The following is a 72,089-nucleotide window of genomic DNA, read 5'->3' on the forward strand; positions in this document are numbered from 1 at the left end:
TCATGGAGTGGCAGTCTTCCTTTCTCATGGCCACATATCGAGATAGACGGGCCAAGGTTATTTATGACAATGGACACGCGGCTTTTATTGATTGGCTATTCACCCTAAGCGCGGCGTCCCTTCGTATTCCGTGCCCTCTGCTCTATAAAAGCCTGCCTTCTCCTTCATCATTCTCACCTTCTTATAAAAATTTTGCAATCGGAGCGCCACCGTCGTTTACTTTGCGCACTTGTACCATCCTACTAATCTCTCCGTCATCCTACATTGCTTGATTTCAATCCGGTATGTTCTTCTTTGAAGTTTTCTTTTTTTTTTTTTTGTTTTTTTTTTTGTTTTTTGTTTTTCTTTTTATGTACTTTCTGTAGATCCGTCAGTGTTTTAGGTTTTACCGTCATATATAGGTAATGTCTAGTGCGTCGAGTAATCAGTCATTTGTCCGCGACGGGGCAGGCTACGATGAAGGATTCCCGTCGGGTCAAAAAGATCCTGACACTTCAAGTGAAGAAAGGAATTCGTCTGCTTCTTCTCCTTCCTTGGATAACGAAGGTTTGGAGTCGGATAGTTCAGAGTCTTCAAGTGATGGCCTAGACGGCGTTGATCCCCCTGTTCAATTTGTAATCGATCCTGACGACCTTAGAGAATTCGTCATGCTACCCTTGTGGACAGTCAATGATTTTAGGTCCACAGTCACCGAATCCCATTTCAAAACAATTAGGGCGAAGTACCAAATTCCTGACAACGTCCGTCTCCGTCTTCCCCACAAATTCGAGAAATGTTATTACAGGGGTGTCAACAGTGTTGGGATTTATGAGCAAGCACTAAAGGCAGGGCATAGATTTCCTCCAAGTTCTCTCCACCGTCGACTACTTCAATATCTTGGTCTATCCGTCACACAAATCTCCCCAAACGCCTGGAGGGTTTTCATAGGCGTGGAGGTCTTGTACGGGGCCATGTCAAACGGTGCACGAAGGCTAACGGTGGAAGAATTCTTTCAACGTTACTGTTCTATCGAGATAATAAAGTCAAAGGGTATGTATAGTTTTGTACCTAGGAGCTCGTCGTTGAGGCTTATCCGTGAAACACCCGGTTCTAATAGGGACTGGAAGAGTAGGTATTTTTTCTTAGAAGGGGACGAGTGGATGTGTCGTCTAGGGGATAACACATATATGCCCGTCGACACAACGTGGGGCATAATGCCTCCGTCGAGTATGCAATTGCTTTTAGTTTTCATGTGTTCAAACCTTTTATTTTTTGTAAGTTACTTTAACCATCTCCTTTTACAGCTCAAGACTGTCTGCAAGTCACTTTGAAGGAGTGGAGCTTCCTAGAGAGGATTTTTAACGAGATAAAGCTTAAGGTGAAGACGTAGGCACAATTAGTCACCCTCGACACACCCCATTGGTATTGTGAAGGTCCCAAATCAACTTTGACCGCCCGTTGGTATGACAGTCGAGTTTGTAAATGTAAGCCCGTCATGAATACTTTCAGTTTCACTTACACATTCTTTTCTAATACTACATATCCGTCTTTTCTTTGCAGAAATGGATGCTGCTAAGAGAAGAACCTTCATTAAGTAGCAAGCAGCAAAGAAGAAACAAGAGGCCGGTCAACAAGTTAAGGGGATGGGTCCATCCGTTCAGTCCAAACGAAACCAACCGGAGAAGATGGATTGTTAGCCAATGAAGCAGAAGGCCATTCTTGAGCTCGTTGTAGCGTTGGAGGCCAAGACCAAAAGAACGGTCACTCCCATGGGGCATCGGAAAGGTAAAGGTCTCAAGAAAGGTCCACCTCCCACTGGTGAGAAACCACCCATCCTCCTGCGAGAAGATTCTGAGTATGCCTTGGAAAAACTCTCGTCTATCCTTATCGTCGACGATTATGAGGACCTTAGTAACCACATTACGAAGGTGATGGGAGAGACGAGCCTTTTTACTATTGCTCAGGTACTTTAAACCAGTCTTAACCCTTGAAACTGTCCTTATTTATCCGTCATTTACATCATGTCTATTTTGACTTTGTTCTCAGGCCATGTTGATGATGAAGGGGCTCATGGGTCATTGTCTGAATCATGAGACAACTTTGGACCGTCTTAGGAAAAAGAATAAGATGATGGATGACGAGCTTTATGATCTAAAGACTTGGAAAATCAATATGGAGAGAAAACCCACCTGTTCGGAGTAAGTTGGAGGAGAGCTCGAGAGGCAGATGGAGCAGCTGACGCAAATTTTGAAGGATAAGAAAAAGGAGGTGACGGACGCCAGGACTCAGCTTCGTGACGCTAAAGAAGTGGCGATCCGGGAGTATTGTGACTTTGACCTTCTTTTAGCAGAGCTTGGGAGCTTCTTCGCTGAAGGATTCGATGATTCCCTCCATCAAGCCAAGGCATCCTATCGTGATCTAGACATGTCCCATATCTCCATCGACGCTCAAAGGTAAACACTATCTCAGTCCGTCCATTTAGAGAGTACAGAAGATATGTTTGCTGTCACTGCTTCTCTTGTGGACAAAGGCCAGACTCTTCCTCAAGATCAACCAGATGACAACCAGAAAGTTGAAAGCACTCCCCCCAAGCATCAGCAGCAGTAGTTTTTTTTTTTTTTTTTTATGTCAAAGACAAAATATTAACCTTCGTAATTTTTGTTGAACCGTCGTAATTTGTTTCTGGACATAGTTCCTCTTATAAGATTTAGCTAGCTTATTCGCTTGATTTTATCCGTCGTGAATTTTAATTTATTGCTCATATAATAGATAATTTAATCATGTCGCAGGGGTCCGTCCAATTGTGAATTGTATACGATTAAGACATCTATTATCTATGATGTCCGTTCATCTCACAATTTGATCTGTACATTTCATCCTCGAGAGGATGATCCATTCATTTTTTTTTTTGGACATCTATCCTTTTGGATGACCCGTCCATTATGTGGACTACACTTTTATCAGTTGATTTGTCCACTATGTGGGCTTTATATTTTTATCTTTACTGGATTATCCGTCCACTATGTGGACTAATATTTTCATCCTTGTAGGATGATCAATCCACTGTGTGGACTTCATAGTTTTTTATCCTTGTAGGATGATCCGTCCACTATGTGGTCTTGGTAGATTTTCATCCATTTTGGATGATCCGTCCACTATGTGAACTTGATAGATTTTCATCCATTTTGGGTGATCCGTCCACTTTGTGGACTTCATAGTTTTTTATCCTTGTAGGATGATCCGTCCACTATGTGGACTTGGTAGATTTTCATCCATTTTGGATGATCCGTCCACTATGTGGACTTCGTAGTTTTCATCCATTTTGGATGATCCGTCCACTATGTGGACTTGGTAGATTTTCAGCAAAACACATTCCATACATTTTAAATAAAAACTCCTCTTATTATGACAGACTGGTAGACTATATTGTTCATGGAAAATAAAAAACTTCGGCTTTAATAAGTAAAAATTATGATTGTCTAAGAAATAAACTGGAAATGAGGAAGTAAATGTTGCTGTTTTCTTTGCCCTTTGTCTATTGGTAGTATTTTTTCAGGTGTTTCGTGTTCCATTGATGGCTCAGCTTCTTTCGTCTAGCGTCTCTAAGTAGTATGTTCCCTTCCTATGCCATGAAATGATTCTGTATGGTCCTTCCCAGTTAGGACTCAGTTTTCCTTGGGAGGCATCCTTCGTAGCGCCGAGTACTTTTCGTAAGACCAGATCTCCCACTTGGAAATCCCTATGCCTAACCTTCGAGTTGTAATGTTTTGCCATCATGTCTTGGTATCGAGCTAGTCTCTGTGCAGCTGCTGCCCTGACTTCGTCTACAAGGTCGAGTTGTACACGTAAAGCTTCGTTATTCTTACTCTCATCATAGTTTTTCACACGATAGCTTGTTAATCCAACCTCTGCCAGTATGAGGGCCTCACTACCATACGCCAATCGAAACGGTGTTTCCCCTGTCGGTGTTCTCGTCGTTATCCTGTATGCCCATAAAACACTTGGTAATTTGTCCGGCCATATGCCTTTTGCCCCCTTGAGGCGGGTCTTGATAATCTTAAACACGAACCAGTTTGTGACTTCGACCTGTCCGTTGCCCTGCGGGTGGACGGACGATGAGTAGTGATTCTCAATCCTAAATTGAGAGCAGAAGTCTTTAAACGTGTCATTGTCGAACTGTTTTCCGTTGTCGGAAACCAGCACCCTCGGAATTCTATATCTACAAATAATACTCCTCTATACAAAATTACGGATATTCTTTACCGTGATAGTGGCCAGAGCCTCTACTTCCACCCATTTAGTGAAGTAGTCAATACCAATCACTAAGAACTTTAGCTGCCTTACCGCTGTCGGGAAAGGACCCATGATGTCCAACCCCCATTGTGCAAAGGGCCATAAGGTCGTCATAGGGGTAAGTTCTTCCGTTGGTTGCCTTATAAAATTGCCAAACCGTTGGCACTTGTCGCAAGCTCTAACGTATGTGTGGGTATCCTTTTGCATTGTTGGCCAGTAGTATCTCGCTCGGAGTAGCTTGTGCACTAAAGACCTTGATCCAGAATGGTTTCCACAAACTCCTTCATGGACCTCCCTCATCACGTAGTCTTCTTCTCCGCGGCTGAGGCATCTTAGATATGGTCAGGAGAATCCTCATTTGTATAGGACGTCTTTGATCAAGACGAACTGGGCAGTTTTAACCTTCAATTTCCTTGTATCTTCTTTGTTATCGGGCAGCTTGCCTTCCTTGATATACGACATTATTGGAGCCGTCCAACAACACTCATTGCTTACCTTCTGCATGCTAATGTCATCTAATAATGATGAAAGCTGGACGAAGGACAATACCTACTCAGGGATGATCATGGGTTCGACCGAAGCCGCCTTTGCGAGTCGGTCCACTTCTTGGTTCTCCTCCCTTGGGATTTGAATCATCTTGAATTGGAGGTTATTCGTTCGACCCTTCACTTCCTCAAGATACCTTTTCATCCTTTCATTCTTGCAATCATAGCTCCCATTAATCTAACTGGCCACGATTTGAGAATTGGAGTAGACGACCACACTCTTAGCTCCTGCCACTATCGCAAGGTCTAGTCTCGCTACCAAGGCCTCGTATTCCACTTCATTGTTGGTAGTGGTGAAGCCCAGACGGATCATGCATTCGATCTTGTCTCCTTCTGGGGTGTGGAGTACAACTCTAATACCTCTAGCATGCTTATTGGAAGATCCGTATGTATGGACTCTCCATATGAGCGTCTCTTCTGCCCCCTGCTCCTTTGCGGTAGTGAATTCAACAACGAAGTCTGCCAATATCTATCCTTTCACTGCCGTTCACGGCTGATAGTGGATATCGAACTCGCTTAGCTCGATTGCCCATAGCGCCATCCGTCCAGCAGCTTCGGGACTGCTCATTGCTCTCCGTAAGGGTTTATCTATCAGGACATTTATGGTATGCGCTTGAAAGTACGGCTTGAGCTTTCGAGCCACGGTCACAAGAGAAAATGCAAGTTTTTCCATCTGAGGGTACCTCTCTTCTGCTTCTCTCAATGCCCGGCTTATAAAGTACACGGGCTTTTGTACCTTTCCTTCTTCTCTAATGAGAGCTGCACTGACCGCGGCTAAGGAGACGGCAAGGTACAGGAACAATTCTTCCCCCGGCATAGATGGGCTAAGCAATAGCGGGGCGGAGAGATACATCTTTAACTCTTCAAATGCCTTTTGGCACTCGCCTGTCCATTCGAATGACCTCTTTAGTGTGCGGAAGAATGGGAGGCATTTGTCCGTTGCTCTTGATACAAACCTGTTCAAGGCTGCTATCTTCCCGATCAAACTTTGTACTTCCTTTACCGTCCTTGGAGGAGATAGTTCCATAATCGCCTTTACTTTCTCTGGGTTAACTACAATGCCCCTCTAGGATACCATAAATCCCAAGAATTTTCCTGCAGTTACTCCAAACGTGCATTTGTTCGGATTGAGCTTCACTTTGTATGTCCGAAGAGTATTGAAAGTCTCCCGGAGGTCCCTCAAGTGATCAGACACCTTTACGCTTTTTACCAACATATCATCTATGTAAACCTGCACGTTTCTGTCAATTTGGTGCGTGAACATCTTGTTCATCAATCTCTGATATGTGGCTCCTGCGTTTTTAAGCCCAAAAGGCATTACCTTGTAGTAAAAAAGCCCCTAACTCGTCACAAACGAGGTTTTCTCCTGATCAGTCTTATCCAATTTAATTTGGTTGTAGCCGGAGAAGGCATCCATGAAGCTCAAAAGTTCATTTCTTGTGGTGGAGTCTACCAGGGTGCCAATACGTGGGAGTGGGTAACTATCTTTAGGGCAAGCCCTATTCAGATTTGTGAAGTCAACACACATTCTCCACTTCCCGTTGGCCTTCTTGACCATTACTACATTTGCCAACCAATCAGGATAGTACACCTTGTGTATGAAGTCTATTTCTTGTAGCTTCCGTACTTTTTCTGCTATGGCTCGGTCTCGTTCAGGGGTGAACACTAGTTTTTTCTGTCGAATAGGTGAGAAAGAGGGTGACACGTTCAATCTGTTGACTATGACTATTGGATCTATTCCAGGCATATCCTTGTGACTCCATGCAAAAAAATCTTGGTTTTCTTTGAGGAATATTGCGAGCGTTTGTCGGACCGTTTAGTTGGCCAAGGTGCCGATTCTGGTGGTTCGGCCGGGCCTAGAATCATTCAATTGTACTTCTTCTAATTCTTCCACTGGTTCCACCACCGTCCTCTGTTCCTCGATGCTCATTACTGGTAGGTGGTCATCCATTTCCATCATAGCGATGTAACATTCCCGTACAGCCACCTGATTTCCATGCAGCTCTCCAACTCCGTATTCGAAAGGGAATTTAACCATCAGATGGTAGGTAGAGGTGACAGACTTCCATGCATTGAGAGTGGGCCGTCCGAGGATGGCGTTATAAGCAGAAGAGCAATTGACCACAAGAAAAGCTACATCCTTGGTTATTTGCTGTGGGTGATCCCCCACCATCACAGACAACGTGACGACGCCCAAAGGGTAGACCATTTTCCCTCCGAAACCAACAAGGGGTGCATTTGTTGGAATCAGTCGTTCTCTACCAATCCCCATTTGCTGGAACGCGGGGTAGTAGAGGATATCCGCTGAGTTTCCGTTGTCCACCAAAACTTGATGCATGTTATAGTCTCCTGCTCGTATGCTGACGACGAGCGCGTCGTCATGGGGGTGGTGAAGGCGTTGCGCATCTTCTTCTGAAAACCCGATGTTGGGGTTATCTCGTCGTGTCACTTTTAGTGAGGAACCTGTCGACTGGACACTTTGAACCATCCGTAAGTAGGTCTTTCTGGCCTTTTTGGACGACCCTACAGAAGTAGTGCCCCCTACAATCATCCGTATATCCCCTACAGGTGGTTTGGGACGCTCGTTCTCCCGTCGGGGATTTTGTTCCTAGAGTTGATCCGTTTTCTCCTTCCTCACAAACCTCTGCAACCTTCCTTGCCTAATGAGGGCTTCAATTTGTTATTTTAAGTCATAACAGTCCGTCGTATCGTGGCCATGATTGCCATGAAAATGGCAATATCTGTCTCTTAGCCTCTTGTTCGGATCTCCCATCAGCTTGCCAGGAAACGTCAGGGTTCCTTCATCTTTGATCTGCATTAACACTTGGTCAATTGGGGCTGTAAGGGGGGTGAAGTTCGTGAATCTTCCCGTAGGCGGTTTGGGTCGTCGATCTTCCCGTCATTCTCTAGTTCTAGCCATTTTTCGTCCCTTGTCCGGTTGTGTATCTTCCTGCCTTTCCCTCTTTCTAGGTTTCTCCTCTCGAGCCAGCAAGGCGTCCTCTGCGTTCATATACTTCGTTGCCTTGTAAAACACTTCGGACATAGTCTTTGGGTCATTCTTGTACAGAGAAAACAGGAACTTACCCTTTCGCAGCCCGTTTGTGAACGCTGCTACAAGTATCTTGTCATCTGCCTCGTCTATCGAAAGGGCTTCCTTGTTAAAGCGGGCTATGTATGATCTTAAAGTCTCGTCTTCTCGTTGCCTAATGTTCATCAGACACGCAGTAGACTTCTTATGTCGGTGACTCCCGATAAAGTGTGATACGAACTGTGCTCCTAATTCCTTAAAAGTGCTGATGGAATTAGGTGTCAGCCTACTGTACCAGTCCCTTGCAGGCCCTTTCAACGTGGTGAGAAAAGCCCTACACATGATTTCATCCGGTACGCCCTGAAGATGCATTAGGTTCTTGAAAGATTCCAAGTGATCCAATGGGTCCTTGGATCCGTCGTAATTCTCCACCTGAGGCATGCGAAACTTTGGAGGAAGGGGGCATGAATTCACGAGCGCTGTGAAAGGTGAATCTGTTCTATGGACTAGGTCGTCCAGGTCGCTGGAGATTCATCCTCTGAGGGCGTTCATCATCACATCCATACGTTCCCTCATCTCTTGCATCCCGGCTGCTATATGAGTTGGCAAAGTGTCCGAGAGGGATGGCCGGTTGGTCTCCTGCCGCTCTGGTCTAGTCGGAGCGTTGCTACCCTCAGGCCCTTCTGCGTTCCTCCCCTCCGAACTAGCACCTTCCTGGTCTTCCTCCGGTGCGCTTGGGTGTGCATTCCTTTGCCGCAGTTGTTCTTCTAAATCATGATTCTGCTTGGTTAGACGCTCAACCGCTACCTCGAGTGTTTGGACTTGCCTCTCTAGAGTTGTGGCGTGCGGTTCATCACCTTGATGGTTGGTTGTTGCCATCGATCGAGTGAGTACCATGCAATTTTTTGTCTCAGAAAAATAGCAAATGCTAAATAGTCTTTCCCACAGACGGCACCAACTAATGATGCCGAAAAAATCACCAGTAAGCTGCAAGCACTCCCAAATCGAAACAACACCTGCAAAAAGAAAAGAGAGGACCTAACAAAGAGCACCGGTGTGGTGCTGGCCAAAAACTCTTCGAAGGTCAAGTTAGAGTCTTTTTCACAACCCTAGAGTGCCAGAGTCAAGTTAATTATGCGTACCTTGATTTACGAGGGTTTTGGGGTATTTATATTGGTGTAGGGTATCTTCCATGCCTTGGCCAAGAAACCCTTTCCTTTTAGGATAACACTTCCTCCGGTTCTGCATTCCTTATAGAGTTCTTTTCCATATAGGAGTCTTTTGATTATGGTTAAACGTGCAGCGCAAGAACTCCCTTCATTCACGCTTGTGTAGGGATCAAGCAAAGCCAAATCAAACTTATCGCGAGACACAAGTTGATTCCGATTAGGAGTCCATGAAGCCAAATCAATTTTGACGGAGACCAAATGCTACAACCGTCCACTACGCGTCCTTGTAGCTTTGACCCGTCGACCCTCCTTATGTTAACACCACTTCGTCGTGATTGATGAAGAAATATCCGTCTCATATTTGATCCTCTTCATAGCCACTCATAAAACCATCCACGTCACCACACGTATTACTTGAATAAAATACATGACTAATTATATAAGTCATGTAGCTAAAACAACACATGAATAGGTTTATCAATTGCTATGCACGTAATAGGTTTAAGCAATTTTCTCCAAACTAGTTTGGAGCTAAAATTTTATTTTTATTTGACAAAAATACAAAGCACACCCTTTAAATTTGACCAAAATTTATCTCAAGATTCTAACTTTACTTTTGTTCGATTGAGTCCCCTAAGTTTCAAAATTTATTCAATCAAAAGCTCCTTTAGTTTCCGTTACACTACACCATTAAACACACCCAAAATGACACCGAATTTTTTAAATATTTAATAACTAAAATTATTATTTTATCATTATGTCTAAATTAAAATTTATCTTAAAAAAGTTATTTTTCAAAAAATAAAATAAAATCTACAAACTTTCGTAGTATCTTTCATCATCTACCACAAAGCACAAAGCACAAAGCACAAACCACAGATTATACAAAGAAATGTTGATGTGGAAACTACTAGATACCAACAAAAAAAAAAGGTAGCGTCGGCAAATAAAAAATTTCCAGGATGCAAAAACAAAAATGCTAGCTAAAAATCACCACTCGACCCACCAATTTTGATTGTTCTTGAGACAAATCAGCCGCCAACCCCCACAATACTGCTCAGAACAAACTAAATACCAACATTAGTAGAAGTAAGCGACTTAGTTAGCTAGCCTGCCCTACTAATGTATTGTATAGTAAAGTATAGTCAAGTAGCACAAATGAGGGCTTTAGCAGTGTTTTTTAAATGCGGCTATAGCCTATAGCTACGTTTACACACGCGGCCTATTCTATGCAATTATAGGTCCAACAAGTCTATAGCCGCGTTTTTTTAAACGTGGCTATAGGCTGAAAGCTATAGCTGCGTTTTTTTAAACACGGCTATAGGCTGAGTCTTATAGTTGAGTTTTTTAAAAACGCGGCTATAGAGTAGGACCTATAGTTGCGTTTTTAAAAACGCGGCTATAGGCCCTCTTTGTGTTGCATTTAGAACCCGCGATTGTAGGTAATGTGAAAATGTAGCTATAGACCCTGTGTTGTGCTGCATTTAGAACCCGTAACTGTAGGTAGGGTTTTGGCTGCGTTTTCAAAACATGGCAAAAGCCTCCTACGCAGGTTTTTTTTCTTTTTTTTTTTTCCTTGCTAAATCACAAATTCTTGCCCAAATTTACATAATCAAATACAAAACAGATAATCACAAATTCTCGCCCAAATTTTCATAACCAAATACAAGACCAACTGTAGTTGGTCTTGTACATCACAAACAACTATATACATCACCAAATTTTCATTGCCAAAATAGCTATATACATCACAAACTTTGCAAGTTCCCAAAACAGCTATATATGCATCACAGCTGAACCAAATTGTCAAAATTTGGCAAGTTCCCAACAAGATTACAAGTTCCTAACAAGTTTTCAGCTACAATAATCAATTCCATCCTAATGTTTATTTAACCATCTACACCCATAAAATACCCTTTGGTTAACTTCACAAAAGGCATGCCCTATAACTTTCAACTATCTTGACATCTTCTACTTTCAAAATCACCAACAGAATCTGTCACTTTTTTCTCCTTACTGCTTCTCTCATGATGAGTGGGGTGCATTTGCATAGAATGAGTGGTTAGTAGAGTCCAAAGAGTTAGTAAGTAGAGAATTTTAAATTACATTTAAAAAGAGAACCACAGTACTTAGAGTACAGAATTTGCATAAAACACTATGCATACCTTTGTGGAACAGTTTTAATATCATCCATATATGTAGAAATATACCAATCCATTCCAAGAAAACAAGAGACCGACACATCAAACTCTATCAATACATTATAGGTTTATGTGTTCATCTCTAATACAAAGACTATTGTGTTCATGTCCAATACAAACACTATCATAACACGCCATACATTGAGAGACATAATCTTGACCACTTTGAATAACATGAACTAATATATATCTCATAAATAATAAATGGTGTGTGGGTTCAAAAAAAAAAGGTGATTTTACAGAATAATCATTGCAGATTCAAGAATCCCACAACACCAAGAAAATGATTTTCTTTGATTCTAAAACCCAATCACATGTTATACAAGCATGAGATGAAAACCTAGCTATGATACCAATTGTTGGAAAATCTGGTTTTGTATCTCATACAAAACATACAACGAAAGCAACAAATATGGATCTATTTCATTCATGATTGATAACATGCACTAAGTAAATTTCAGAATTTAAAAACAAGATAGCGTACCTTGGTGTGGTGAAATCCAAAACAAATTAAAAGATTAGAAGTACTTGGAAACACTGTAAATCTTTACTCCAATTCCACTTTACACCCAAGAAGTGTGGTCTCTCAATCAGTTTCTAAGGGAGAATAATCGAGTGACTTCACTCACACATACACACCATTTCACAATGATGTCTCTCTCATTATAAAAAAAAATTGTATGTTTCTCCCTTTATAACTAACAGATTATCTAATTAGGCTGGCCTATTGGGCCTTTCCAATTAGGCTTGAATGTGTGGTTTAGAGTGGGACCAAAATGGACCAATAAGACACTAGCTCCAATGGGTCTTTGTTTTTTCTGTCAACTCTTAACAAGTCCAAAGTTACCATTAATTATATTTAATATCACTATATAAATATAATTGTACTTTAGGCCTTATTAATAAATTATATCTCAAGACTTTATTATACATGCAACCCCTTCATAAAATATTCGTAGTAAAAAGTCATAAATGTAGACTGCCACTTTGAAGATTACTACATCTTAATCCTTGAGTACCCGGTCTAATCCTTTAAGTTATTCATCATATATTTATGAAATCCAATTTCATAAATATATACTCTAGTATCTCCTTACTAAAGTGGTTAGGCTTAACACTTTGAATAACCAAACCTATTAAATTTATCTCAAATGAATATTTTATATCTCTGTTAAAAGATTATGAATTCCATCTTAAGAATATATGTTCCATCTACACTAAATGTGGCTACCCAACATACTGAGATTTTGATCGTGACTTTATATCTTACTCCCGATATATCAAAGCAACCTACACCTCATGATCAGGTTCATTATTCTCTTAGGATGAAGAGTTCATGTAAATAGAAGTTGTGAGATTTATTATTCATTTGATAGTCATTAGGAGAATAATAAATCTCATAGTGGTCCAGTTCAATATGTCTTAACTCTTAAAACATATCAACATACCAACTAGAAGTCTTCAATTCCATGATCAAGACAAATCATTTTAGTTGATATGTTATAGTCTTCGCAGATGAAATGCCTAATTTCATCACCGACTATGAACTATAATTCTGAATTTACAAAGAACTTGTGATTTATATCTTTTGTGGATTTTTCACATAAATCATATACTATGCATCTCATGGACTATATGATAATGTCCAAATATTCATGTTACCATTATTTAGATAATAATAAAACAACTTTATTTATCATAACATTAAGTTATACATAATGTCATGCCTAGCATCATACAATAGGATTTAAGGGTACACATCCTAACAAAAGATTCCAAGATAAAATCATGCATCACCAGGAAATTCAAGAAATTTATGAAGAATGCCAAGGCAAAAAGATTCGACAAGGACTGAAAGCAATCCAGTACTTCACAATTCAAGAGCCAAGATAAAGGGAAGAAGGATGGCAGTCAGTACACTGTTTCCTCTGGACCAACATGCTTCGGATGTCAAGATTTTGGACATATGAATCAAGAATGTCCAACTTATCTAAAAACTATTGGGAAAAGCAAGGCCCTTGCTGCTACCTTGAGTGACACCAAGCTTGAAGATGATTCAAATGACAATGATGATGATGGAATCTTGAATGCCTTCACTGCCACAATAAATCCTACTAAAGGGATTGTTAAAGAGGTGTATGAAGAAGAGAACTTGGTGGAGTCTAAATTTGAGAAGATGGATGAGCAGGATGACATCCATACAGCCTATGTGAAGTTGTATAAGGTCTCTGAAAAGAATGAGAAATTGTATAGACTGGCCACCAAGAAGTTGAGTGAAGTGGAACTTGATCGAGAAGAGCTCTATAAACTTTGACAAAGCTAATCAGGCCATTGGAGTACTACGGTTTGAGAACAATTTCTTAGCTGAAAAGACCAAGAAGCTTGAAGCAGAACTGTTACAGGTTAGAGCTCAATTGGAGAGGACTTCCAGTGCAAAGCTTGATGAGATGCTTAGCTTTTAGAAATTTGCTTTTGATAGAATCGGTTTGGGTATGATTTTTCTTCTCCTAATATTGCTTCTTCTAATACTACTGTGTTTGTTTCACCTGCTAATAATGTTGATTCTAAGAACAATGAATATAAAATTGATGTAGCTAGTGAGAACATAGATAAGGGTAAATCTATTTTAGGTGCACCCCCTAAGCCTGAAAAGAAAAAGACTAGGAACCCTAGGACTAAATTGCTATAAATGGTAATAACAAGGGTAGTAACAAAAAGTCTCAATCGAAGAAGCCATATCTCTGTCATGACTGTGGAGCTTCAGGGCATACTCGTCCAAATTGCTATAAATGGTTAGTTACTCAACAAAGCATCAGTATGTTCTCATTCGAAAACCAAAATCAGTTCCCATCCTTTTTTGCTCATCTTGGAGATCTTTTTAAGACCTTCATGTTTCTTTCAAACTTGAACGATTTCAATTATTTTCCCTCACCACCGAATCAAGGGTTCGCCAAATGGAAAGGTTCTTCCAAGGTGTGAAAGGAAAAAGACTCAAAGTAATTTAATCACTTTTTCTCTCTCTCCCTCTTTTTTTGTTTATGCATTACTCGTGTGTTCTGCTTTCTTGTTTTTGAGCCAGTCTAGTTTTATGTTATGTTCTATTTAACATGTTTTTGTTTATTTGTTTTTAGTTTTGCTTTATTTTTTTTTCATAAAAATTTAAAAATCAGAAAAATACAAAAACAGTAAGTGCTTTATGTACATTGGTACCTGTGTACCTTAGATGGCCATTGAAACAAAGTTTTCTAAACTTTGTATCTTTTGTAACTTAGATGAACATCTCAATGCACAACTAAACAAGTGAGTTTTGTGGCTTGTATTTGTGATGAGTAAGATTATGGAATCTCTTGTACTTAACACTCATATCACTTTTTTTGACGGGGAGGACTAAAAAATCCTAAGAGAAAGGCATAAACAACCATCTCACCAGTAAAGTCCACCAATCATGAATAACATCTGTATGCTTTGGCATAGCAAATTTGTGATGTTTAAGCTTAACATAATTGAGCTTTTATTCTCTCTCTTATATGTCCATACATGATATGCTCAAAAGAAAAAATATGCAAAGAAAAATCAAAAGCAAAAAGAATCAAAATACTTTTAAATATGATTGCAAGCATGTTTCTAGGAGATGTGGGAGTTATAGGATGTACTTTGAAGGTGATAGTCCCCATCAAGTAGTTATGATTGTGTGTGAGTTAAATTAATTTTCTCATATCTCAAATCATCATAATATGAGACACTTATGCACTCTTATAATGTTTTTACACACAACACACAAATTTTTTGCTACTTTTGATATATGTATAGGTACAATGTGATTTGACCATCACAAGAAATACATGTGTTAATGTATGCTCACTAAACTATTTTGACTTATTTTTGAAATATAAAATTGGTTTCACTTGTTGTGTGTGTGTGTGTGTGTGTGTGTTTTGAATCTTGAATGCTTTGCATTTTTCTTGTTGAGAGATTTTTTAAAAGCTTAAAATGTTGATTGGATCTATGTTTGAGTAGCTTGCTTGATTGCATTCAGCTATATGGGTTTTTCCTCTCTTTGAAAAACTACTTTTCATTAAGCTCGACAGCTTCTCTACAGATCCTCAACAAATAGCTATCTATCGAGACCCTTGGATTTCTTTTCTCGACAGATCTTATCACATCTTCGATCCATAGAGCTATCTGGAATTTGTCTCGATAGCTTCTTGACAGATTCTCGATTCATCAATAAAGTTTCTATCTAGTCGATAGCTTCTCAACAGCTTTTCGATCTATCGAGGTCTTTTTGCCGTTGACAGATTCTCGACAGCACCTCGACAGATTCTATCTGTCGAGATTTAGTGGTCAGAAGATCCTAAATCCATCGAGCTGCGATTTCTTTAAAAAGTTTCAGCGCGAAATCAGAACGCTTAGGCTAATAGATAAGAGAGCGTTGGTGCGAAGCCTTCATTCTACCCAAAGGTTATGATGTCACTTAGCTTGACGTTAGGAGAGTCAATGGAGATTTCGATTTAAATGGCTCCAGGTTGAACAAATTTCTTGAGTCTGGCTCCTTGTTGGACAACCCCAGTTCAACTAAAAACATTTTCCGAATTTTTCTTTGTTAGGCAGCATTAGAAAATGTGGACGAATGGAAAATCCAACTAAAAATAAAGCTTGTTTCTTTGCTTCTGTTCCACTATAATTTCTCAGTAAACAGCTCTAAGTATTATTGAATTAGTATCTATACTTTATCCATTTGATATTATTCTTTTGTACATTATTTTTATTTTTGTCATCTTAAATTCAAGGTGTGATTAGAATGCAATTCTTAGAGGATTGGCAAATTGTCGTATTAGTGTATTGTTTGCATCGGATCATAAAACTGTATATATAAAATAATGCATAGACATGTATATGTTGCAAATTATCTATATACTGTCCGATACGTATCTATATCATATAATAATAACTATGATTGCAAAAAGCAATTATTGTATACGATAACTAAGATTCTTGGACCCAAAATATCCAAATAGCTTCAATGGCGGGAGAAGCAAGAGCAATTAATTTGATCGAATAATAACAACTTGTACAATTACTAAAAACATTAGTATAACATAGAAAAAAAAAACAACCAAACAAAACAAACAAACAAACAAGAAATATAATTTAAAAGATTTATTCTCCAAACATGTGATGCAGTAGCGATATAAACTACTCGGCTTTAGCAACAACCACAGGAATGGCAACAAGTGCAACAGCCTTCTGCAATGTAAGTCCAAATTTGTCTTTTATGTCAATGTCTTCTGGTGCCATTCGGTCAGGAAGCTTCCAATTAAAGTGGTGAATGAGAGAAGCTAGGAACAAGCTCAGCATTCTTACAGCAAGATCTAAACCTGGGCAAATCCGCCTCCCAGAACCAAATGGCATAAAAGAGAAGTTTGTGCCTCTGAAATCCACTTTAGAGTCGATGAACCTTTCTGGTTTAAATTGTGTTGGCTTGTCCCAGTACATGGGATCTCGTGCTATCGCCCATGCATTTACAATCACTTGGGTGTGTTTAGGAATGGTGCATCCACAAACTTCCACATCAATAAGGGAACGAGGAAGGAGAAAAGGTGCTATTGGATGAAGCCGCATTGTTTCTTTAAGCACAGCTTGAAGATACGGAAGTCGTGGGATGTCTTTTTCTTGTATGCTTTCTCCTATTCCAATTGTTTCAGCAAGTTCTTGTTTTGCCTTGGCCATTATGTCAGGATTGCGAAGAAGTTCAGTCATTGCCCATTCAATTGTAGCGCTAGTTGTATCAGTTCCTCCAATGAAAAAGTCCTGAAAAATTGTGAAGTTGTAATTAACCAAAGATGCAATAGAGGTCTTATAAGAAATTATGGAGTTCTTTATATATATATATATATATATGAAGGGGATAAAAATAGGAGACAGATATTTCCTCCGTCTTGGATGGACGGAGCGGAAGCAAACGGATTGATACCGTAGGAAATGCATATAGGACGGTGTAGGTCATTGAGTATCCGTCCTATATGGATTGGTTATAAATTCTTAGTTGTGTGTCACACGATATGTTTGACTCGGCTTTACTTTATCTCCACACAAACGTGTATACTTGAAATTCTTGCGTTACACACTTGGCCATAATAAGAAGACTCCTATATGGAAAAGAGTTCAAGAAGAAAGTTGTATCTTAAAAGGAAAGGTAATTCTACGCCAATATAAATACCCCAGAAACCCTAGCATCAAGGTACGCACAATTATCTCAACTCTAACACTCTAGGGTTGAAAAATAAGACTCTAACTTGACCCTCGGAGGGTTTTTGGCCAGCACCACACCGGTGCTCTCTTTTAGGTCCTCTTTTTTCCTTTTGCAAGTGTTGCTTTGGTTTGAGGAGTGCTTGCAACTTACTGGTGATTTTTCGGCATCATCAATATATATATATATATATATATATATATATATATATATATTTGATAATTAGGAAGGGTGAGGAGATTTAATCTATGGATAAATCTATTAAGGTATTAACCAGTTTAGCTACATGATTTTGACAAGTTTTGATATTACTTAAGTTAATTAGGTTTGCAAAACCGTAGTCTTATTTTTACATCTAATATATCAGTTCTTCTAAAACTGTACCATTTGACTCAAATTTTGCTATATCTTGATGATATGTGTGATACTGATTAGTAAATCATCATTTTTTCACATGAACCAACTATTTTTTCTCCTCAACTTACACCCACACACACATTATCTTTGTATATTTCTAATACTAATAGAATTTCAAGACAATAAAAAATCTATAACTAGATCGTTAATCAAATATTTAAATTTCAAGTTTTTTTAACTAAAAATTATAAATCAAATATAAGTTTATAGATCAAACTGTAAATAAAGTCAGATTGTAATGAAATTTGATATGTGTGTTAAAAATATAGATAAAATATAATCTAATGATGAGTTTGCAAATTATTTATTCCATAAAAAGTTATTAGGTGGTGTAATATTTCTTAAAATTATACTAAATGTAACTTAAACTCATTTTATTATATATGAGCTGAGTTCAAGTTACATTTGGTATAACTCAAAACAATGTTACACCATTTAATAACTTATTATTAATTTCATATTTTGAAAATCTAACCGTTGAATTACAGATTCTATATATTTTTAATATGCATGCCAATTGGATTTAATTGTCCAATCAATCTATAAACTCATCTTTTATGATTTATTTTAAAATACAAAATTTTAAATTTAAACAATTGATTGATGACATAATTATTGATCTTTGATTATCTTTAAATTTTATAAGCATAGAGAATATACGAAAATAATGTAATTTAGCGATAAATTCATCAAAATTCACATCTAATTAAAAAATATTAGATGGATATATATATATATATAGAGAGAGAGAGAGAGAGAACCGTCAGGAAAACTTTGATATTCAGACGGTTAAATTCCTCATGGCCCTGTTCTTTGCTGAGGTCGAGGACATCTAACAAGTCATCACACCTCGGTGATCCAGATGCTCTAAATTCCAAACGTTGATCAATCATGTTGTCAATCAACCCATGCAGTCGATCGTAAGGAACCTTCGTACTCCGCCTTATACCTTGTAGATCAAATGGCTTTAGCAAAGGAAAAAAGTCTGAAAGCTTAGGCTTCCCTCCAAGCTCCATTATACTCCAAATGAGCTCCTTTAGTTCTTGAATAGCATTCGATTTTGGATCAAATATGTCGACCGAAAATATTGTATTCGATAGTGAATTCAATGTGGTTCCAAACACCAACGTCCCAATACTTATGGCCTCCCCAGCTTCACTAGCTTCAACCACTCGCCTAACCATACCGTCCACTGCTTGATGTCGCGAGCCTTGCAGTGCATCGAGTCTGTGCGTTGCGAAAATCTGACTTTTGTATATTTTTCTTAGGTTTCTCCATTTTTCATTGCCTGGTAACCATACCACTGACAAGTCGTAGTTAGTCTGTGCAGTCGCAGCATCTGGGATTGGTCTCCCTAGAAAAGCTTGATCATTCTTTTGGAGGATTTCCCTTGCCATTTCTGCAGATGAAGCAACCACAGTTACGTTGAAACCGAGTCTCACAGTCATGAGGCGACCGTACGTCTCAGCCAACTTGGTTATGGACTCGTGGGGCCTGTCACCTAGTGTAAGGAGGCTTCCGATGATGGGTAGGCCAGTTGGTCCCGGAGGAAGCTGAACCCTCTTCTTGAAGAGCCAGTCTTTGATGTGAAGAAGGGCTTGCGTGAATATTAAGAGGAATAGAGAGTAAAGAAGAAAAATAAGTGGCTCCATTAGTGAACTTTGAGCTATGGTGGGTTTGTATTTTTTTTTTTTTTTAATAAGTATGGTGAGTTTGTACTTGATAGGTTCTCACAATTGTTTCCTATTATAGAGCATCCACAACAGTGGAGCTAAAAATTTAGCAATTTAACTCCACCAAAAGTTACTTTATCTATTTTACCTACACACATGCTGCAGCAGTGGATCCATTTTAGCTTTCAACACAATAAAATAATATAAACATCACAATAAAATAATATATCTACCATAATAAAATAATACATCTCACTACAATAAAAATACCACAATAAAAAGGTAATGTGAACACAAAATAAAAAATTAATTTTTTTTTAGCTCTCATGAACAGTGCACATCTATCTATAGATGTGCACTGTAGCAATGAGCTAAAAAAATATAGATTTAGCTCCACTGCTGCATGCTTATTTTTTGTGTTTTGGTAGAGCTAAAATAACTATATAGCTATTTAGCTCCACTGCTGCAAGTACTCTTATAACCATAAGATGAAGCCAGGCTGGGTAGCTTCTACCAGTAGGCCGACTAGGTAGGCCAAAAATGCTCTAGATAGGCTCGTCAGCTATATATATATATATATATATATATATATATATATATATATATATATATATATATATATATATATTTTTTTTTTTTATTTTTTTTTTTTTTTTGAGGGGTCTATATTTGTTTATTTGAAAAAATAAAAGTAATTTTGTCTTTTTATAGAAAATTTGGGGGAACCATAATCTTTTCCTTTTTAAAAAAAGACAAAATTTTGAAGTCAAAAGATGCTCATTAGGTATCATTTTTCATTTTTGAATATCGTTAGAATGGGATCGAAAAGGACACTGAAAAACAAAAGGCTGCCAAGACAAACTTCAGGTAGTCATAAGTTATAACACATGCTAGTTGAGAGCGATGCTGGTCATAAGTCATAACACATGCTAGTCATAAGTCATGACACATGCTAGTTGAGAGAGATGTTAGTGGTTGCGCCATCTTATGATCAAGGTATACATACTAGTCATAAGTCATAACACATGCTAGTTGAGAGAGATGTTTATGATCAGGGAACACATGCTAGTCATAAGTCATAACACATACTAGTTGAAAGAGATGTTAGTGGTCGTGCCACCTTATGGTCAGGGTGGTTCAGGGTACACATGCTAATCATAAGTCATAACACATGCTAGTTGATAGAGATGTTAGTGGCCGTGCCACCTTATGGTCAGGGTGGTCCTCGACTACCCTGACCTAAATATATATATATATATATATATATATATATATATAATAATTTAAAATTTTATATTTATTTATCTTTAAAAAAAATTTGAGACTACCTTGAATATTTTTATGCTAATAAAATTAAATTTTGATCTATAATTTGAGCAACTTAACAATATATTGAGGTCTTTCTAGCAAAAAGAAAAAAATTGAACTAAAATCTAAAAAAAAAAATTATAATAAAACTATTACAGGCTGGGTAGTGGCTTGATTCTTTCGACGAAGCACACTGCCCAATACAACACAATTTTCAACATTTTTTTATTTTTTTATTACAGTATTATTTTTTCTCAATAGACATATATTACTTCTCATTTTTAATTATTTTATCTTGTTTATTCTTAACCACACACGTCTTCTGTTTCCTCCATTTTTACATTTCATACTTTCAAAATTTATCACATCTTTATTTACACTTTTACATCTACGTTTTACCTTCCTCCTTGTTCGTAACTTCTATGTCTTCTACTAGTACCAGTGCAGTAGTGCCTCTTCTCAAGTTTTGAGTCTCAAATTTCTTAATACAATTTTTTTTTTTTTTTTGCTGTATAAGTACCTTTGTTAATTTCTTTTCTTTTCATTTTTTTTTCCTTTTGAGGTTTTTCGGTTTACAGAATGCCAATTTGTTTTGGTTTTAAGAACAATTTTTTTTTTTAAACACAAACTTCATGCCGGACGAATCTTGAATTTCAGCCAGTATTTACCAAAACACCCCGAAACACCCAAAATAGACCGTAATGACCGGAAATTTTTTTCAAAGTGGAATAGGGTGGGTTATTGTTCCGGTTTTTTTACTAGCAAGGTATTTTCTCGCCATTACGACCGGAACGAAATGGAATTAATAACATTGAATCAAACCTAATCACCTAAAAGCTAAAAAGAAATAAGATTGTGTAATTTATGCTTCCTAAGGAACACCCTAAACAAAATTTCTAGAGCCGCCATTGATTACACCCTGAACAAAATAGGGCTCATAACAAATGCTAGTCATAAGTCATAACACATGCTAGTTAATGAGGCTCTAAAGGGAAATAAACAATTTAACACATTTAAATATTCATCATCAGTTAGAGTAGCTGAAGTAATCAGTGAGCAATATGGGACTAAATGTCCGTTTGGGTAGCTTATTTTTTTTTCTAGCTTATTTTACTATTTAGCTTATTTTTGCTACTATTTAGCTTATTTTTGCTACTATCTATGAGCCCTATTACACTTTTTAGTACTATTTGTAGGTCTCACAGTACTATTTCAACTAACTTTTATCTTTATTTACGGTACTTTCAGCAAAATAAGCAAATCACAAACAGATGCTAAATGGACCCCAAAGAAGTCATAAAGATGATCTTTCATATTGAAAGATGACAGGCTCTAGAAACTTTAGACTGTGGTGCATTACTACGTTACAATTTGGATGTCTATTTGGACAATTTGGCATTTTAATATTTATCAAACTACATGTATTAAGATATTTCGCAAGTTCAACTATTTCGACTATGTAACTAGTGCCTATTTGTAATCATTCATTTGGCAAATGTGGTATCATGAACTATTTGAATAGAGATTATGGTTGTCTTTAATCGTGAGAAGTATTGTTGATTTTGATAATTTTTTATGCATGTTACTATCCAAATAATTTAGATGGTGCTCACCCATACGTGTCAGGAGCAGTGTGGCCGATACCGTACCGGTACCGGCCGTACCAGCCGGTACATACCGTACCGGCCAGTGCACCGGTACCGGTACACTTATATATTGTACCGGAAAAAATACCGGCCGTACTGGCCGCGTACCGGCCATACTGGCCAATTTCGGGCAATACCGGCCAGTACCGGGTGTACCGGCCGGTACAGAAAATTTTTTTTTTTTTTTTTTTTTTTAGTTTTGTAATTTTTGAATTTTTGTAAAGGCATAATGGTAACTTATTTACATTAACTTCTTAGTATTATTTGTTTTCTTAGTATGCAATAAACAACTAAGCTTTCTATTTTTTATATTGTTTTTTTTTTTCTTTTATTTGATACTAAAGTCTAAAACTATGAATAATTTGTTCTGAATTGAGGTAATATTTTATAATAAACTTTTATATTTACTATAATATAAGTGAAATATTATATGTTTATAAACATGGTTCTAAAGATTTTGGTGTGTGTGTGTGTGTGTGTGTGTGTGTGTGTGTGTCTATATATATATAATAGCGGTAAACCCGAAACGGTACACCGGTATTGACCGGTATCCGAAATATATCGTACCGGTGGCCAAACCGGTACAGCCTCCGGTACAGTATTAACTTCCTTGGTCAGGAGGTGCCTCATGCACGGCTAACATTACAACTTTTCACAGTACATGAGTTAGATGAGTCGAAGAGTTCATGAATAAAAGGAAGACACATATTTGAAGGTACACTATTTTGCTATAAGTGGGGCTGGAACTAGATGTAATTATGTAAAGTCTTGTCGAATGATGAAGAGAAGTACTAATGCCTGTTAATATATACAGAGGCACATATCTCTGTTATGTAAAATTTCTATTTCAGTTAACTTTTACTTTTATTTACAGTACTTTCAATAAAAAATTTTCAATTTTAGTAAAATAAGTGAATCACAAACAGACCATAAATATACCCCAAAGAAGTCATAAAGATGATCTTTCATATTGAAAGATGACAGGCTCTAGAAACTTTAGACTATGTGGTGCATTACTACGTTACAATTTGGATGTCTATTTGGACAATTTAGCATTTTAATATTTATCAAACTAAATGTATTAAGATATTTAGCAAGTTCAACTATTTTGACTACGTAACTAGTGCCTATTTGTAATCGTTTATTTGGCAAATGTGGTATCATGAACTATTTGAATCGAGATTATGGCTGTTTTTAATCGTGAGAAGTATTGTTGATTTTGATAGTTTTTTATGCATGTTACTATCCAAATAATTTAGATGGTCTTCACCCGTACGTGTCAGGAGGTGCCTCAAGCACGGCTAACATTACAACTTTTCACAGTGAATGAGTTAGAAGAGTCGCAGAGTTCATGAATAAGAGGAAGACACATATTTGAAGGTACACTATTTTGCTATAAGTGGGGCTGAAATTAGACTAGGGCTGTCTATGGGTCGGGCCGGGTCGGTTTTGGGCTCAAACCGAACTCGACCCGATTGGTTCGGGTTACTGAATTTCAGACCTATATTCGACCAAATATTCAGGTCGGATCCGACGTTTTGGGTAATCGGTTGTCCGGGTCGGAGTTGTCGTTTTGACGGGTTTGGACCTCAAATTGGGCCAAAATTTTTGCCATTGTTAAAATTTTGGTAATTTCATTTTTTGGCTTTTTAGCCCAAATTACTCGGTTTGGCAATTGGAATTCCCTATATATTTCAAATTAGGCCTCTTTTTACTAAATTTATTTTAAAATAAGGCTTCAAGCTTAACTACACTAGACCTATTGTGTCACGCCCCAAACCTAGAAAGGTCCAAAGCGTGAAAGAAGAACCATTAAGAGCGAGAACGTAGGAGTTTTTTTTTTTCTTCTCCTCAACACATGATAAGGATAAATAACCATACTAAAATCTCCATATTACAAGTCAGAGCTCTATAACACTTTTACAAACAATACAAATTACAAATCATGTCTCCAAATATACACAAAATTCCAAAACTCCATATGGATCAACATCAAATCACAATCCTTCCTAGGATAGGCAACCACGATGATAGAGTCTATGCCTACCATGCCCAAAGCTAACAAACTTCAAGAGCCCAACCTCCAATAGAATTAACTATGGCCTCAATAAATTCAGAAAGTCAAGTCACCAACCAATCATAGCATAAATCTCTCAATTAGCATAATGCTCCAATCACCACCAATGAAACAAGCTCCATGCCCTACGTATAGCAAATTTATCTGAAAAACTGTTGGAGAGTGGAATGAGCTAAAGCCCAATAAGTAGCATAATTAATGGGGGTGGGGGAAAAGCAAGTTTCATGATTATAAACAGTTTGCAAAACATGTTTTAGTTTGGGAAATTGCTAACTGAATATTGCAAAGTTTTTTTCAATAATAATGTAACAAGAATGATTAAATGATGAAACACAAAGTTTCTCAAAATAAGACCATGAAATATAACATACGATAATTTTATCACAAATATACCATACTACCATATAAACCGGTCAGGGGATCCACTCATCCACAACTGGCATGATATTGTCCTCTCTGGTATGCAGACTCTTGGCCCCATGGACAGCAGCCTCACCTATACCCTCAAGGTTTTTTTATCTCTCCATGGGTAGCAAAGAGAGCGTGTCAAATAGGACCTCTCTTGCATGTAGTCTCTTGGCCCTATGGGCAGCAGCCTGACCCACACACAATCAAGGAACCTCTTCACCCCATGGGCAATAGGGAAGAATGCGTCATCCAAAGTGAAAGGACACTGATCTGGATTTGATTCCGTTGTTACAAAGACTGCGGAAACTAAATCGGGTGATCACCGAGAAATCACATTTGGCATGGTGTTAAAACCACATAAAACTCACAAGTTACATATACTTTGAAACACATAGTTTATATCCATGTAGTTTCAGAAAAATCTTAAATAATCTAACTTCCACAAAGTCTGTAAGGTTTTCAACTTCATTCTTATCAAAAAGATTTTCTAACAATTTCCCACATAACAAGACAAGATAAGCATCTTTAATTTTCTAATATATCATAAAATCCATGATTTCCTTATCAAAGATTAAATAAAAAATGCTCATTTTTCCATATCAACAATTCATGCATTTTCCTAAATGCAATACCAAATATGATGCATTTTCATATATAATCATAAATATATTAAGGTTACGACACAATAGTTTTCTAGGAAAATATAGTTTCCATAGGTAGTTTCCAAAAGCGTGTCTAACCCAAAACAACATTTATACAACATGGTTATTTTTCAAAAATCCCATTAAAAAGCTACTTACCTCAACAGTCCATTCCAAATTTACCTCAACTGGGCACCGCATTCAACCAATCAAGTTACTAGTTCCATCACCAAGTACCTTAGAACCTAGAAACACAAGTATCAAGCCTATTAATAACAAGGCCGACTACAAAAATTACGCTATCAAATTTGTCTCCATAAATCGGAAAAGATTCCCTCAAAAATCAAACCTAAGGCCCTAAAGCCTAGCTTGACCAGCCCAAGACAAGTACCCCTACCCAAAAAGGAACCAAACAAACATACAAGAAACTCATAGAACTACAACACAACCAACACCTTAATTTCCCTTTCGCAAACAATGTGCATTTACCAACTTGATACCACGTATGTTACTACCAACCCATGATAAAATTAGCCAAAGTAAAACACTTGTCAAAGAAAGCACATATGGACTTACAGGCTAAACCACACCACAAAAGCTTGGAGTAAATTCCTTAAGGTCTCAGCATCCTAATCACACTTTCAAATAACTTCCAACAGGTTAGCCCATATTATAAAATTAGTTTGGTCCACTTAGTGTTATCCAAAAATTATGGAGAAGCCTTTATATGTCTAGTATGTACCACTAAAAATTCGGCTCAAAATGATTTTTCTATAATTTATTAAAAATCATGTAATGCAGCTTACTCAAATCATTAAGGACAGAATTACAATTCCAAAATAAAATTATTATAATCTTAATACTATTCCAAAAACTTTCAGACTTGATTAACCTCAAAGCTACATGTTTTAGCACATGATGACAACTATGAATGCAACCAATAACCTCATATAATAGTCATCACAACACGAGTCAAGAAATTCGATCGTCTAACTCATATAGGCAATTCACCAAACACTTGACATGCAACAAGCACATGCCCACATTCACATATGTCAAAGCCATTCAAATGCAAAGGAAACACTTTGAAATCAACCCATGCAACAACAAAACCCATATAGCTGCTCTAGGAAACCAAACCTCAAATACCCATTAGTAAAATAGACAACCAAAACATTTTAAATTCATTACCGCAATAATGTGCATCATAAGATAATATAGCATACTCATGAATCTCTTTGGGTACTAAATAATTTATTTAAGCTAAGATAAGATCAACCAAGGTTTGGGATTAATTCCACAATTTCTCAACATTTTAGTCTTGCTTTCAGATTTAGTACCTAGCAGGGCAGCCATTTTGTAAAAATCTTTTGGTTAATGAAGAGTTATCCTATTAATTCAAAACTTTAAGAGAACATTCCCCTATATGTATACAACGTACCACAGAAAATTCAGTCCAAAACGATTTTTATGTAATTTATTAAAAATCATGCAATGCGGCTGACTCAAATCTGTCATTACAGCTTTAGAAAATTGCTATAGTTGTAATACTAGCCCAAATCACATTAAAACCACCAGATTTAAAGCATATTAAAAACAAGGAATCAAACCCAAAATCTCATAGAGGCAATATACCAAACACTTGACATGCACAAGCACATTCTCAAATCACTATGGCAAGTAATAGTTAACATTTCATCAACTTCTTACATATGACAAAAATCATTACAATAACTAAACTCAAAACAGAAAAAAATCATCATAAAACACATAAAAGTCATCCCCTCCTTCCTCAAAAAAACCAAGTGCCCAAAACCTCCATGGTTGAATGCCCTAATACCAACTATCACATACCCACCCCAAAAATCGTAGTTAACCCTACCAAAGTGTCATCCCCATGCGTTGGATCAACGCCACATGCGCATTGAGCCATAAACGAAATAATCAAGGAAGTGGGTCAATGGAAAACTTACCTTAAAATCATTTTTTGGGGCAGCCAAAACTCATGGAAGATCATACTTGTTGGATTCAAGCTATTGAGGAGGTTATTTGAAGTGGTGTAAGGATATAGGACCTTCAATGGATCAGCCATGGAGGACGGTGAGAACAAGAAGAGAGAAACAAAAGAGAAGACAAGGTGGAGAGAGAGAGAACGTGTAGGCTTGGGGGGGGGTGGCTGACTTATGGGATGGGGCTTAATTACAAGTTTGCCCCAAAAATATCTTGTGTTTAATTACCACTCCACCCTTAAGGTTCTTCCCATATTTCATCTTGCCCCATAAATCACTTAAGTATTCATAAGTCCTCCACAAAATAATTAACCACACTGATTAAAAAAATAAAGTCCAATATAGATATTATTCTCTTTGGAAAATGGCTTTAAAAAAATATTTGGGGTGTTACATATTAGGCCTTCAAGGCCTAAAAAAGGCCTATTCTTTTTATTACCTGTAATCAATTCAACACACCAAAAAGCATTTTTTTTTTATCACCTGTGATTTGAAACAAGAAGCACCTATCAATCCACATGCATAATCTTTCCCACATTAACCACAAAAAATAAACACAACAAATAATATGTAATCTGTTAAACAACACTAAGCACCCTACTAGGCAGTAAGCTAGTAGCTCAACACTTATAAAACCTGCCAACCACAACAAATAAACCTCAATAGTACCATAGAGACAGTTACTACAAGTTTTTGGGCAGTAACCCATAAGGCAGAAAGCTTGGTAGTTATACAATGTTCCAAGCAATATAATTAGTTACAACAATCAAATACCATAGGTATTTCCAAAAAATAGTTTTTCCAAAGCATTGAATGACTACTCTATAGTTTATAAGTCTATAACTAATAGAAAAGAAAACCTATGAACTAAGATTTATTTTTTATAAGCATTGACAGTTGAGTATCATTACGAGTTAGAAAAGTGATATGTCCAAAAAAGCTTCCAAAATATTCCCAAAAAGCTGCCTTCTTTACAAAATAAATTACCATCCTCCTACTATAGACAGAAAAATATTCAACAAACAATACATTAGTACCAAATACAAGACCAACTAGTAAGGAAACCAAGTTTATAATAGTAGGGGGCTAAAGGCAGAATCATACCAAGTCAGTGATTAATCATCAATGCTAATTAAGGGTCGATTGCCTGAAGTGGAACTCGTGCTTGAGCTAGTATTTGCTGTTGCACTTGCTGTTGGTTGTTCCTTTAAAACTAGAAAAGAATAGGAAATAAACACAATAGATTAAATTTTTCTTGAATACATAAGACATTCAATAAAATTAATAGACTAAATTTTAGAATTTAAACATATTACCTAAGTCAAGTAACTCCTCCGCCAATGCCTCTACATCATCCCTTGACTGGAGATGAGAAATTGGAACTATGGCTTGAAGCCGATTTTGTGAACATACAAGGTTTTGAACCATGAGAGGAGATAGTGAATTTCGAAATGGATCAACAATTGGACCTCCAGTGCTAAATGTTGACTCAAATGCAATAGTGGAAACTGGTACAACTAGAACATCCTTAGCAACTTTAGACAACACTTGGTACCTACTACAATTGTCCTTCCACCACTCCAATATCTCAAAATTCACATCCTTTCTACCATCACAGTTTTCAGCCAAATACGTCTTAAGCTCATTACTACAACCTACAGGTTGCTCAACTTCGAAAAAACGTTCATATCGCGAGTAAACCATCACATATGGATCACTACCATCACTTTCCAATTCTGACTTCTCACTCCCACTTTGTTCTTGCACATTTGGTGAATGAATAGAAGAGAAAAAACTGTACAACTTATACAAAAGATCTTTCACCTTATCAACCATCACTTTTGCAACTAAATTCCCATAAATTTCAGAAAAAGAAAACTTCAAAAATCTCAATTTTTTTCGTGGATCAAGAACCACAACCACATACAAAAGAGGATTAATTTTCTCCCCTTCTCCCCAATACTTCTCAAATTTAGTTTGCATGTTTGTGGCTGTGTTTTTCAAGAGAGTGTTTTGGGATTTAACTAAATTGGAAATACTCTCCTAAATAACAAAAATCTCATCATAGAAGGCATTTGAAGTAATGTACAAAGAACCGGAGAATTTCTTCATTGCATTATAAAAAAGCCTTAAGAAAGTCACAATGCCCTACAATTTTGGAAATTAGTCATTAACGGAAATCCCAAACCACCACTATCTTCCTTGGTCCTAAAGTACGACGAATAACCATCATCTTCAAAATCCACTCGAAGGAACACTTTCTCAAATTTTTCAGCAGTTTCTAACATGATATAGGTCGAGTTCCACCTAGTAGGTACATCTAGACTAAGAAGACTCTTGGAGTCCATACCTAACCTCTCCATAAAACTCCTAAAAGTTTGACTTCTATTGGGTGAGGACTTTACATACCTCACAGCTTCACGCACCTTAGCAAAAGATGCATCAATCTCTTTCAAAACCTCCCCCAAAATGAGATTTAGGATATGGGCACAACACCTCATGTGCATGTACTCATTTCCTAAAACTGTCTCATTCCAATCTTTAGTCACCCTTTGCAAAAATTTAATTGTTGTTAAATTTGAGCTAGCATTATCCACTATCAGAGGTGAATATCCCATCAATACCCCACTCACGCTATGACATCTCAATCTTTCTACCTATAGTCTCCCCCTTGTGGTCTTCAACTTGACAAAAATTTAAAATTCTATAATGCAATTTTCAAGCATCATCAATAAAGCGACATGTGAGACACATATAATTTAAATTTTGAACAGAAGTCCATGTGTCCGTAGTGAGACACACCCTACAACCCTTCAAGGATTTCCTTAGCTTCTCTCTCGCACTATTATAAATGCCAATCATATCTCTAGCCACAGTTTGACGAGATGGAATATCCTTTAATCGAAGCTTAGGTTGTAAGGTAGTTACATATTTCTTAAAGTCATACCCCTCGACATACCTAAAAGGCAACTCATCAATTATAATCATTTCGGCCAATGCCTTTCTAGAAACCTCAATAGAAAAGGTTGTTGACACAAGGTAGAATTCATCTTCTCCATCCTTTTTGGGTTCAAAAGCTAATGTTTTCTGCCCTTTAACTAGATCATCTCTATTAGGGTTCTTGGGACATATTGGCACATGAGCTAACAAATTACTAGTACCACAATTATTACAATTAGCATTGTACGATTTTTGGCAATAATTACAAATAGTCTTAGTTTTACTAGTATCACCCTCACCTATCTTTACTTTTTCAAAATAAGCCCAAGCAAGTGACTTTTTCCTACCACTACAAGTACCACTAACAGGAGCTGTCATACTCACTTGGCATGGTGAAACTGGGGGCAACTTAGCAACAGCAGTAGCTGCTTCAGCTTGGGTAGCAACAAAATCTTCAACTTGGCTGGGAATAGCACCAACATCTTTTGTAGTAGCTAGTATTTGGACAGAGGGTTCATTAGTGAAGGTTTCCATGACCTAAAAAAACAAAGATACGTATTAGCAAACTAGAGTAACAAGTATAATTCATAGCTTTAATAATAATAATAATAATAATAATAATAATAATAATAATAATAATAATAATAAAATAACCACGCAAACCAAAATTAGGAACAGTCACATTATAACAATCTTCTCATATAATCAACTTCCAGGTGTTGAATGTGTTAAAAACAAAGCAAGGTAAACTAAAACTTCCATAAGATGCTATAACCAAAAATGTTAAATAAACCTTGTCTAATTTGGGCAATAGAGAACATACAAAGCTACAAACTAATAGAAAAGCAAAATCAAAAGCATCTGCAAGCCACATTAATGCAACTCTCATGAATTACATTCAATAGTTTCCCTTTCAATAATCTTCTACTTATCATTTAAATTACTCTGCCCCTTTTAATAAACATTGTATACTTTTGTGTACTTTGTTCCGACCAAGGGCATTGTCACCAAATTATCTATCTAAAGCATGTCATCAAAGATATTATGCACATCAGAAACAAGCCAGCTATATTATCATCGTAACCGTATTTATACAATCCATTGTCTAAATGGATCAGAGAGATGGTTAAACTCATTATGGATTCACAAAGTCAATCACCTAATTTTCTCGCCTTTTATTCAAAAAGATCTGAAGAACCATTGTGGAAATTTATTTGACATAAAAATTAATATGTGACTAATCCTGATCATTCAGTCATATGCTATTTGCAGAGTATGGTATACCATTCACTTCTAATGATCTCTGATTCCACCCTTGTGATCAAGTAGTCTAAACAAATGCAAGAAGTTATCAGGAGAAAACTTAGAATGCATCCTATAATAAAAGATATTAACAAATGAAATTTCACTCTATGAACCCAACTGCAGCATCACTTCCTCACACAAAAGCTATACGTGAATAGCAGAGAAATTATTTTTTCTGGAACAAATAACAAGCAAATATCCCACTGATATTTCAGAAAGAAAACCTTATCAAAAAAGGTTCTCACAAAGGAAAGCAAAAACCATACCTTAAAACTGTGGGTGTATGGGTTCAAACTTAAGGGCAAAAAATGATACTCGGAGTCAGCTTTCAATCCTGAATAAATTAAAACAAGATCAAAATTGACTAAAGAAAAGAAAAAAGAACAAAAGCTAAATAGTTAGGGTTTCTAAGTTTTTTTTAGTTAAGGTTTCACAGTATGAATCTATGGGTTTATTTGATTTTAACATTTGATTTCCATAACAAATAAAACCAACAAGACTAACAAAAAAGAAACAAAGAACAATTACCTTACTGACTTAGTGAAAAGAGTGTGAGACGGTTTAGACTTTGGATTTGGAGAAATTGTTTAAACTATAGAAAGTGTGAGACTGTGAGAGTTTGAGAGAGCTTGAGAGAGCCATGTAAAGAACTAAGAGTCTGAGACTAAAGAAGTGAAGATAGAAGAGGTGAGGAAGAGTGAAAAGGGGAGGAGGCATGAATGGGAAGCCAAAGCCATGATTGAACTCTATCTCTGAAGTGAAAACTGAAGAGTGAAGAGACTTGTGAGAGGAATAGAGAGATATCAGATCTTTCCCATTTAACTCTCACCGTTAGATTGGCTCTTCATCTTCAATTATATCCGTTGATTTAGAATGGGTTATTGTGCCACTGTGTAACGCCTAAGCAGTCATGTCATGCTCAGTTGGTCTCTCATCAACACCACTGATTTTAAATTTCAATTTTAGATGGATGGTTGATATGGATGTTGGGATGGTGTGTGAGAAAAACTTACTTTGAGACTCGAGCTGGTATTACTGGGCTGCCTGGGCATGGGTTGTTCCTGGCATGTGCTATCAAAATTTATATAGTTTTTTTCTTTTATAAATAATTCGGTCAGTTTGGGTTTGATGTTAGGAAAATTTTCTCAAAAATACCATACTACCACATAGACCGGTCAGGGGATCCACCCATTCACAACTGGCATGATATTGTCCTCTCTGGTATGTAGACTCTTGGCCCCATGGACAACAACCTCACTCATACCCTCAAGGGTTTTCTCTCTCCCCATGGGCAGCAGAATGAGCGCGCCAAATAGGACCTCTCTTGCATGTGGTCTCTTGGCCCCATGGACGGCAACCTCACCCACACATAATCAAGGAACCTCTTCCCCCCATGGGCAGCAGGGAGGAACGCATCATCCAAAGTAAAAGGGCATTAGCCTGGATTTGATTCCGTTGTCACAAAGATTACGAAAACCAAATCGGGTGATCACCGGAAAATCACACATGACATGGTGTTAAAACCACATAAAGCTCACAAGTTACATTACTTCCAAATAAATAGTTTAAATCTAGGTAATTTTAGGAAAACCTTAAATAATCTAACTTCCACAAAGTTTGTAAGGTTTTCAACTTCATTCTTGTCAAAAAGATTTTATATCAATTTCCCAACTAACAAGACAAGATAAGCATCTTTAGATTTTCTAATAAACCATAAAATCCATAATTTCCTTATCAAAGATTAAATAAAAGATGCTCATATTTTCCATGTCAACAATTCATGCATTTCCCCAAATGCAATACCAAATATGATACATTTTTATATATAATAATATGTAATAGGGTCACAACACAACAATTTTAAGAAAGCATATATCCATATATAATTTTCCAAAATGTGCTTGACCCAAAAACATCATTTATGAAATATGGTTATTTTCCAAAAATTCCATTAAAAGCTACTTACCTCGCAACTGCAAAAGCCTAATTCTCCAAGCTCCAAGGAGATTAGCTAGAATCTAAACAATATCAAGTAAACCTATCACAATAAGCATAGAGTTTGAAATTGTATCTAGCCACAATTTAGGAATTGCCAAATAAACACTTAATTAGGCAAGCCCAGTATTTAACCTCATCAATAACATATTCCTCTTCCAAAGTTTCTCTACAAATTAATTCACAAGACATAGACTCCAATTTATAAATTTAATCCATTTAATATCATCTCCAACATTATGACTAGCTTCCATAAAACTTACACTACATTATTAAGAGACCCATGAAAGCAAAATCATGATATCCTCCAAGACAGAAATTTAAGACTTCAACTAACTCCCAATAAATCCAATGGCGCTGAAAAAATTAAATTTACCAACCCTCACATATTATAACTTAAAACCCCTAAATTTTCCACCATATATAAACCTTAAGTAGCCATTTTTTGCACAAATTATATACCCACTCATCAAATAATTCCACCAATACAAAACCCATACATAAAAACACATAAATATCACTTCCAATGCTCATAAATCACATGGGTATCATTATTAAAGCTTAGATAAAATTAACCTCAAGCAAAAGTGTAAAACCCACCAAAAATATTAGAAATTTTTACCTCAAATAAAAGATATGAAGGTGCTTATGGGTTCACAAGAATTTTATAGTGATCTTGCCGGAAAAATGATGGTGGAAGTAGTGATATGGAGGTACCGGTGGGAGAGTTTGAGGGAGTGAAGAGTGTTCTACCGAAAATGAAAAAGAAGAAAAGAAAGAAAAGAGGAGAAGTGGGGAGCCGGTCAAAAAGAGTAGAGATATTTGTGAGATGAGTGGTGGGGGTTAAATGGGGTAGGTGGGCACATGTGGTCCAAATAAAGTCTGACCACTTCTTCTTCTTCTTTTTTGTGATTGGGACGTTACGGTTCAAGGGTAAGAAAGTCACACTGAAAAATCCTCCAGGCAAAGAGTTTTGCGGGTATCTCGCAGGAAGGTCTTACCCGTGAGACACTCGCGAAATCCTTCAGGCTGACACGACTCTTCAGCTTCCAGCATGTGCTTCTCACGTGGCTCTTTCATGGGTATGCTTCTAGCAAGACACGCAAAATCCACTGATTCTTCATTTTATGCTCGATTCTTCACTAACTTAATTCTAAACCCAATAGAATAAAATCCCACAAAATACAAGGAACAAATTAAAGCAAATACAACACTTTTTGTCATGGAATGAAGCCAACATAAAACATAGTTGTAAATCACAACTTTACACGTTCCAAACCAACAGACAGAGGAAAAAAGAAAATCCAAAAGCACAAACCAATTTTGCCTCTTCAGAAATTGAACAGATCTCATCTCTTTAATCAACAACCAATAGCATCTCTTACAATCCAACCCATCTTGGCTTATTAGAATAGAAAAAAAAAAAAAAAAAAAAAAAAGAGAGAGAGAGAGAGAGAGAGAGAGAGAGGTTATTATGCATTCTAGAACAACTGCTAAAGAGAGAGAAATCTCAGGGTCAACATGTTTTTTTGGTCCAGCATATAGAGGGAGAGAAATCTAAAGGACGCCACCACTGTCAAGGCATGTGAATATGAGAGCATGTGAGCAATTAAACATGTGTGCATCCAAACATGTGATCAATCAAGCATGTGAGCATGAGAGCATGGGAGCATATGATCATCAAAGCATGTAGACATGTGAGCATACAATAATCAAGAATAAGAACATAGGGGCAAGTAATCATCAAAGTATGTGAAAAGCAAAGCATGGGAACATAGGAACATGTGACCATCAAAGAAAGTAGACATGTGAGCATGTGATCATACAAGCACATGAGCATTTAAGCATCCAAGTAAACTAATATCTTACCACCCAATTACCTTAGCATTTCAGCATGATCATCAAAGCATATGAGTCAACGAGCATCCAACTACATGAGCACTTCAGCTCCAAGCATATAGATATATCGTTATCCATATGTGGGCACATGGATATAAAGAAAGGGTTGATGCTTAATGAAAATTAATGAATAAGTCTTATGAACGAGGTACATTTAATTGAACTTATGAGCATTTTAGAATGACAGTGTACAAAGCAAGTGAGCATGAGCATATAAGCATATAAGTATTTGATCAACTAAGTACACATACCTCTTATCATCCAATCACCTCTGCATTCAAGCTCATTCGTCAAACATTTGAGCGCATAAATGTCCAACTACATGATCCATTAAGCCTCCAAGCATATGGACATTTCATCGTCTAAGTGTGTATGCATGTGTGTGGATATCAAGCATGTGAATATCGATGTATGTGAGCATTGTAGCCTGCAATCATCAAAGCATATGAGAATGGGAGCATGGGATCATCATAGCATTTGAGCATATGATCCTTAAAGCATGAGTGCATGGTAGCATGTGATCATCAAGGCATGTGAGGAAGGGAGCATGTGACCATCCAAGCATATGAGTGTGTAAACATTCAAAAATGTTAGCATCCAAGCATGTGAGAATCCATGCGTGTGAGCACATCAGCCTTTAAGCACACACACACACACACACACACACACACACACACACACACACACATATATATATAACATCCAAGTGTGCACACATATAAATATAAAGAAAGGTTTAATGCTTAATGACAATTAGTGAATAATTATTTTGAATGAGTGACACTTAATTGAACATGTGAGTATGAGAGCGTATACGTATGAAAGCATACAAACATAGGAGCATTTAAGCACCTAGGTTCAAATATCTCTTATCGCCCAATTACCTTAGCAATTAAGTACAACCATCAAAGCATATGAGATCAAGAACGCCCAACTGCATGTTCACTTAACCCTCCAAGCATATAGACAAATCAACATACAAGTGTGTGCTTATGTGTGTGGATATCAACCTTGTGAATATTAATGCGAATGAGCATGGGAGCATGCAATCATCAAAGCATATGAGCATGGGTTCATCAAAGCATGTGATTATGGAAGCATGTGATTATCAAAGCATTTGACCATGGGAGTATATGATCATCAAGGCATGTAAGCACGTGAGCATGAGAGTATATGATCATCAAAGCATGCAATCATCAAAGCATGCAATCATCAAAGCATATGAGCATTGGTTCATCAAAGCATGTGATTATGGTAGCATGTGTGTCATGCCCCAAACCCCAAAGGGTCTAAAGCATGAGAAAGACATCTCAAAGTACTTGTAGATTTTTCATTTTTGACAATTCAATCCACATAAATCATATCAAATACCAACATCAAGAATTATCATAATAATTTCATTGAATATACTCTCAAAGTAAGTTAGAGCTCTAAGCAATAATTAGAAGCACCATTGGCCACAAAAAATAGAGGTCTGAATAAATAATTACATATCAGCTTGTCCCATCAGTGGGAATAGCGTCACAACCACTATAATATATAAAAGAATGAGTCAAGTCTATTCTAAGATATACATCATCTAATGTCTCCATTACAAAAGTTTAACCACCATCAGTAGTTAGTCTAACTATTGTTAGCCACCAAAAAGCTGTCTCAAAATATTATTGCCTACTTTGAAAAGTTTATAAATAAATGGAACGAGACAGAGCCCAATAAGTAGCATAATTAATGGGGGTGGGGGAAATGCAATTTTCATAACAATGAGCAAGTTACAAACTATGTTATAAAATAACAATGAGCAAGTTACAAAATACATGAAATCAAAACACTATTCAATTTCAAGTAGTTTCACAAAAACATTTGAAATACCTAATATATTCACAAGGTTCTCAAGTTTTCCAAAATAATTTCTTGTCAATAATATTTTGCATCAACTTTCCCAATTATCAAAGCATCTTTAAATTTTCAAATAATGCAATAAATCAATAAAATCCATTCTCAAGAATTTAATCAAAGATGCTAATATTTTCCATGCTAACAAATCATGCATTTCCCCATATGCATTACCAAATATGATGACATTTTCACAAATAATCTCATACATTAAAGTTACAATGTAAAGATTTCTAGGAAAATATAATTTCCATAACAACTTCCCAAAATGTGTTTAACCTGAAAATAATGCTTTATGCAACATGGTAATTTTTTTCAAAAATCCCATTAAAAGCTACTTACCTTGCAACCCTCAAAAGCTTAACTCTCCAAGCTCCAATGGAGATTAGCTAGAACCTAAACAATATCAGGCAAACCTATCACAATAAGCATAACGCTTGAAACTGTATCTAGCTACAAATTAGGAATTGTCAAATAAGCACTTTGATTAGGAAAGCCTAGTATTTAGCCTCACAAATAATATTTTCCACTTCCAAAGTTTCTCAACAATTTCATTACAAGGCATAGACTCCAACTTATCATCATGTCATTGCAAGCTTCACCTTTACCATAAGAGATCCTAACACTTTATGAATTTCTTCCTCAATGTACATCTCATTTTCAAGAGACCCACAAAACAACAACATATATAACAATATCCACCATTACAAACCCCAAATGTAAATCCTCCACTAGCTCCAAATAAACAATAAAAATTAGATTCATCAATTGTTTCACATTAGAAAGTCAAAACCCCCAAATCTTTACTATGAGTAAATCTCAAATGGCTACCATTGTACAAAATCCACAACCATTCACCAAATAGGTTCACCAAAGCAAAACCCATAAACATTATCACAAGAATATCACTTCCAAAACTTAGATTACAAAAACCTCTAGCAAAATATGTAAACCCACAAAAAGTATAAAAGCTCTTACCTTAAATAAGATGAGATGTAGAAGCTTAAAAGATTTTTATAGAGCTTTTTTGCCAGAAATAATGGTGGAGGCGGTGGAGTGATTCACTGGTGGGAGAGTGAGGGAGTGTGAGAGAGGATTGTGGGTGTTTGAGACAAAATGAAAAAGAAAAAGAGAGCAAAGTGAGAAGAGAGGAGTGCTAGCCGGCCAAGGGGAGATATTATGAGAGAAAAGAAGTGGTAGGGAATTAAGGGGTAGGTGGGTAGGGCTCACATGAGTCAAAAATCTGACCACCCTTTTTTTTTTTTTTTACTTGACTTGGGCTGGGGCATTACAATGTGTTTATCAAAGCATTTGACCATAGGAGTATGTGATCATTAAGGCATGTAAGCACGTGAGCATGAGAGTATATGATCATCAAAGCATGTAGACATGTGAGCATACGATCATCAAAGCATAAGAACATAGAAGCATGTAATCATCAAAGCATGTGAACATCAAAGCATGAGAACATATGAGCATTTGGCCATCAAAAGAAGTAGAGATGTAAGCATGTAATGATCGAATCAAGTGGACATGAGCCTGTGATTATACAAGCACATAAGCATTTAAGCATCTAAGTAAACATATATCTTATCGTCCAATCACCATAGCATTATAGCACAATCATCAAAGCATATGAGCGCACAAGCATCCAACTTCATGAGCACATCAGTCTCCAAGCATATAAATATATCGGCATCCAAGTGTAGGCATGTGTGGATACAAAGAAAGGGTTGATGCCTAATGAAAATTGATGAATAAGTCTTATGAAGGAGTTACACTTAATTGAACATGTGAGCATTTAAGAATGAGAGTGTACAAGCATTTGAGCATGAGAGTAGACAAGCATGCGAGCATACAAGCATATAATCATTTAAGCAACCAAGTACACATGCCTCTTATCGTCCAATCACCTCCACAGTCAAGCACATTTGTCAAACATTTGAGCACAAAAAATCGAACTACTTGATCATTTAACCCTCCAATCATATAGACATATCTTCATCCAAGTGTGTGCACATGTGTGTGGATATCAAACATGTTAATATCGATGCATGTAAGCATTGGAGCATGCAATCATCAAGGCATACAAGAATGGGAAAATGGGATCATCATAGAATGCAAGCATGTGACCTTAAAGCATGTGTGCATGGGAGCATTTGATCATCAAGGCATGTGAGCAAGCGAGGATGTGACCATCCAAGCATGGAAGCGTGTGAGCCTTCAAACATGTTAGCATTTAAGCATGAAAGTATATGAGCAGGTGAGTGGGAGAATACAAGCACGTGAGCACTAAAGCATATCAACATTAAAGCACCCAAGTACACATACCTCTTACCGCCTAATTACCTCAATGTTCAAGCACAATCGTGAAAGCATTTGAGTGTACGAACATGCAACTGCATGATAACTTAAACCTTCAAGCATAGAGACATATCATCAACCAAGTGCGTGCACATGTGTGTGGATATCAAACATGTGAATATCAATGTATATGTGCATAGGAGCATGTTATCGTCAAAACATGCGGCATAGTAGCATATGATCAACAAGGCATGTGAGCTTAGGAGCATGTGATCATCAAAGCATGTGAGCGTGTGAGCATTCAAGCATGTGAGCATTCAAGCATGTGAGCATCTACACATGTGAGCAATCAAAGAGTGAGCTTGGGAGAATACGATTTTCCATCTACACATGTGACAAGCCAATCACGTAAGAACATGTGAGCATAAAAGCATAAGTGCATGTGAGCATGTAATCATCAAAGCCTCCAAACATATGAGCAATAGGGCACATAGGCATGTGTGTAAGTGATAGTTAAAGCATATAGACATGGGAAAATATCAATCATCAAGACATGTACACATGGGAGCATACAATTATCTAAGTACAAGAACATAGAAGCATGTTATCATCAAAGCAATTGAACCTATCATCAAAGCAAGCAGACATATTAACATGTAATCATCAAAGAAAATAAACATGTGAGTATGTGATCAACCAAGCATGTGAACATATAAATACATGAGCATTTAATCATCCAAATACACATACATGTGAACATATGATCATCAAAGTAACTACACATGTGAGCAAGTGATCAACAAAGCATGTGAATATACAAGCACATAAGCATTTAAACATTTAAGAACACATATATCTTATGATCCAATCACCTAAGCATTAAGGCACAAGCATCAAAGCTCGTGATTACACGAGCATCCAAGCTTGTGATTGCACGAACATCCATCTGCATAAGCACATCAGCCTCCAATTATATAGATATATCGCCATCCAAGTGTATGCACATTAGGATATAAACAAAGGGTTAATGCTTAATGAGAATTAATGAATAAGTTTTATGAAAGAGTGTTACTTAATTGAATATGTGAGAATTTAAGCATGAGAGTATACAAGCATGTGAATAGGAGAATACAAGCACGTAAGTACAAAAGCATAAGAGCATTGAAGCACCCAAGTTCACATAACTCTTACTACCCAATTACCTCTACATTCAAGCACAATCATCAAAGCATTTGAGCATACGAACAAGCAACTGCATGATCACTAAAGCCGCCAAACATGGAGCCATACCATTAACCAAGTGTGTGCACATGTGTGTGGATATCAAACATGTGAATATCAATGTATGTGTGCATAGGAGCATGTTATCGTCAAAACATGCAACATAGTAGCACATAATAAAAAAGGAATGTAAGTTTGGGAGTATGTGATCATCAAATCATGTGAGCATGTGAGCATTCAAGCATGTGAGTATCCAAGCGTTTAAGCAATCAAGAAAGTGTGCATCCAAGAGCGAGCATGGGAGAATATGATCTTCAATGTACACGAGTGACAAGCCAAGCTTGTAAAAACATGTGAGCATAAGAGCATACGTGCATGTGAGAATGTGATCATCAAAGCATCTAAACATATGAGCATAAGGGCACACAGGCATGTGGGATATGATAGTTAAAGCGTGTAAACAGGGGAGCATACGATCATCATGGCATGCAAACATGGAAGCATATCATTATCTAAGTACGTGAACATAGAAGCATATGATCATCAAAACATTTGACCTTATCATCAAAGCAAGTAGACATGTGAACATGTAATCGTTAAAGCAAGTAAACATGTGAGCATGTGATCAACCAAGTATGTGAACATATAAACACATGAGCATTTAAGAATCCAAGTAAACATACATGTGAACATATGATCATCAAAGCAAGTACACGTGAGCATTTGATCAACTAAGCAAGTGAATATACAGGAACATGAGCATTTAAGCATTTAAGAACACATACATCTTACTATCCAAACACCTAAACATTTAGGACAAGCATCAAAGCATGTGATTGCACATACATCCAAATGCATAAGAACATCAGCCTCCAACCATATAGATATATTCTCATCTAAGTGTGTACTCATTAGGATACAAAAAAAGGGTTGGCACTTAGTGAGAATTAATTAATAAGTCTTATGAAAAGTGACACTTATTAGAATATGTGAGCATTCAAGCACAAGAGTATATGAGCATGTGAGTAGGAGAAAACAAGCTAGTGAGAACAAAAGCATATAAGTATTGAAACACCCAAGTAAACATACCTCTTACCACCTAATTACCGCTGCATTCAAGTACAATCGTCAAACATTTGAATGTACGAAAATGGAACTGCATGATCACTTAAGCTTTTAAGCATAGACACATATCATCGACCAAATGTGTGTACATGTGCGTTGATATCAAACATGTGAATATCAATGTATGTGTGACGTCAAAACATGTGGCATAGTAGCATCTGATCAACAAGGAATGTGAGCTTGGGAGCATGTGATCATTTAAGCATATGAGTGTTTAAGCATTCAAGCTTGTGAGCATGAAACGGTGACATTAAGAGCACTGTGTTCCATGTACATATGTGACAAGCCAAGCATGTAAGAACATGTGACATTAAGAGCAAACATGCATGTATACCAAAAAAAGAGCAAACATGCCTGTGAGCATGTGATCATTAAAGCATCCAAATATATGAGCATGAGCACACATAAGCATGTGGGCATGTGATACTTAAAGCTTGTAGAAATCAAAGCATACGATCCTCAAGGAATGTAAACATGGGAGCATATGATTATCTAAGTACGGGAACATAAAAGCATGTGATCATCAAAGCATTTGAACCTATCATCAAAGCATTTGAACCTATCATCAAAGCAAGTAGATGTGTGAACATGTAATCATCAAAGCAAGTAAACATATGAGCATGTGATCAAACAAGTATGTGAACATATAAACACATGAAAATTTAAGCATCCAAGTACACATACATGTGAACTTATGATCATTAAAGCAAGTACACATGTGAGCATGTGATCAACAAAACATGTGAATATACAAGCACATGAACATTTAAACATTTAAGTACACATACATCTTACTTTCCAATCACCTAAGCATTTAGGCACGAGCATTAAAGCATGTCAATGCATGAACAACCACGCATGTGAATGCATGAACAACTACGCATGTGATTGCACGAACATCCAAATGCATGAACACAACAGCCTCTAAGTATACAAGCATATCGTCAATGAAGTGCATCCACATTAGGATAAAAGCAAAGGATGATGCTTAATGAGATTCAATGAATAAGTTGTATGAAAGAGTGATACTTAATTGAATATGTGAGCATTTAAGCGTGAGAGTTTACAAGTATGTGAGTGGGAGAATACAAGCACATGAGTACAAAAACTAATAAGTATTGAAGCACCCTAGTACACATACCTCTTACCTCCTAATTACCTCTGCATTCAAGCACAATCGTCAAAGTATTTGAGCGTAAGAATGTGCAACTGTATGATCACTTAAGCCTCTGAGCATAGAGACATATCATCAATCAAGTGTGTGCTCATTGGTGTGGATCTCAAGTAGACATATAAGCACGAGGGCACACAGGCATGTGGGCATGTGATATTTAAAGCATATAGATATGGGAGCATACCATCATCAAGGCATGTAGACATGAGAGCATATGATTATCTAAATACGTAAACATAGAAGCATGTGATCATCAAAGCATTTGAACAAATCATCAAAGTATTTGAACAAATCTTCAAAGCAAGTGGACATGTGAACATGTAATCATCAAAGTAAGTAAACTTGTGAGCATGTGAACATATAGACATATAAACACATGAGCATTTAAGTATCCATGTACACATACACGTGAACATATGATCATCAGAGTAAGTACACATGAGCGCATGTGAATATACAAGCACATAACATTTAAGCATTTAAGAACACATACATCTTACTATCAAATCACCTAAGCATTTGGGTAAAAGCATCAAAGCAAGTGATTGCAAGAGCATCCAAGGATTTGATTGCATGAGCATCCAACTGCTTGAGAAAATTAGCCTCCAAGCATATAGATATCTCGTCATCCAAGTGTGTACACATTAGGATACAAACAAAGGATTGATGTTTAATGTGAATTAATGAATAAGTCTTATGAATGAGTGACACTTAATTGAATATGTGAGCATTTACACATGAGAGTATACACACATGAGAGTGGGAGAATGTTGGGGTTTATGCCCTAAAATCCAATTTATTGGCATGTATTTAATAATTAAATTGTTTAATTATATGAGACTATTTATAAATGAACTAAGACATTATCATAGTCCATGAGATGCATTGTATGTGATTTATGTGAAAAGTCACAGAAGATATAAATCACAAGTTCTTTGTAAACTCAGAAGTTTAGTTCGTAGTCGGTGATGAAATTGGGCGTTTCATCTGCGAAGACTATAACATATCAACTAAGATGATTTATCTTGATCATGGAAGTGGAGACTTCTAGTTGGTATGTTGATATGTTTTAAGAGTTAAGACATATTGAACTGGACCGCTGTGAGATTTATTATTCTCCTAATGACTGTCAAATGAATAATAAATCTCACGACTTCTATTTACATCAACTCTAAATCCTGAGAGAATAATGGACCTGATCATGAGATGTTGTTGCTTTGATATATCGTGAGTGAGATCTATTAGTTACTACCAAAACCTCGCATGTTGGGCATCCGCATTTAGTGTTGATGGAACATATATTCTCAAGATGGAATTCATAGTCTCTTAATGGAGATACAAAATATTCTCTTGAGATAAGTTTAATGGGTTTAGTTATTCAGAGTGTTGGGCCCAACCACTTTAGTAAGGAGTTACTAAAGTATATATTTATGAAATTGGATTTCATAAATATATGACGAATAACATAAAGGATTAAACCGGGTACTCAAGGATTAAGATATAGTAATCTTCAAAGTGGCAGTCTATATTCATGACTTTGGATTACTACGAATATTTTAATGAAGGGGTTGCATGCATAATAAAGTCTTGGGATATAATTTATTAATAAGGCCTAGAGTGCAATTATATTTATATAGTGGTATTAAATATAATTAATGGTAACTTTGGGCTTGTCAAGAGTTGACGGAAAAGCCTAAGGCCCATTGGAGCTAGTGTCTTATTGGTCCCTTTTGGTCCCACTTCAAGCCACACACTAAAGCCCAATTGGAAAGGCCTAATAGGCCAGCCCAATTAGATAATCAGTTAGTTATAAAGGGAGAAACATACAGAATTTTTATTTAAGTTAGAAAGAAAAAATAAGAAACGGTGTGTGTGAAAGAGTGTGAGACACACTTTCATTCTCCCTTTGAAAAACTGATTGAGAGACCACACATCTTGGGTGTAAAGTGGAATTGGAGTGAAGATTAAAAGTGTTCCCAAGTGCTTCTAATCTTTGTTTTGAATTTCTCTACACCAAGGTACGCTATCTTGTTCTTAAATTCTGAAATTTACATTGTGCACGTTATCAATCATGAATGAAATAGATCCTAGTTCGTTACTTCCGCTGTGGGTTTTGCATGAGATGCAAAACCAGAATTTTTCCTTCAATTGGTATCAGAGCCAAGTTTTCATATCATGATTGTATAGCGTGTGATTGGATTTTAAAATTTAAGAAAACCGTTATCTTTGTGTTACAATTTTCTGCATCAAGTTATGGTGTTGTGTCATCGTTTTTAATTTTCATAGAATCCGTATATATATATTGCAAGTGAATTTGAATAGTGCCAAATCTTGTTAATTGCAAGCCGTGTCTTGAGATAGTTGCTAATATGAATTCATGTAACTGTCAAATGTCAAAGGCACTGTTTTAGATTGAAAGGCATTATTTCGTGTGCACTGCTTGATATTTTGGCTTGCACCTTTTGGCTTTCACGCATGGTTTGACCATTGAATGAGATGGCCACTTTTTGCTTGGAAAAATGAATCCGTAAGGATTCTTCCCTTTTGACCATCATATATTGTATTATATATATATAATATAATATAATATAATAATCATATGTTGTATTATATATATATATATATATTATAATATAATATTGTTTATAATATATGAGTTTTTATTATGTTATATATATATATATATATATATATAATATAATGTAATTAAATATATATTACATATATTAATTGGTATATTATATTATATATAATATAATATGAATTTTTATATGTAATAAGGGTTTTTATTACGTTATATATATTTATATATGTTAATGTTAGTTTAATGAAATTTATTCCTAATGAGATTAGGATTATATTTTTTCACGTGTCTAGCATTATTATGGTTCTTGATCTGTAAATCTTCGTTGATAAAATCAAAAAGTGTTTTTGATGGCAGAACAATGAAGATGTCAAAAACGGTTACCTGAAAATTCTAAAAAAAATCAGTTTTGCGAGTCTCGATCGATCGAGAATTCCTTTCGACCGATCAAAAGCACTGAATTTTGAATTTTCACTTGTTTTTGACTAAGTCTTAAAACTTTAATAAAAGCAAGGCTATATGATTAATTTTATAGTCCTTAGAAGTTAAGGATATTTATTAATCATTATCTAACTAAAAGACCTACTGAGATCAAAGATGTTAGTTAAATAGAACTCTTAGTCCAAAATTGTTTTATGATTAAAAGTCCTTAATTTATTTTAATTAGAGGGTTTTAATGAGATTAAAATTCTAATTAAAAAGTTATATAGTTTCTAATGAGATTAGAATATTTTATCTAGTAAATTAAGGAGAGAGTTCTATATAACTAATTTTTGATTCATTAATGTTTAAGGAATCCTAAATAGTTTAGGACTTCCATTTTAGTTAGTGATTCTAATGAGATTAGAGTCTTGAACAAGTGTAAGGTTATTAGTTGTGATGGGATCACAATTATTTAAGAAAAACCCAAATAACGAGTGGGAGTGCTTAAATAACCATTTTGTTAAGTTTATTGTAATGTGAATAAATACATTGTCTTGACTTCGAGTCTTGCATTCCATGCGGAGGGTATTTACTTCACGGATTACAAGGTTAAACTTCTTTGTGATTAAGCGAATGTTCGTTACACTAAAGTGACGTGACTTAGTAACATCACATCGAATTTAATAATTAAACACATTTGATGTGTAGGGTTAAATTTGTGATTAGATCACAATGTTTTTAGGACAATCCACTTGTTTTAAAATTTCTAGTGGGAGAGAGATACAAGGGTTGGATCTCACGGCCTCCATTGTTGGTTCATAGTAGTGTGAAATATATACTTTGTCTTTGCTTCGAGCTTAGCATTCCATGCGGAGAGTATTTATTTCATGGTACTACAGGATTGAATTTCTTGGTTTATAGTAGTTTGATCAAACACCTTGTCTTAGCCTCGAGCTTTGCATTCCATGCGGAGGGTGTTTTGTATCATGGCACTACATAATAAGCCTGTTTAAGGGGATGAAATGTGGCTACACATGATTCTAGGCAATGGTGTACACTAGACTAAGTTTGATAGTATCCTCTATGCTGAGTTCTTGCTATTATCACTTAGAGGCCAAAGAAATAGCGGCAAATTATTTTGTTTGGTAAGAGTTACCATGATAGCATTAATAATGAGAGTAATTCTCGCCTGATCGTAGTGGTTGGTATTCACTCTATGCTGAGGAATATTAATTGCGAGATTAGGTTGTCGTTGCACCTAGTATAGTATGTTTTTCGGGTTTTATACTATATGGTTATGGATGCAAAATATAATGTCCCTGTAATTATGTTCATAGTCTCGAATTGAAGTTGCCATAAATTTTTGTTCTCTAACTATTTTTTTTTAATTTTTTTATTGAATCACATTAACTAAGATATAATTTTGGACATGGTGCTTAAGGAGCTGAAGTACATATATATGTTTCAATTCAGCATTATCATAATTTCCTATGCATGATGCATTGATGGAAGATGGCTTATGATATGATCATAATCTCCATTGAAATGCTAATATGTTACATTGGCTTTTATCTCAAATGTGCTAAAGCATGAGATGCAAGAGTTAGTACTAGACTTAGACTTTGTATTAAGACTAAATGAGATGTTTGGTATGAAATATCGTGCTACTAGACGATATTTAATATAAGTCATATTGAGTGCCAAGAAAAGCTTAAGTAGTTCCAATTCTATATCATTTTATGAAAATATTTTTCAATCTATGAATTCTATTTAGAGGATAATATGATCTAGGGTTCCTTTATTGTAAAGGAATATAATATCAATGACTTCTTTAAGTCAGTGCATACATAAAGGAGGAATAAGACTCTTTTAGAAATAGTAAAGTACATGATAAGTATTTCAATTTCCTTATTTCTTTTGGAGATATACTCTATGTATTACTATACATTTTCTAAAATTGATTTCAAAAGTTTGTTCCTAAGACATTTGTCAAATTGTGGATTAGGTAAAAACCTAGTATATGATACTTCCACTTTTGGGGATGTCCAGCACTTGTGCTAGAAAGGAACTCTAACAAAATGAAATCAAAAGGTAGAAAAATGTGTGTTTATGTTGGGTATCCAAAAGGAATTTCAAAAGATTGTTTTGGTAGTCATAAAGAAGATAAGATGTTTGTAAAGTACAAATACAAAGTTCTTGATGATGACTATGTGAATAATCTTAAAGCTATACATAGAATCGTTCTAGAAGAAAAATGTCAGAATTTGTTGTAAGACAACTATGAAATACATTTAGAAATGAGATGGTTGTATTAGATACATCACAAGGAATTGTTCTAGATATATAGCTAATACACCAATACAAAATCGTAGTGGGAGGATTATCAATTATCAAATAAATTCATACTTTTGGAATAAACTTTTGAAGTCATTCCACAAGGATATGAATTTGATCCTCGGTCCTACGTTGAGGCAATAGATGATATAAATATGGATTATTGGATCAAGGTTATGTAAATAGAATTAGATTCTATTTAAAGTCTAGAACTTGTAGAGGAGCCTAATGGCATTAAGTCTATTGTTCTCAAATAGGTCTACAAGAAAAATTGAGATTGATAGATTTGAAGGTGCAAACCTTCAAAGTCAAGACTAATGGTGAAAATATTTATTCAGAACGAAATTGTTCGACTATGAAAAGATTTTTTCACCAATAATCTGAAGGAAAAATTCTGGTTTTGTATCTCATACAAAACCCACAGCGGAAGCAACGAACTAGGATCTATTTCATTCATGATTGATAACGTGCACCATGTAAATTTCAGAATTTAAGAACAAGATAGCGTACCTTGGTGTGGAGAAATTCAAAATAAAGATTAGAAGCACTTGGGAACACTTTTAATCTTCACTCCAATTCCACTTTACGCCCAAGATGTGTGGTCTCTCAATCAGTTTTTCAAAGGGAGAATGAAAGTGTGTCTCACACTCTCTCACACACCGTTTCTTTTTCTTTTCTAATCTCTTCTTTCAAAAAATTCTGTATGTTTCTCCCTTTATAACTAACTGATTTTCTAATTGGGTTGGCCTATTGGGCCTTTCCAATTGGGCTTTAGTGTGTGGCTTGGAGTGGGACCAAAAGGGACCAATAAGACACTAGCTCCAATGGGCCTTGGGCTTTTCCGTCAACTCTTGACAAGTCCAAAGTTACCATTAATTATATTTAATACCACTATATAAATATAATTGCACTCTAGGCCTTATTAATAAATTATATCCCAAGACTTTATTATACACGTAACCCCTTCATAAAATATTCGTAGTAACACAAAGTCATAAATATAAACTGCCACTTTGTAAATTACTACATCTTATCCTTGAGTACCCGGTTTAATTCTTTAAAGTTATTCATTATATATTTATGAAATTCAATTTCATAAATATATACTTTAGTAATTTCTTACTAAAGTGGTTAGGCCTAACTCTCTGAATAACTGAACCCATTAAACTTATCTCAAGGGAATATTTTATATCTCCATCAAGAGACTATGAATTCCATCTTGAGAATATATGTTCCATCAACACTAAATGTGGCTGCCCAACATACTGAGGTTTTGACCGTCACTTCAGGTCTCACTCCTGATATATCAAAGCAACCTACACTTCATGATCGTGTCCATTATTCTCTCAGATTAAGAGTTCATGCAAATAGAAGTCGTGAGATTTATTATTCATTTGATAGCCGTTAGAAGAATAATAAATCTCACAATGTCCAAATAATATGTTTTAACTCTTAAAACATATCAACATATCAACTAGAAGTTTCCACTTCCATGATCAAGACAAATCATCTTAGTTGACACGTTATAGTCTTCGCAGATGAAATGCCCAATTTCATCACCGACTACGAACTGCAAATTCTGAGTTTACAAAGAACTTGTGATTTATATCTTCTGTGACTTTTCACATAAATCACATACAATGCATCTCATGGACTATATGATAATGTCCCATATTTCATGTTACCATTATTTTAGATAATAATAAAATAATTTTATCAATCACAATATTAAGTCATACATCATGTCATACATAATGTCATACATAACATCATACAATAGGATTTAAGGGCACTAATCCTAACATAATCAAGTTTGACTTTATCTAGATTCTCTTATCCATTATATTTCATTTGGATGAAATATGACAATGGATATCAAGAAAGCTTCTTTTAGTAGCAATCTTGAGGAAAACATCTATATGATGTAACTAGACTTGTACATAGCAAAGAAACGGTAGTATTTAGATTGCAAGTTCCTTAAATTCCATTTAAGGATTAAAGCAAGCATCTAAATCATAAAATATTATCTTTGATCAAGAAATCAAATTGTTTGATTTTGATCAAATATTAAAAGGCCTTATGTGTGTATAGATATATAGAATAATAAATTTCTTAATGTATGTTGATGACATTCTAATCATTTAGAATGATGTTGATTTATTGTCATCAATGTGTTTTTGGTTATCTAGTCCTGTTTGATATAAAGTACTTAGGAAAGACTGGTCACATCCTAAGAATTAAACTTTGTTATAATTCAGAAATTAGGATGTTGAGTCTATCTCAAACTGCTTAAATAGATTACATTCTAGCCAAGTATAGCATATAATACTTCAAGAAAGGATTCTTTCCTTTTAAGTTTGAAGTTCCTTTATATAGGATTGTGGTCCTAAGACATATAAAAGAAAGAGCATATTAAGACGGTCCCTTATATCAAATAGATAGGAAGTCTTTATACTATGCTACATGCTAGGCTAAATATCTATTTTACGGTGGGCATAGTAAGCAAATATCAAATTGAATCAAAGATCATTTAATTTAGTGGGAGTAAAGCATATACTCAAATATCTTATGGGAATAAGGTGTTATATGCTTGTCCACAGAAGTGAAATTTTGATCATTACTGGATGTGCAAATACTGATTTGTAGTTTGATTGTGATTCATGAAGTTAGACTTCAAGATATGTGTTCATCCTTGGTAGTGAAGATACACATTATGAAGTTGAACTTCAAGATATGTGTTCACTTTAGGTGGTGAAGATACACATTAAGTGTAAATGATATCTTCTCATTAGAGAGATATGAGTACATGAGAAATAGTAGTAGTAGAAAAGATAATTTATGCAATAAATTTGGCTGTAACTTGTTTCCAAGCCTTGCCTTAGAGTGATTATGAATTACTCTAAAGGGAAATAAGTGTCAGATATATGATAAATTGTCTTTGAGGGCAAGTGGGAGATTGTTGGGGTTTATGCCCTAAAACCCAATTTATTGGCATGTATTTAATAATTAAATTGTTTAATTATATGAGACTATTTATAAATGAACTAAGACATTATCATAGTCCATGAGATGCATTGTATGTGATTTATGTGAAAAGTCACAGAAGATATAAATCACAAGTTCTTTGTAAACTCAGAAGTTTAGTTCGTAGTCGGTGATGAAATTGGGCGTTTCATCTGCGAAGACTATAACATATCAACTAAGATGATTTGTCTTGATCATGGAAGTGGAGACTTCTAGTTGGTATGTTGATATGTTTTAAGAGTTAAGACATATTGAATCGGACCGTGTGAGATTTATTATTCTCCTAATGACCGTCAAATGAATAATAAATCTCACGACTTCTATTTACATCAACTCTAAATCCCGAGAGAATAATGGACTGATCATGAGATGTTGTTGCTTTGATAAATCAGTGAGTGAGATCTATTAGTTACGGTCAAAACCTCGCATGTTGGGCATCCGCATTTAGTGTTGATGGAACATATATTCTCAAGATGGAATTCATAGTCTCTTAATGGAGATACAAAATATTCCCTTGAGATAAGTTTAATGGGTTTAGTTATTCCGTAGTGTTGGCTAACCACTTTTAGTAAGGAGTTACTAAAGTATATATTTATGAAATTGGATTTCATAAATATATGACGAATAACATAAAGGATTAAACCGGGTACTCAAGGATTAAGATATAGTAATCTTCAAAGTGGCACTATATTCATGACTTTGGATTACTACGAATATTTTAATGAAGGGGTTGCATGCATAATAAAGTCTTGGGATATAATTTATTAATAAGGCCTAGAGTGCAATTATATTTATATAGTGGTATTAAATATAATTAATGGTAACTTTGGGCTTGTCAAGAGTTGACGGAAAAGCCTAAGGCCCATTGGAGCTAGTGTCTTATTGGTCCCTTTTGGTCCCACTCCAAGCCACACACTAAAGCCCAATTGGAAAGGCCTAATAGGCCAGCAATTTCAGATAATCGCTAGTTATAAAGGGAGAAACATACAGAATTTTTATTTGCTAGAAAGAAAAATAAGAAACGGTGTGTGTGAAAGAGTGTGAGACACACTTTCATTCTCCCTTTGAAAAACTGATTGAGAGACCACACATCTTGGGTGTAAAGTGGAATTGGAGTGAAGATTAAAAGTGTTCCCAAGTGCTTCTAATCTTTGTTTTGAATTTCTCTACACCAAGGTACGCTATCTTGTTCTTAAATTCTGAAATTTACATTGTGCACGTTATCAATCATGAATGAAATAGATCCTAGTTCGTTACTTCCGCTGTGGGTTTTGCATGAGATGCAAAACCAGAATTTTTCCTTCAGAGAATACAAGCACGTGGGCACATAACCATATGAGCATTGAAGCATCCAAGTACACATACCTCTTACCATTCAATTACCTTTGCATTCAAGCATAATCATCAAAGTATTTGAGCGTACGACCATGCAATTGGATGATCACTTAAGCCTCCAAGCATAGAGACATTGCATTAACCAAGTGTGTGGATATCAAACATGTGAATATCAATTTGTGCTTGGGAGCATGTTATCGTCAAAACATGCAACATAGTACCATATGATCAATAAGGCAAGTGAGCTTGGAAGCATGTGATCATGAAAGCATGTGAGCGTGTGATCATTCAAGCAGTGAGCATCCAACCATGTGAACAATTAAGCAAGTGAGCATCCAAGAGTGAGCATGGGAGAATACAATCTTCCTAATACACATGTGACAAGCCAAGCATGTAAGAACATGTGAGCATAAGAGTAAACATACTTGTGAGGAAGTCATAATCAAAGCGTATATGAGTATGAGGGCACACAGGTATGTGGGCATGTAATAGTTAAAGCATGTAGACATGGGAGCATACGATTATCTAAGTACATGAACATAGAAGCATGTGATCATCAAAGCATTTGAACCTATCTTCAAAGCATGTAGACATGTGAACATGTAATCATCAAAACAAGTAAACATGTAAGAATGTGATCAACCAAATATGTGAACATATAAACACATGAACATTTAAGCATCCAAGTACACATACATGTGACTTATGATCATCAAAGCGTCCAAAAATATGAGCAAGAGGGTGCACATGCATGTGGGCATTTGATAGTTAAAGCATGTAGACATGGGAGCATACGATTATCTAAGTACATGGACATAGAAGCATGTGATCATCAAAGCATTTGAACATGTAATCAAAGCAAGTAGACTTGTGAACATGTAATCATCAAAGCTAAGCAAGTAGACTTGAGAACATGTAATCATCAAAGCAAGTAAACATGTAAGCATATGATCAATCAAGTATGTGAATATATAAACACATGAGCATTTAAGCATCTAAATACACATACATGTAAACATACGATCATCAAAGCACCAAAACATGTGAGCATGTGATCAACAAAGCATAAGAATATACAAGTACATGAGCATTTAAGCATTTAAGAACACATGCATCTTACTATCCTATCATCTAAGTATTTAGGCATGAGCATCAAAGCATGTGATTTCACGAGCATCATCTGCATGAGCAAATCAGCATCTAAGTTTATAGATATATCATCGTCCAAGTATGTGCACAATAGGATAAAACAAAGGGTTGATGCTTAATGAGAATTAATGAATAAGTCTTATGAAAGAGTGACACTTAACTGAATATGTGAGCATTTAAGAGTGAGACACTACCAAAAAAAATGGCTATTAGCGACCAAGAATTTTTGACGAACTCATAAAGCCCTCTCAAAAAATCTTATTTGCAATGGCAAAATAAAGCTCTCGCAAATACTTGGTAAAATGTGAAATATTTGTGACCAACAAAAAAAGCTATCACAATTATGTGTTATAGCCGTCACAAATACTAATATTTTGGAGGGAAATTTTTTCTCTATAATATTTGCGAGAGACAATTAAAGATCTTTCGCAAAAAATGTATTATTTGTGACAGTAAAAAAAAGCTGTCACTAATACTAAATTATTTGCATGGGTTAGGATTGACCTTCACAAAAAATCATTAAAATGTCAAAAATTTTGGAGTGAAATGTTCCCACCAAATTATTTCCGAGGGACAATAAAACTCCCTTGCAAAAAGTCTATTTTTGGTGTGGGTTAAAAATATGCCCTTACTAACACTAAATTATTTGCAAGAGCCACGATTGACCTTCACAAAAAATCATTAAAATATTAAGTGTTTTTGGAGATAAAAGTTATTCTAAAATTCAAAGAAAAAAAAAACGTATAGACATATAGCACTTTGTATTCTTTAGATGAACTTTTTGTTTACAGTCTTTTAAAAAAAAAAAAAAAAAACTTTTATATACATCCTATATAAGAAATATCTGTTCTTATTTTCTAAACAATTGTACTCATAAAAAAATGATAGCACTTTCAACTTCAAAATGGTAGCCTAAAATTCAAGAATTTTAGGCTTTTGTACTCTCTCTCTCTCAAAAGTGAATAAAAATTCATTACCATTAAAATAATACATAAAAGATGAATTTATAGATCATATAGTAAATTACATCCAATTGGCATGAAAATTGGCATGCATGTTAAGAATATATAGAACATGTAATCCAATGGTTGGATTTTCAAAATATGAATTCAATAATAAGTTATTAGGTGATGTAACATTTTTTAGAGTTACATCATGTGTAACTTGAACCCAACTCTATATTTCTTAATTCGATGTGAATTTTGACAAATCTATCGTTAGATTACATTATCTTCATATAATTTTCATGCTTATAAAATTTCAAGGTAATTGAATATTAATCGTCAGATCATCAATCAATTGTTTAAATTCAAGCTTTTGTAGTTTAAAATAATGCATAAAAGATGAGTTTGTAGATCAAACGGTAAATTACATCCAATTGGCATGAAAATTGGCATGCGTGTTAAGAACATATAGAACATGTAATCCAACAATTGATAATTCAAAATATGAATTCAATAATTAGTTATTGAATGGTGTAACATTTTTTAGAATTACGTCAAGTGTAACTTGAACCCAACCCTATATTTCTTAATTCAATATGAATTTTGACAAATCTACCGTGAGATTACATTATTTTCATATCTTTTTCATGCTTACAAAATTTCAATGTAATCAAAGATTAATAGCCATGTCATTAATCAATTGTTTAAATTCAAGTTTTAGTAGTTTTAAATAATGCATAAAAGGCGAGTTTATAGATCAAACTGTAAATTACATTCGATTGGCATGAAAATTAGTATTCATGTTAAGACCATATAGAACATGTAATCCAACAGTTGGATTTTCAAAATATGAATTCAGTAATAAGTTATTGGGTGGTGTAATATTTTTTAGACTTACGTCAGATGTAACTTGAACCCAACTCTATATATCTTAATTCGATGTGAATTTTGACAAATCTATTGGGAGATTACATTATCTTCATATATTTTTCATGCTTACAAAATTTCAAGGTAATCAAAGATTAATAGCCATGTCATCAATCAATTGTTTAAATTCAAGTTTTTGTACTTTTAAATAATGCATAAAAGTTGAATTTATAGATCAAATGGTAAATTACATCCGATTGATATGCAAATTGGCATGCAAGTTAAGACCATATAAAACATGTAATCCAACGGTTGGATTTTTAAAATATGAATTCAATAATAAGTTATTGGGTGGTGTTAACATTTTTTAGAGTTACGTCAGGTGTAACTCGAACCCAACCATATATTTCTTAATTCGATGTGAATTTTGACAAATCTACCGTTAGATTAAATTATCTTCATATATTTTTCATGCTTACAAAATTTCAAGGTAATCAAAGATTAATAGCCATATCATCAATCAATTGTTTAAATTTAAGTTTTTGTACTTTTAAATAATGCATAAAAGTTGAATTTATAGATCAAATGGTAAATTACATCCGATTGACATGCAAATTGGCATGCAAGTTAAGACCACATGTAATCCAATGGTTGGATTTTTAAAATATGAATTCAATAATAAGTTATTGGGTGGTGTTAACATTTTTTAGAGTTACGTTAGGTGTAACTCGAACCCAACCCTATATTTCTTAATTCGATGTGAATTTTGACAAATCTACCGTTAGATTACATTATCTTCATATATTTTTCATACTTACAAAATTTCCAAGTGATCAAAAATTAATAGCCATGTCATCAATCAATTATCTAGATTCAAGTTTTAGTAGTTTAAAATAATGCATAAAATATGAGTTTATAGATCAAATGCTAAATTACATCTTATTGGCATGCACGTTAAGACCATATAGAACATGTAATCCGAGGGTTAGATTTTCAAAATATGAATTCAATAATAAGTTATTAGGTGGTGTAACAATTTTTAGAGTTATGTCAGGTATAACTTGAACCCAACCCTATATTTCTTAATTCGATGTGAATTTTGACAAATCTACCGTTAGATTAAATTATCTTCATATATTTTTCATGCTTACAAAATTTCAAGGTAATCAAAGATTAATAGCCATGTCATCAATCAATTGTTTAAATTTAAGTTTTTGTACTTTTAAATAATGCATAAAAGTTGAATTTATAGATCAAATAGTAAATTACATCCGATTGACATGCAAATTGGCATGCAAGTTAAGACCACATGTAATCCAATGGTTGGATTTTTAAAATATGAATTCAATAATAAGTTATTGGGTGGTGTTAACATTTTTTAGAGTTACGTTAGGTGTAACTCGAACCCAACCCTATATTTCTTAATTCGATGTGAATTTTGACAAATCTACTATTAGATTACATTATCTTCATATATTTTTCATACTTACAAAATTTCCAAGTGATCAAAAATTAATAGCCATGTCATCAATCAATTATCTAGATTCAAGTTTTAGTAGTTTAAAATAATGCATAAAATATGAGTTTATAGATCAAATGCTAAATTACATCTTATTGGCATGCACGTTAAGACCATATAGAACATGTAATCCGAGGGTTAGATTTTCAAAATATGAATTCAATAATAAGTTATTAGGTGGTGTAACAGTTTTTAGAGTTATGTCAGGTATAACTTGAACCCAACCCTATATTTCTTAATTCGATGTGAATTTTGACAAATCTACCTTTAAATTATATTATCTTTCTACATATTTCATTGTTACAAAATTTGAAGGTAATCAAAGATTAATAGGTATGTCATCAATCAATTGTCTAAATTCAAGTTTTTGTAGTTTAAAATAATGCATAAAAGATGAGTTTATAAACCAAATGGTAAATTACATCCGATTGACGTGAAAATTGACATGCATGTTAAGAATATATAGAAGATGTAATCCAACGATTGAATTTCCAAAATATGAATTCAATAATAAGTTACTAGGTGGTTAGATTTCAAATCTAAGTATGGTACGTGATGGACATGTGTTGTGTACCTATATGGCTATATATATTCTCTCAATCTGACCATCCAATTGGTCTCAAATTTTACTAACATCAATATGTCACCTTACTCTTCAATCCTAATGATCAAGATTTGAATATGAGTTTGACCAAGTCTAGTGGTATTGGGACCATTTATTAAGTTTGATTGGGTTTAACCAACTTTGACCACGCATTTCTCTAAATCCAATCGTTTGATTGTAACCATAATTTACAAGAATTAACCTTTCATTATACTCTTCAAATCTAATGGTTAGATTTCAAATCTAAGTATGACGCATGATGGGCATGTGCTGTGTACTTGTATGGTTATGTTTACTCAATCTAACTATCCAATTGGTCTTAAATTTCACCAACATCAGTATGTCACCATACTTTTCAATCCTATTAATCAAGATTTGAATATGAATTTCACAAAATCCAATGGTCTCAGGACCATTTTTTTAATGGTCATGTCTGCATTTAGTATGCAAGCAATGCATTCCATTTTTCATGTAAGCAATGCACTCCGTTTATAATATAAGCAATTTTCGTCAGTGAGATGACAGTAAGAACCAAAATGGAACGCATTTTCATTTTAGAGACCAAAAACAAGGGAATCAATACTGTAACAGAGACTTTTTCGATTTGGTCAAATAAATGAAATATTTTGCTACCGGTTAATACCGGTGTACCGTTTTGGAATTACCGCTAATTTTATATATTTATATATAAAAATAAATATATAACTATTTATTTACTTATTTATAAGTTCTTTAGTCAAAATCCATATAATTTATTAAAAATATTTACAATTATAAGTCTAATCTTAATTAATATGCTAAACTTAGTTAAAAACTTAAAACGTTAGCTCATTTTAATAATAATTGATAGTTTATCTATTTAATAAATACTCAATAGATAGTTTTTTTTAATTTGATTTATTTAATATATAATAATAATAGTATTTGTGGTGAACAACACGTTATGAATTTGACAGATAGTAAAAACTTTCAAAGAAGTTGAATAGACACTCCATTAAACTTTAGTTCATCACACGAGTGTAGTGATGATGTCACTAGTTCACTGCTCAAGATGTAGATATGATGAGTTGGGTAGTTGAGCGGCGAAAATGAAAAGATAAAAGAACAGAGGTGTTAGAAAGAAAATTTCCCCCCAAATTTGTTTTTCCTTTCCCGCACAAAATCCTCCAAAAAAATTTTCCCACATACATTTTCATTTTCCACACAAAAGTTTCATTTCTCACACAAATGTTTTACTCACAAAACTCTCTCATTTTCTCTATCTCTCACATGGCCTCTCACATTCACACACACACACACACACAACCCCGCCAGCGCCAACGAGCAAAGCCCAGGCAAGCCCAGCGATGATGTCGATGAGGCCAAGCCTAGCCATCGACTCCTCTCCTCCTTGATCTCTCTCTCCCTCTCCACAAGATCCTTTCTCCCTTTTTCCCTCTCTCCCCTTACCACCCCCATACCCATTCATTTTTCCTTACCATACCCATACCCATACCCATTCTGATTTTGCTTGGTAAGTTATTTATTTGATTTTTTGTTTTGATTATTGTGAAATTTATTTATTTAATTTTCAGTTTTGATTTTTGTGAAATTTGGGTTTGGATTTTGTGGTGTAATATGTAGATACTTTATTTAATTTTAATTTTTTTTATGATTTTTATAAAATTTGGGTTTGGATTTGGTGAAGTAATTTAATCTTTGTGATGCATATTTTTAGACGAGCCCAGCCATCGACCACACCCTCATTGAAAGGTTACTTCATAATTCTTCTTCCTTATCAAGATCTGTGTCAAACACATTACAAATACACATAATCAATGCTTTACTCAATTGGGTTTTTATGGTTTTGTAGAGAGAAATGGCATCTAGGGATGATGGCACTGAGAGATGGTGCGTGGTGACAGGAAGTCGTGGTTTTCCTGCTCATCATTTGGCTGAAAAGCTCATCTCATATAACATGTTCCTCATTCGAATTGCCAATATGGGTCCCAACATTAACCTTGACCCTCATGAGGAAAATGGAACTCTCAACCGCCTTGCACTCTGCTCAAGCTGTTTATGTTTCCATGGATCTTCGAAACAAGGCCCAAGTTCTCAAAGGTTTGTTCACCACCTCCAACTGTTTGATAAAATGCCTAGCTGAAAATTTTTCTGCATAAGTTTTGAATTTTGTTTTAATAATGATAATATACAGCATTGGAAGGAGGTGAGGTTGTGTTCCACATGGCGGCACCGAAGTATATTAGAAGTATATTTGGGTTTATAGTATTGTAGATTGAGATTGATTATTTTTACTTTGCCAAGACTGATGTGCTTTGTCCAGTGTACAAAAGCATGATTATGAAGGTTGCATCTTGGCTTATACTATATTGTAAGGAAGTCTGGGGCTTCCTTACCTTTTTTTTATATTTATTTTATAATATATATATATATATATATATAGAGAGAGAGAGAGAGAGAGTAGATGAAAGATTAAGGCTTCCTTACATTTTTTTAAAAATATATATCTTAGATGAAAGATTTAGAATGTGATCATGCATAGACATCTGATAACACATTGTAAAGTCCAAGTGAAGTAGGCAAGCTCTCTATATTATGTGGTTTGGTTTACCGGGAAAAAAAAAAAAAAAAAAAAAAAAAAAAGAAGAAGAAGAGAGAAGGTTGTTGACAAACAAGTAGTTGCCAAAAGTAGGTGTCAAATTACCCCCATAAACAAGTAGCTTTCTCTTATTTCTCCTTCATCCCTCTCTCAAGCCATCTATTATTATCAATCCACCAAAATAATAGTGAATATTATTTTTGAGTATTTATATTGTTAGTAAGGATGGGAATGATTAAAGATTTGGATTTTTTTTTTTTTTTCCCCCACAATCTCTTATGGGTCTTGCCCCTTTCCTCCAAACAACATTTTGACCAAGTGGGTTTTTGATTTCTGCAGGTTTGGAGCCTTCTCCAATTGAAGGCCAACTGAATGGTATTGTCCTCCTTTTCTCATCTGTGCCATTGTTTCTTCTTTTTCTTCTATTTTTCATGATGTGTCTTTCTTCCTTCTTCTTTTTTCCCTTGTTTTAAGAATTCCACCGTACACATATGCCTTAAGAGAATTGAAGATGCTCATTTTTTTCTCCAATTGGTTACATATGCTTGCAATACTTTAATGTATTTTTAAAAAATTTGAAAAAGAAAAACCTTGACCTTTCGTTGTCTTCTTTTCTATCTGCCCATTTTGGGGATTTGAAAAAATGCTCTGTTTTCCTCTATCCAATACCAAAATGTTAGGGTTTTGTGGAGAATAGGGATTCTTTACCTTTTCATTATGTTCTAATGCAATCTATCTCTTCCTTTGTATTTTCTTAGTTTGAGTCTTTGGTTGTGTTATTATAAAATTATGAGTTCTGTGTGTTCAACTTGTTCATTTACAATACTCTATTTTTCGTGACTAGGCTAGACTAGCAAAGGTCTTCACAATGTGCTTTTTAGGATTCCTTATGGCTTCCAAGTATGTCAACATTTTTCCTGCTAGTGGAAGGAAACTTTTATATAGGGTAATACTCGTCAACCCCAAAATTTTGAGACTAAAGCTTCTTGTTGCTGCTGTTGTTGTTGTTGAATATGTCATGTTGATACTCACTTATTATTAACTTACTCTGCAACTTAGATTGACCTATCAACAAATTTGAGCACAATAACTCATTTTTTCCACTATTTGTGTTATGCAGTTGGTCTTTCCACTTTTACTTCCATGTTTGATATTCTCTCAACTTGGTCAAGCTATCACCATTGAGAAAATGCTTGAATGGTAACAATTATACTTTTCAATCTATGATTTCAAAGCACTACAATGATTTTTTTTTTTCGTTCTTTCTTTTTAATTACAATTTCATTTGTTTATAAGTGGTTTATTTGGACTATGTGGTTTTGCCAAAGGGTACAATTTTGATTTTATTTCTTGTTGATGGTTTCAGATGCTTGTTGATGATATTGGAGACATGACAATTACTAATGATAGTGCTACAATACTGAAGATGCTATAATTTTTTGATGGTTTTTTGTGTACAAAGAACCACATTTAAACAACTGCATTTTGTGGAAGTGTTGAAGGATTTGTTTAAATACTTTGGAACTTTGATGATGGTTATAGACAACGTTATGTATTTGATAATATATTTCTATGTTAATATAATGTTAGTTTGGAGATATTTGTGGTGTTATCTAGTTACATTTGTGGTTTTGTCTTAGTGGAGCTAAAATTATTTTAGGTTATTTGTAATAGATACGTGGGTTTAGAACCCAAGAGGGAAAAAAAAAATCACCTATAGCGGTGGGCAAAAACCGCCGTTGAAATATTAACATTTTAATATAATTGAAGATCTATAGTGGCATTTTTGGCCCGCCGCAATAGTAAAGTTTTTTTTGTAGTGCAAATAATTAATTGTACGGGTATAAAGGTCCTCACAAATAGTTGTTAACAACGACTGCTTCCCCTTGCTAATAATAAGTCATCAATTTTTCTCGTCGTTTGGTAATATATTTGTGAGGGCAGATTTGTTCAGTAACGATGATGGATTGCCCTCGTAAATTATCTATTTGCAAAGGTATGGTCGCAAAATCTCTATTAGCAACAAGAGCAAATATGACGGCCTTCGAGGGCCATATGCCCTCGCTAATAACCTTTTGTGATGATATTTGAATTTTTGCGAGGGTATTCTATCCTCGCTAATTGACTCTTTTTTTGTAGTGAGAGTATACAAGCATGTAAGTGGAAGAATACAAGCACATGAGCACAAAAGCATATGAGCAATGAAGCATCCAAGTACACATACCTCTTAACGCCTAATTACCTTAGCATTCATGTGTTGGAAAAACTAGTTTTACATCTCATACGAAACACACAATAAAAGCAACAAACATGGATGTATTTCATTCATGAGAGATAACATGTAACCTTGAATTCTAGAACAAAGAATAGAAAGTATACCTTGATGCAGTGAAATTTAAAACCAAGACTTGAGAATATCTTTAATCTTCATCTCAATTCCATATGATGCCCAAGAAGTGTTGTCTCTCAATCAGTTTACATGTATGTGTACAAGGGAGAATAAGAGAGTGGCTCATATATACACCATTTTCATCATCTATATCCTGAAAAAACGGTATGTTTCTTTCCTTATACATAACTGATTATCTAATAGGGCTAGCATTTTGGGCCTGCCCAATTGGGCTTTAATTTGTGGCTTGAGATAGGACCAAAGGGAACAAATAAGATTCTAGCTCCAATGGGATTTGGGCTTTTCTTGTCAACTCTTGACAAGTCCAAAGTTACCATTAATTATATTTAATACCACTATATAAATATAATTGCACTCTAGGCATTATTAATAAATTATATCTCAAGACTCTAATGATATCATTTGACCCCTACATGAAATATCCATACCGAACAAAGTCATAATGAATTGTCACTTTGTAAAAAACTATTTTATCCTTGAATACCCGGTTTAATCTTTTAGTTATTCACATTTATTGAAATCCAATTTCAATAAATATAAGCTTTAATAACTCCTTACTAAAGTGGGCACCCTGAATAACCCTTCCCATTAAACTTATCTCAAGGGGATATTTCGTGTCTCTATAAAAAGAGATTATGGATTCCATCTTAAGAATACGTGTTCTCTCAACACTACGTGTGGTTGCCCAACATACTGAGGTTTTGACCGTAAATATTAGATCTCACTCTTAATATATTAAAGTAACCTACATTTCATGATCAGGTTCACTACTCTTTCAGGATTGAGAGTCTATGAAATTAGAAGTCGTGAGATTAATTATTCAGGTGACAATTATTGATTGAATAATTAATCTCACAGCGGTCCAGTTCAATATGTCTTAACTCTTAAGAAACATCAACACATCAACTAGAAGTCTCCATTTCCATGATCTAGACAAATCATCTTAGTTGATGCGTTATAGTTTTCGCAGATGAAACGCCCAATTTCATCATCGACTACGAACTTCATTTTGAGTTTACAAGGAATTTGCGATTTATATCTTTTGTGACTAAATCACATACAATGCATCTCAAGGACTATGATAATGTCTTATTAGTTCATTTATAAATTGTCTCATATAATTAAACAATTTAATTATTTATGACATGCCAATAAATTGGATTTTAGGGCATAAACCCCAACATCATGCACAATTGTCAAAGCATTTGAGCATACATACGTGCAACTGTGAGATCACTTAAACCTCCAAGCATAGAGATGTATCATCAACCAAATAAGTACACTTATGTGGATATCAAACATTTGAATATCAACGTATGTGTGAATGGGAGCATGTAATCGTCAAAACATATGGCATAGTAGCATTTGATCAACAAGGCATGTGAGCATGAAAGCATGTGATCATCAAAATATGTGAGTGAGTAAGCATTCAAGCATGTGAGCATCCAAGCATGTAAGCAATCAAGAAAGTGAGCATCCCAGAGTGAGCATGGGAGAGTATGAGCTTCCATGTACACATGTGACAAGCCAAGCAAGTAAGAACGTGTGAGCATAAGTGCATACGTGCATGTGAGCATGTGGTCATCAAAGCGACCAAACATATGTACATAAGGGCACATAGACATGTGGGCATGTGATAGTTAAAGCATGTAGACATGAAAGCATATGATTATCAAGGCATGTAGAGATGGGAGGATACGATTATCAAAGCAAGTAGACATGTAAATATGTAATCATTAAAGCAAGTGAATAGTAAGTATGTAATCAACCAAGAATGCGAACATATTATCACATGAGCATTTAAGCATCCAAGTACACATACATGTGAACATATGATCATCAATGCAAGTATACGTGTGAGCTTGTGATCAACAAAGCATAAGAATATGCAAGCACATAAGCATTTAAGCATTTAAGGACACATACATCTCACTATCCAATCACTTAAGGATTTAGGAACGAGCATTAGAGCATGTGATTGCACAAGCACCCAAACCTGTGATTGGATGAGCATGAGCACATCAACCTCCAAGCATAGAGACATTGATATATTGTCAACCAAGTGTGTATATACTAGGATACAAACAAAGTGTTGGTGCCTAATGAGAGTTAAGGAATAAGTCTTATGAAAGAGTGACACTTAATGGAATATGTGAGCACTAAGCGTGAGAGTATACAAACATATGAGTAAGAGAATACAAGCACGTGAGTACAAAAGCTAATGAGTATTGAAGCACCCAAGTACACATACCTCTTACTACCCAATTACCTCTACATTCAAGTACAATCGTCAAAGCATTGGAGTGTACGAACGTGCAACTACTTGATCACTTAAGCCTCCAAGCATAGACACATATCATCAACCAAGTGTATGCTCATGGGTGTGGATATCGAGTAGACATATGAGCATGGAGGCACACAAGTATGTGGGCATGTGATAGTTAAAGCATGTAGATATGAGAGCATATAAACATCAAGGCATGTAAACATTTGAACCAATCCTTAAAGCAAGCAGACATGTGAACAAGTAATCATCAAAGCAAGTAGACATGTGAACAAGTAATCATCAAAGCAAGTAAACACGTGAGCTTGTGATCAAACAAGTATGTGAACATATAGACATATAAACACATGAGCATTTCAACATCCATGTACACATATACGCGAACATATGATCATCAAAGTAAGTACATATGAGCGCATGTGATCAACAAAGCACATGAATATACAAACATATAAGCATTTAAGCATGTAAGAACATATACATCTTACTATCAAATCCCCTAAGCATTTAGGCACGAGCGTCAAAGCAAGTGATTGCACGAGCATCCAAGCATGTGATTGCACAAGCATCCAAGCATGTGATTGCATGAGCATCCAACTGTTAGGATGTGTGCCCTTGAATCCTATTATATGATGCTATGTATGAAATTATGTATAATATTATGTTGTGATTAATAAAGTTGTTTTATTATTATCTAATATAATGGTAACATGAATATTTGGACATTATCATATAGTCCATGAGATGCATAGTATGTGATTTATATGATTTAGTCACAGAAGATACAAATCACAAGTTCTTTGTAAACTCAGAATTTTAGTTCGTAGTCGGTGATGAAATTGGGCATTTCATGTGCGAAGATTAGAGCATATCAACTAAGATGATTTGTCTTGATCATGGAAGTGGAGACTTCTAGTTTGTATGTTGATATGTTTTAAGAATTAAGACATATTGAACTAGACCGCTATGAGATTTATTATTCTCCTAACGACTGTCTAATGAATAATAAATCTCATGATTTCTATTTACGTCAACTCTTAATCCTGAGAGAATAATGAACTTAATCATAAAGTGTAGGTTGCTTTGATATATCAAGAGTGAGATCTCAAGTCACAATCAAAACTTCAGTATATTGGGTAGCCACATTTAGTGTTGAGGGAACATATATTTTTAAGATGGAATTCATAGTCTCTTAACGAAGATATAAAATATTCTCTTGAGATAAGTTTGATGGGTTTGGTTATTCAGAGTGTTAGGCCTAACCACTTTAGTAAGGAGTTTACTAAAGTATATATTTATGAAATTGGATTTCATAAATATATAATGAATAACTTAAAGGATTAAACCGGGTACTCAAGGATTAAAGATGTTGTAATCTTCAAAGTGGCAGTCAACATTCATGACTTTGTATTACTACGAATATTTAATGAAGGGGTTACATGTACAATAAAGTCTTGGGATATAATTTATAAATAAGGCCTAGAGTGCAACTATATTTATATAGTGGTATTAAATGGCTTGTCAAGAGTTGACAGAAAAGCCCAAAACCCATTAAAGCTAGTGTCTTATTGGTCCCTTTTGGTTCCACTCCAAGCCACGTACTTAATCCCAATTGGAAAGGCCCAAAAGGCTAAGCCCAATTAGATAATCAGTTAGACATAAAAGGAGAAACGCCCAATTAGATAATCAGTTAGATATAAAGGGAGAAACATACAGAATTTTATAAGACACTATTGTATGAAATGGTGTGTATGTGAGTGTAAGCCACTCTTTAATTCTCCCTTGAACTGATTGAAAGACCACACTTCTTGGGCGTTAATGGAATTAAATTGAAGATTAAAAGTGTTCCACGTATGCTCTCTTGTTATTAAATTCTAAAACTTACATAATGTATGTTATCAATTGCAAATGAAGTAGATCCATTAATTTTTCGCTACTTATGTTTTGTATGAGATACAAATCATGTTTTTCCAACACCAACTGCTTGAGAAAATCAGCCTCTAAGCATATAGATATATCGTCATCCAAGTGTGTACACACTAGGATACAAACAAAGGATTGATGTTCAATGAGAATTAATGAATAAGTCTTATGAATAAGTGACACCTAATTGAACATGTTAGCATTTAAGCATGAGAATATACATGTCATGCCCCAAACCCCAAAGGGTCTAAAGCATGAGAAAGACGTCTCAAAGTACTTGTAGATTTTTCCTTTTTGACAATTCAATCCACATAAATCATATCAAGTACTAACATCAAGAATTATCATAATAATTCCATTGAATATACTCTCAAAGTAAGTCAAAGCTCTAAGCAATAATTACAAGCACCATTGGCCACAAAAAAATAGAGGTCTGAATAAATCATTACATATCATCAGTTTTCCCATCAGTGGGAATAACGTCACAACCACTATAATATACAAAAAAAGTGAGTCAAGCCTATTCTAAGATGTATATCATCTAATATCTCCATTTCAAAAAGTTCAGCCTCCATTAGTAGTTAGTCTAACTACTATTAGCCACCAAAAGGCTGTCTCAAAAGATTGTTGTCTATTCTGAAAAGTTTATAAAATAATAGGATGAGACAAAGCCCAGTGTGTAGCAAAATTAATGGGGGTGGGGAAATGCAAGTCTCATAACGATGAGCAAGTTACAAAACATGTTATGATATGGGAATTTCCATTAGGATCATGCAAATTCATTTTTCTTAATAAATTGACAAAAATGATTAAAAGAATATAGCACCAAGCTTTCTCCAAATATTTCAACATGAAACTACATACTATTTACTGTGAGCTATTAAAATACAATTTTTAAAATCTAAAAATCCAACCCAAGGCCACATGACAAGCCGCCATAAAGATGTTAGATATGCCACAAAGACATCAAGTTATGCCACGAAAACATCAGTTATGCTATGAAAACATCAATTATGCCACAAAGACATCAATCCGCCACAAAGACGAGGTGCCAAGATACCAATGTCACAAAGAGTACGGCATCTGGCTGGGTAATCACATATCATAGCCCAAGGGTAAAAACATAAAAAGCTCACAGTTTACATGAAATCAAAATACTATTCAATTTCAAGTAGTTTCACAAAAACCTTTGAAATACCTAATATATTCACAAGGTTCTCAACTTTTCCAAAATCATTTCTTGTCAATAATATTTTGCATCAACTTTCCCAATTATCAAAGCATCTTTAAATTTTCAAATAATGCAATAAATCAATTAAATCCATTCTCAAGAATTTAATCAAAGATACTAATATTTTCCATGCTAACAAATCATGCATTTCCCCATATGCATTGCCAAATATGATGACATTTTCACAAATAATCTCATACATTAAAGTTACAACGTAAAGCTTTCTACAAAAATATAATTTCCATAACAACTTTCCAAAATGTGTTTAACCCAAAAATAATGTTTTATGCAACATGGTAATTTTTTTCCAAAAATCCCATTAAAAGCTACTTACCTTGCAACCTTCAAAAAGCTTAACTCTCCAAGCTCCAAAGGAGATTAGCTAAAACCTAAACAATATCAGGAAAACCTATCACAATAAGTATAAAGCTTGAAACTGTATCTAGCTACAAATTAGGAATTGTCAAATAAGCACTTTGATTAGGAAAGCCTAGTATTTAGCCTCACAAATAATATTTTCCACTTCCAAAGTTTCTCAACAATTTCATTACAAGGCATAGACTCCAACTTATCATCATGCCATTGCAAGCTTCACATTTACCATAAGAGAACCTAACACTTTATGAATTTCTTCCTCAATATACATGTCATTTTCAAGAGACTCACAAAACAACAACATATATAACAATATCCACCATTACAAACCCCAAATGTAAATCCTCCACTAGCTCCAAATAAACAATAAAAATTAGATTCATCAATTGTTTCACATTAGAAAGTTAAAACCCCCAAATCTTTACCTATGGGTAAATCTCAAATAGCTACCATTGTACAAAATCCACAAACATTCGCCCAAATAGGTCCACCAAAGCAAAACCCATAAACATTATCACAAGAATATCACTTCCAAAACTTAGATTACAAAAACCTCTAACAAAATATGAAAACCCACAAAAAGTATAAAAGCTCTTACCTTAAATAAGATGAGATGTAGGAGCTTAAGAGGTTTTTATGGAGCTTTTTTGTCGGAAGATAATGGTGGAGGCGGTGGACTGATGCACCAGTGGGGAGTGAGGGAGTGTGAGAGAGGATTGTGGGTGTTTAAGACTAAATGAAAAGAAAAAGAGAGCAACGTGATAAGGGAGGAGAGCTAGTTGGCCAAAGGGGAGATATTTTGAGAGAAAATGAATGGTGGGGAATTAAGGGGTAGGTGGATGGGGCTCACGTGAGTCAAAAATCTGACCACCCTTTCCTTTCTTTTCTTTTTTTAATTGACTTGGGCTGGGTTTTTTACAATACGTGCATGTGAGTAGGAGAATACAAGCATGTGAGTACATAACCATATGAGCATTAAAGCATCCTAGTACATATACCTCTCACTGTCCAATTACCTCTACATTCAAGCACAATCATCTGAGTATTTGAGCGTACGACCGTGCAACTGCATGATCACTTAAGCCTTCAAGCATAGGGACATTTTATCAACCAAGTGTATGGATATCAAACATGTAAATATCAATGTATGTGTGCTTGGGAGCATGTTATCGTCAAAACATGCAACATAGTAGCATATGATCAATAAGGCAAGTAAGCTTGGGAGCATGTGATTATCAAAGCATGTGAGTGTGTGAAAATTCAAGCGTGTGAGCACTCAAGCAAGTGAGCATGGGAGACTACGATGTTCCTTATACACATGTGACAAGCCAAGCATGTAAGAACATGTGGGCATAAGAGCAAACATAAAAATGAGCATGTGATGATCAAAGCATATATGAGCATGAGGGCACACAAGCATGTTGGCACGTGATAGTTAAAGCATGTAGACATGGGAGCATACGATTATCTAAGTACATGAACATAAAAACATGTGATCATCAAAGCATTTGAACCTATCTTCAATGCAAGTTCTTCAATGCAAGTAGACATGTGAACATATAATTATCAAAGCATTTGAACCTATCCACATGTGACAAGCCAAGCATGTAAGAACATGTGGGCATAAGAGCAAACATAAAAATGAGCATGTGATGATCAAAGCATATATGAGCATGAGGGCACACAAGCATGTTGGCACGTGATAGTTAAAGCATGTAGACATGGGAGCATACGATTATCTAAGTACATGAACATAAAAACATGTGATCATCAAAGCATTTGAACCTATCTTCAATGCAAGTAGACATGTGAACATATAATTATCAAAGCAAGTAAACATGTGAGAATGTGATCAACCAAGTATGTGAACATATAAACACATAAGCATTTAAGCATCCAAGTACACATACATGTGAACTTATGATCATCAAAGCAACTACACATGTGAGCATGTGATTAACAAAGCATGTGAATATACAATCGCATGAGCATTTATGAATTTAAGAGCACATACATCTTACTTTCCAATGACCTAAGCATTTAGGCACGAGCACCAAAGCACATGATTGCACAAACATCCAACTACATTATAGATATATCGTCATCCAAGTGCATGCACATTAGGATACAAACAAAGGGTTTATGCTTAATGAGAATTAATGAAGAAGTCTAATGAAAGAGTGACACGTAATTGAATACATGAGCATTTAAGCATGAATGTATACCAGCATGTGAGTGAGAGAATACAAGCATGTGAGGATAAAGGAATATGAGCATTGAAGCACCCAAGTACCCATACCTCTTTCTGCCTAATGACCACAGCATTCAAGTAGAATCGTCAAAGCATTTGAGCGTACAAACGTGCAACTACATGATTGCTAAAGCCTCCTGGCATAAAGACATATTATTAACCAAGTGTGTGCACATGTGTATGGATATCAAACATGTGAATATCAACGTATGTGTGCATGGGAGCATGTTATCTTCAAAACATGCGGCATAGTAGTATATGATCAACAAGGCATGTGAGCTTAAGAGTACGTGATCAACATTGCTTGTGAGCATCTGCGCGTTCAAGCATGTGAGAATCCAAGCATGTGAGCAATCAAGCAAGTGAGCATCCAAGAGTGAGCATGGGAAAATAAGATGTTCCATTTACACAGGTGACACGTCATCAAGTAAGAACTTGTAAGCATATGTGCATTTAAGCATGTGATCATCAAAGCGTCCAAAAAAATGAGCATGAAGGCGCACAAACATGTGGGCATGTGATAGTTAAAGCATGTAGACATGGGAGTATACCATTATCTAAGTACGTGAACATAAAAGCATGTGATCATCAAAGCATTTGAACCTATCATCAAAGCAAGTAAACATGTGAACATGTAATCATCAAAGCAAGTAATCATGTACGCATGTGATCAACCAAGTATGTGAACATACAAAACACATGAGCATTTAAGCATCTTAGTACACATACATGT

The 72,089-nt window shown here is 35.2% G+C and overlaps 1 protein-coding gene, 1 long non-coding RNA gene and 1 pseudogene across 3 annotated transcripts; all 3 read right to left on the bottom strand.

Moving 5' to 3' along the window:
• Positions 1-16,230: 16,230 nt before the first annotated feature.
• On the bottom strand, positions 16,231-19,553 carry LOC142637331 (geraniol 8-hydroxylase-like). The gene is made up of 2 exons (XM_075811603.1): positions 18,644-19,553; positions 16,231-17,026 (listed from the first exon to the last, which is right to left on the bottom strand). Exons 1-2 carry the CDS (start codon positions 19,532-19,534, stop codon positions 16,412-16,414), a joined length of 1,506 nt encoding a protein of 501 aa, XP_075667718.1. The 5' UTR covers positions 19,535-19,553; the 3' UTR covers positions 16,231-16,411.
• Positions 19,554-24,380: 4,827 nt separating this feature from the next.
• On the bottom strand, positions 24,381-27,772 carry LOC142637156 (uncharacterized). 2 transcript variants are annotated; one of them, XR_012844567.1, is made up of 3 exons: positions 27,609-27,772; positions 25,795-25,880; positions 24,381-24,711 (listed from the first exon to the last, which is right to left on the bottom strand). It is a non-coding gene; the product is annotated as an uncharacterized LOC142637156 (long non-coding RNA). The 2 variants fall into 2 exon arrangements; XR_012844566.1 differs by having other exon boundaries at positions 24,381-24,738.
• Positions 27,773-28,588: 816 nt separating this feature from the next.
• LOC142634523 (zinc finger BED domain-containing protein RICESLEEPER 1-like) lies at positions 28,589-31,118 on the bottom strand (annotated as a pseudogene).
• Between the last annotated feature and the right edge of the window lie 40,971 nt (positions 31,119-72,089).

The sequence above is a fragment of the Castanea sativa genome, chromosome 5 (genome assembly GCF_040712315.1).
Source record: "Castanea sativa cultivar Marrone di Chiusa Pesio chromosome 5, ASM4071231v1".
Classification (NCBI taxonomy): Eukaryota; Viridiplantae; Streptophyta; class Magnoliopsida; order Fagales; family Fagaceae; genus Castanea; species Castanea sativa.

Coding starts and splice junctions, on each gene's coding strand:
- LOC142637331 (XM_075811603.1), bottom strand. CDS start 19,534: ATGGAGCCACTTATTTTTCTTCTTTACTCTCTATTCCTCTTAATATTC. Junction 17,027..18,643: donor ATATCAAAGTTTTCCTGACG/GTTCTCTCTCTC, acceptor ACAATTTTTCAG/GACTTTTTCATTGGAGGAAC.